The sequence below is a fragment of the Lonchura striata genome, chromosome 12 (genome assembly GCF_046129695.1).
Source record: "Lonchura striata isolate bLonStr1 chromosome 12, bLonStr1.mat, whole genome shotgun sequence".
Taxonomy (NCBI): domain Eukaryota; kingdom Metazoa; phylum Chordata; class Aves; order Passeriformes; family Estrildidae; genus Lonchura; species Lonchura striata.
Window position 1 is genome coordinate 1,348,389 of NC_134614.1, and position 71,342 is coordinate 1,419,730.

The following is a 71,342-nucleotide window of genomic DNA, read 5'->3' on the forward strand; positions in this document are numbered from 1 at the left end:
AAAGTGCATCTCAAATCTTTGAATAGATGTAAAAGGGAAGTTTTGTTTTGGAAAAAGACAGGGTTTGAGTTCTCTCACTTTAATTATAGTTATATAGAGATATTAATCTAGTCACAGTCTCAAAATGTCTTCTTTTGATTGTCAGACTTGTAAATGTGCTCCAGCCCAAGGTCAGACTTCATCACCACATAAAGTGGACCCATGTCTTTCTGTGCCCTCCTCCACATCATTCCACTTTCTCCACCCTTTCTCTCCTTCCTGCCATGGACATGAGTTTGCTTCCCCTCCTCTCCACATGATTTCCTCATGCTATTTGTTACCCCTTCCACACAGGGCTGCAGGACTCCTCCCTGCCATGGCCGGGGAATGGACACCACCCTTGTTGTCCAGGCTGGTCCCCACCCAGCCACACGTGCTGGGCACGTCACCCAGCCAGCCTGGCCAGCCAGGAACTGCTCAGGGTGCTGCTCTCAGAGTGCCCAGTGCCCAGCTCTCAGTGCCCAGGGCACAGCTCACAATGCCCAGGGTTCCTGCAGTGCCCAGTGCCCGTGTCTCAGTGCCCAGCTCTCCGTGCCCAGTGTTCCTGCAGTATCCTGCTCTGCAGTGCCCAGTGCCCAGCCCTGTGGTGTCCAGTGTCCAGCACAGCTCTGCCTCCTCCTCCTCCCCTCCCACTGCTCCCGTGCTGGAGCAGCTGCCAGAGCTCAGCTTTTCCCATGGCCAGCCCCTGGTTCCCAGCAGGTTTTGGCACCAAAAGGCTCCTGCAGGGCTTCAGGGCCGAGCCCGGCTGGCCACAGGCAGCAAGAATGCCCATCCACGTCCAGTTTTGCAGCCCAGCTCCCTTCCCTCCACACGTGCTCTTGCTGCTGCACCTCCCTGTAGCCTTGGGAAGATCCTAATGGCTTTGGAACCTTCTTTTAACAGCGCTTTGGAACCTTCTGTTAACAGCATCCACAGCTCTCTGGTTCTTGCACTGCCTGGAAGACTGTGTCATGTTTTCTGGATGAGATCCATGGTGTTTAAGACCTTTCTTTGGCAATGAATAATCTGGTTTGACAGTTCATCTTTTCACCTTTGTGTCCATTAATAAACATGTAAAGGAAATGTCATATCTTTCAAAAAAAAAAAAAAAAGCCAAAATAGTGTTCATCTAAGTGCATGTTGTGATAATGAAGGAATATTATTTTTTTTGTAAATACCACATATTCCTCAGTGTGTTTGCAACAAGTAACACATTATGGGGTGGAATCAGGAAAGTCTCACAAAGCAGCTGTGCAAAAAATGAATAATAAAAAAAAGTCTGGATGAGCAGCATCCCTGAGAGCAAATAGCTGTGTTTATGCCTGTCAGGGAATAAAGGGTAAACAAAGAAAGAAATGGGCCCCTGTAGATCTGGAAGGCACTGAGTGACTTGCAGTGGGCATCCGGTGACACTTGCACATTCGTTGAGGGACCAGACAGTGCAAAGAAGTTTATTTCTCCAGTTCTGCTACTGATGTTGAGTATTACTGTTGGAGGGAGAATTTTCTTCACGTATATTAATGATTACTTCCTTCCCTGGTGTGTGCAGCAAGGCAGGGTCCAAACTCGAGGTGATACCAGGGGAGGGGCACACAGCCTGCAGGGCAGCAGGGCTAATCCCAATCCCAATTTGGGATCCAGCACCAGCCCAGGGTGAGCCTGAGTGTGCCACAAGAGCCAGGGAAACCACTGGGTGCAGCCACAGCTGCTCCAGAGGCAGCACAGGCACAGACAGAGGGATTGGCACAACAGCACAGGAACAACCTCTAGGTTCTCCTGTGGTTTTTAACACTGGTTTTTAGAATTGATGGTCATGGCTTCATGCAGACATCCTCAGCTGTCAGACAGAACCATATGATCCTACCTAAGAAACCAGGCTGGATGGAGCTCAGCAGCTCTGGCTTGTGTCACTTTAACAAGCCATTACTTTGGTTTGGATGTAAAGTATTCCTTTATTTGTACTTGGATTAAAAAGTCTGAGCAAACTCAAACCTAGGGAAACCCTGGACCATGTTTTCAGGAGCCTCTGAGGCCATGTCCAGCTGCAAAAGCCACAAGATATGTTGGAGGCCATGGCAGAGGAGAGCTTGCCTGGTGCTGAACAGCACTGCACCACAAACAAGCTGCATCTCCCACACCACTGAACAGTCAGTAAAACTCAAATGCTGCAATCAGAGCACCTCTTTCCTCATCCCAAATCTTCTACTGACTTCTGATCATCCATCCCCCTCCCCATCACACCCCCAAGCCCTCTGAGCCTGTCAGTTCCTAATTAGATGAAGCTGCAGGTAGGTAGGTGATAGTGAAAAATGCAGTGAGCCCCAGATCCAGGGAAGAAATGATGATATCTGGCTCCAGATCAGAAGGCTGAAGGATAGCTTTATTAAAACTATACTATATTATAGTAATATACTATTCAAAGAGATACTATATTATTCTACATACTGACTTCTTATTTACCTAACTCAAACTCGTGACTCTCTGCTGAGAGCCCGAGCCACAGCTGGGTCCCATTGGTCACTGAACCCAAACACCCTTCAGCAGAATCCAACCCAGCCATCACTGCACATAAACAATCCCCCCACCACGTTCCACAGGGGGAAAATAAAAGAGCAGAGATAAAGATTGTATTCTCTTTTTCTCTCTGTGCTTCTCCTGAGAGACAGAATTGTGTCTCTCTGTCCAGAGAATGTGAATACCACATTGGGGTGTCCCTGTGCCTGGCTTGGGGGCCAACCTGGAGCTCCCCTGGGTGGGACTGGGGTCAGAGCTGCCCTCTCAGGGGGTGAGGGGGTGTCCTGGGCTCTCTGACCACTGGCCTGAGCTCACCACATGAATCGATCACAGCAGGGCACATGGCACCTCTGTGCCCAGCCTGGCAGGGAAGGTGCTGTGCTCAGTCCTGCCAAGCAGGGCAGGCAGCTCTCACCCTGCCTGGCTCTGCCCCTCATCGACTTCACTGCGGGAACAGCTCTGCAGCATTTGATTGCTCCTTCTGCAGCCCCATGGCCGGGAGCTGAGGAGTCCTGTGGCTGCTGACAGTAGCGCATATCAGGAGTGGGCAAAGAAGAGCCAAGGAAATTACCTGGCTTTGTAAATGTTATTTATTTATTTATAGTATCTTTTTTCCCATGCGCTTTTAGGAGGCAGGAGATTCTTAATACAGGGAGAGTTGGTATATTAACCTCACATTTTTGCTACTGAAAGGACTCTCTGGTCTGACTTCTACAGGAGATGTTTTGACAACAAAACAGTGCAGCTATGATTAGCCTGATAAAAGGGAGCCAGAGTTGGAGTATTGATGGTATGTGCATCTAGGATCTAGTTACAAAATGGGCTTTTAACCACATTTTCCCTTGTGAATTCCTGTTATCAGAGGCCATCTTAAAATAAAAAAAGAGAGAAAAAAAAAAAAGACAGGCAACCTTTCTTTTTCATTTTAGATGGGGATGTTTCTTGTATTTCTTTATGCTTATGAAAAATGAGCCATTAATAACCCTGGCCAGAAGCACACAGAGCAGCGTGTGCTGTGCAGATCTCCTCACCCACTCCATGGGAGCAGAGCAGCACTGAACCCCTGGAGCTCCCGGACCCAGATGTGGCTTCGTGAGGGAGCTCAGCAGTCCCAAAGGACTGTATCCAGACCAATAGACTTTTCAAGCTGGTTTTTGTTTTGTTTGTTTTTTTTTTTTTTTTAATCTAATTTATTTTGAGAATATATTTTCAGAGCTGATTAGCTGCCATACTAAATCACTGCACTGTCTAACCCCAAAAAGCTGCCCTGACAAACAATTAACAATAGAAACACCATTGTGGCAACAAGTGATGGATGGCTCCAGGGTGCAGCTTGGGCCCAGGCTTTGTTCAGAAGAACGTTGCTGATGCTAAATAAAGACATGGGTAGTAAAAGGTGAGAGCAGAGAGATTGTATCTGGAGTAAAACTATTTGCTCCACTTGGGGTGTGGTTCTCACAGCATTAAGCATCTCAGGAGAGGCAGGAGAGCCCCATGGCTCTGGTCATGATCAGAAACTGCCAGGCACCAGGGAATCATGAGATGGTTTGGCTGGGAAGGGACCTTAATGATCATGCTCCAACACTGGCCATGGGCAGGGACACCTTCCACTGTCCCAGGCTGCTCCCAGCCCTGTCCAGCCTGGCCTTGGGCACTGCCAGGGATCCAGGGGCAGCCACAGCTGCTCTGGGCACCTGTGCCAGGGCCTGCCCACCCTCACAGGGAACAATTTCCTCCCAAAATCCCAAAATCTAAAGCTGGCCTCCTTCAGCTTAAGGACATTTCCCCCTGCCCTATCACCCCCAGCCCTTGTGGAAAGGCCCCCTCCAGCCTTCCCCTTTAGGCACTGGGAGGAGCAGCAGAGCCAAACCTCCTCCAGCCACGAGCTCTGGGATTTCTCTCAAATCCTTTTTAGAGCAAGGTTTTGAGTTAATTTCTCTTGCCACAGGCAATTTCCCGATTCTTACTGTTCTGTCATCAAACTCTAATTGTTATTCTAAGTTTTGTGGTAATTTACCAACTTGCCTGTAACTTACTACTCTAAAGAGAAGTAGAATCAGTTATCACAATGCCTCATATTTATTTTATTATGCAGATATTAAAATCTATTTATTAGATATAATATGAAGACACAGTGTAAAAAAGGAAGCTGGATATGCAGACCCTGTCATGGTAGGTAAGGATTAGTTACTACAGGCCACTAAAAGACATTGTGGTTGAAAGGATGATTTAAAGTTACAGCATTTTAAAAATTATTAAAAAGCCTGAGAAACTTTGCCAAACAAGCCAAACTACCCCTTGTAATCTGCACAGGCATGTTATTTTATGTATGCTTCAAATGCATATAGGTCACAACTTTTTTAGGAATGAACAGAGTAAGAGAAAGTAATTGATTAGTCCAGTAAGTTATTTTCTCAGGAAAGTTTGCCATTCTCCATTTTTCCTGAACCCCAAGAAAACAGTTTTTTCATCCTTACCTGCCCCATATCAGTGTGCTGTGTTAAACACCTGAGGTTGAATTATACAGATCATCACTAGCTTCCACATTAGAAACAAACAAACAAAAAAAAAATCAGAGAAATGAAGCACAAAAAGCTGTGGATGTATTTGCTGGAGGAGCCTGTCGTGTGTGGGCAGGGCAGCTCTTCCAGATTCCCAAACCTCTGGCTGTTGCACACCTGTCCTTGTTGCCCCCTGCTCGTGGCACTGGGGTGGAGCACAGCTCTGTCAGCACCAACAGCGTGGTCCCTGCTGGTGACCCAGGGAGTGGAGCACGGCCTTTCTGCTGCCTCCTAATGGCACTTCACTCTTCCAGGGGGTTTCTCCACCCAAAGAGGACCTGTATCAAGCCTTGAATTTGTTCTCATCAATACCTACTGCCCTCCACACACACCTGTGGGCTCTGGCCCATCCCCTTGTTCCTGGTGCTGGGTGTGCTCCAGGGCTGGGAGCTTTTATTACATTGGAGGCTGCAAAAGCCTCGGGGCAGCTGCTCCCACCGCCCCAAACGCCCTGGAGGTGCTGAGGGCTGCCCGCTGCTGCCTGCTTTTCCCTCTCCCCCTTTTCCTCTCCCCCTTTTCCCTCTCACCCTTTTCCCTTTCCCCTCTCCCCTTTTCCCCTCTTCCCGTTTCCCCTCTCCTGCTTTTCCCTCTCCTCTTTTCCCTCTCCCCTTTTCCTTCTCCCCCTTTTCCTCTCCCCCTTTTCCCTCTCCCCTTTCCCCTCTCCCCTTTTCCTTCTCCCCTTTTCCCTCTCCCCTTTTCCTTCTGCCCCTTTCCCTCTCTCCTTTTCCTTCTCCTTTTCCCTCCCCCCTTTTCCCTCTCTCCTTTTCCCTCCCCCCTTTTCCCTCCCCCCTTTTCCCTCCCCCCTTTTCCCTCCCCCCTTTTCCCTCCCCCCTTTTCCCTCCCCCCTTTTCCCTCTCTCCTTTTCCCTCTCCCCTTTTCCTTCTCCTTCTTTTCCCTCTCCCCTTTTCCCTCTCCCCTTTTCCCTCTCTCCTTTTCCCTCTCTCCTTTTCCCTCTCCCCTTTTCCTTCTCCTTCTTTTCCCTCTCCCCTTTTCCCTCTCCCCTTTTCCCTCTCTCCTTTTCCCTCTCTCCTTTTCCCTCTCCGCTTTTCCCTCTCTCCTTTTCCCTCTCCCCTTTTCCCTCTCCGATTTTCCCTCTCCCCTTTCCCCTCTCCCCTCTCCCCCTTTCCCTCTCCCCTTTTCCTTCTCCTTTTCCCTCCCCCCTTTTCCCTCTCTCCTTTTCCCTCTCTCCTTTTCCCTCCCCCTTTTCCCTCTCCACTTTTCCTTCTCCCCCTTTCCCTCTCCCTTTTTCCTTCTCCCCCTTTCCCTCTCTCCTTTTCCCTTTCACCCTTTTCCCTTTCTCCTCTCCCATGTCCCCTTTTCCCCTCTCCCCGTTTCCCCTCTCCTGCTTTTCCCTCTCCCCTTTTCCCTCTCCCCGTTTCCCTCTCCCCTTTTCCTTCTCCCCTTTTCCCTCCCCCTTTTTCTTCTCCCCTTTTCTTTCTCCCCCTTTCCCTCTCCCCTTTTCCTTCTCCTTCTTTTCCCTCTCCCCCTTTTCCCTCTCCCTTTTCCCCTCTCCCCTTTCTCCTCTCCCCTCTCCCTCTCCCCTTTTCCTCCTTCTTCTTTTCCCTCTCTCCTTTTCTCTCTCCCCTTTTCCCTCTCTCCTTTTCCCTCTCTCCTTTTCCCTCTCCCTTTTTCCCTCTCCCCTTTCCCCTCTCCCCCTTTCCCTCTCCCCTTTTCCTTCTCCTTCTTTTCCCTCTCCCCCTTTTCCCTCTCCCCTTTTCCCTCTCCCCTTTTCCCTCTCTCCTTTTCCCTCTCCCCTTTTCCTTCTCCTTCTTTTCCCTCTTCCCTTTTCCCTCTCCCCTTTTCCCTCTCTCCTTTTCCCTCTCCCCTTTTCCTTCTCCTTCTTTTCCCTCTCCCCTTTTCCCTCTCCCCTTTTCCCTCTCTCCTTTTCCCTCTCCGCTTTTCCCTCTCTCCTTTTCCCTCTCCCCTTTTCCCTCTCCGATTTTCCCTCTCCCCTTTTCCCTCTCTCCTTTTCCCTCTCCGATTTTCCCTCTCCCCTTTTCCCTCTCCCCTTTTCCCTCTCCCCTTTTCCTTCTCCTTCTTTTCCCTCTTCCCTTTTCCCTCTCCCCTTTTCCCTCTCCCCTTTTCCCTCTCTCCTTTTCCCTCTCTCCTTTTCCCTCTCTCCTTTTCCCTCTCCCCTTTTCCTTCTCCTTCTTTTCCCTCTCCCCTTTTCCCTCTCCCCTTTTCCCTCTCTCCTTTTCCCTCTCCGCTTTTCCCTCTCTCCTTTTCCCTCTCCCCTTTTCCCTCTCCGATTTTCCCTCTCCCCTTTTCCCTCTCTCCTTTTCCCTCTCCGATTTTCCCTCTCCCCTTTTCCCTCTCTCCTTTTCCCTCTCCGATTTTCCCTCTCTCCTTTTCCCTCTCCCCTTTTCCCTCTCCGATTTTCCCTCTCCCCTTTTCCCTCTCCCCTTTTCCCTCTCCGATTTTCCCTCTCCCCTTTTCCCTCTCCCCTTTTCCCTCTCCCCTTTTCCCTCTCCCCCCTCCCCGCTGCGCTGTCCACGCCTGCAGTTCCGCCTGTGCCCACCAGGTGCCGCTCTGACAAAGAGCTTGCGGCGGCGCTGCCCGCGGGGCGCGGGGCTCCCCCGCACCCGAACCCCGAACAGAACCGAACCCCGAACCCCGACCCCGAGATCCTCGAAATCCTGCGCCCTACACCCTGCACTTCCCGCACCCTGCACTCCTCGCACCTTGCACTCCCCGCACCCCTCACTCCCCGAACCCTGCACGCCGCACCCCGCAGTCCTGCACTCCCACACCCCGCACCCCCTCACCCCTGCATTTCGCTCCGTACTCCGTGTCGGGCCGGGGCCGGGCCGCCCGCTGGCTCCGGGCGCAGTGGGAAGCACGGCCCGGCTGCACGGAGAGGCTGCGGGGCGCCGAGGTGATGGGAATCATCGGCCGCACGGGGGAATGCGGAGCGATGGAGAGCTGGACTGGGACGCCCGTTCGCTGTCCCGGGAAGTCGGCAGGGACGGACCTGGCCCACCCCCCAGGACCGGCTGCGCCCCGCTTGGACCCCCCTGGGGTGGTTCGGGAGAGCAGGGGGTCCATGCGGCCGCGGCCGCTGCCCCGTGAGAGGTGCTCCAGCCCGACTCCTCGGGGGGCTCTGGCCCGGCTCCTCCGAGGGACGCTGAGGCATCCCGTCATAGTGTTTCTGTCATCAGAAAAACATTATCAGCAGAACAATTCCCGCACCACACCCCTGTTATCATTTAGGTAACCTCCCTGTTTGAAATATTTTAAGTGGATAATAAAATAGTCACCATATCCGTGTAAATTCCCGCAACGAGGAGCCGGGATCCTCTTCCCGGCCGGCCCGGCGCCCCCGCCCGCGGCAGGCAGGCGGCTCCGCGGAGCTCCCGGGCGGCCGCAGCCCCCGGGCCGCCCCCGGCGTGGGCTCGGACCGCGGACACGGACGTGCGCCCACTGCCACGGGGACCGAGCCCTGCCCTGTCACCGGAAGGATCGGCCACAAAAGCGGCGGGGAGGTCACTGCGGGTACACGGGGCTCCCTCTCGGCGGCTCCCCCCGCACCTGCCGGCGCCGAGCCCCCTGGTGCGGGCGGGGCGGCGCTCCGGGAATGCCGCGGCCGCCCGGGGCTCACCTCGGCGCGGGGACCGGGAGGCTGCGGGACAGCCCGTGACACGCGGGAGGCAGACCGGGGGGAGGAGCGTCGGGACAAACGCATAAAACCGGCCCCAGGTGCTCGGCGGCCCCGGCGAGCGGGCGGCGAGCGCGGAGTCAAAGCTGCGGCCCCGCTGCCGGCGCGGAGCAGCGCGGGGTGCGGGCCCCCAATGCCGCCCGGCGGGCCGGGGCCAGCCCCGGGGGCGTCCCCCGGTGACACCCCCCGGAGCCCCCGCCGCGTTCCCCCGGGCCGTGCCCGCAGGAGGAGGATTGCGCTGAGCCTGCCCGCAGGCAGGTGATCCGTCTGCTGCTCCTGTTCCCCTCCTGCCCACCTCCCCGCCTCGCTTTCCCCCCAGCTGGACAACTCCCTCCTTTGGAGAACACGCCCAAGTAGCTGAAAAAGACAGAAAGAGACAGAAAAAAAAAAAAAGAAAGAAAGAAAAAAAAAAAAGGGGGGGGGGGTGTTTGGTTGTGTGAAGAAGAGAGAGCCAATTCACAGCGAAGGTGGGGACGCGGCTGGCTCCCGCAGGAGCCCGTCCAGCGCCGCGCTCCCGGACAGCGCCCGCGGCCGGAGCGGGGCCGGCAGCGCGGGCGGAGCGCAGCCCCGGCAGGGCCATGCTGAGCGGCGGCGGGGGCTCGGCGCGGAGCCGCGGGCGCTGCGGGGCGCGACGGGGGCTGCCCCGCTCAGCCGGGCGGCCGTGACCGCCAGGGACGGAGCGGCCCCGGCCCCGAGCGCGCCGGGCATCGTTTCGCGTGTTGGTCTGAGCCACGGCAAGCAAGGAATATGAACAGGAAAACAAGGCGCTGGATCTTCCACATCTTCCTGAGCCTGGGGATTGTGTATATCAAGATCGGGTAAGTAACTTTTTTTTTTTCTTTCCTTTATAACAATTGCGCTCTCTTTCGCGCTCAGCCCAACCTGCCCAGACCTGTTACTATTTAACTGGAGAAGTCTCAAAAAAAAAAAAAAAAAAAAAAAAAAAAAAAAAAAAAAAAAGAAGTAGTGATGATAGTGGAGATCACGATTATTTCTCAAAAGACAGGTAAAGCGCCTGCACCTCGGAGCAGCCCTCCATCGGGGCGAGGCGGCGGCCCCCGCGATGTGCGAGGCTGCTTGGGTCCCCGGGCTGCCGGCCCTTCCCCAGCCCGGCCGGCGGCCCGGTGCGGGTGCCCCGGCCGCTCCCTGCCCGGTACCTGCCCGCGCCTCCCGCAGGGACATCCCTCGGCCGCTGCCGCTCGGAGACAACGCCGCCCGCCCCGGGAGGGGCGCAGGGAGGGCGGCGGCGCTCCGGACCCGCAGGATCCCCGGCCAGGTGCGCTGGGTGCGGGAGGAGGCGGCACGGCCCTGGGGCAGGGAGCGTGGGTTGTCCCCCTCCATCCCTTCCCTCCCTCTCCCTCTTTCCCTCTCTTCCTCTCTCCCCTAACTGCTTGGAAGGTTTGGGACAACCCTCCCAGCCCTCTGCCTGTGCGCGGCCGGGCCAGACAATGCCGCTGCACGCACTTTAATTCTCGAAGGAGGAAGTTTGGTCCTGTTTCGGCAGGAGCCAACGCGCTGCCCATTTCTGCCTCGGCTTGGAGAGAGGGGCAGGGAGAGGGCAGCGACAGGGGAAAGGCGGGCGCTCTCCGGGGCACCTGCTAGCGCCAGAGCCGCAGCACGGGGAGGCAGCGGGCTCTGCTCTGCCGCCGGGACTAGCCTGCCCCCAGCCATCGCCGGTGTCTTGTCGTTGCAGGGGTTTCTCCTCTGTGGTGGCCCTGGGAGCCAGCATCATCTGTAACAAGATCCCGGGGCTCGCCCCCCGGCAGCGGGCGATCTGCCAGAGCAGGCCCGACGCGATCATTGTCATCGGGGAAGGGTCCCAGATGGGCATCAACGAGTGCCAGTTCCAGTTCCGCAACGGGCGCTGGAACTGCTCGGCCCTGGGCGAGCGGACGGTCTTCGGCAAGGAGCTCAAAGTGGGTACGTGCTCTCGCCTCTGCTGCCGCCCGCCCGAGGGCATGGGGGGCACCCGGGGGTGGCACGGGCACGGCTGCTGTGCTTGGGGACAGCTCCCAGCCTGCCAGCCTGGCAGGATGGGTGCTGAGAGTGTGTGTGCCTGGGCGCTGTTGCTGCCGACCTGCTCCCTCCCGGCAGGGCACCTGCCTGTGCTTCGCTTCCCTGTGTGCCACCACACTATTTCACAGCCCTGCTCGCAGAGATCCTCTCAGAAAAGCTTCCCGTTTGCGTGCACAGGACCTTATTATTGTACTTAGGAGTGGGAAAAAAGGAGCTGGCTCTTGTTGAAGGCAGCAGGAAGAGCCAGAATGCTGAGCAGAGCTGGAGCTGCACTTCTGCAGTGCAAGCACCGCCAGGGGTGTTGGTTTGATGTTTGTGCCTGGTGGGACCCAAGCACAGTCATCAGTCTTGCTGTGAGAAATTCCCACCACACAAAATCCTTCCGCAGCAGCTGTACCTCTGTGCCATGAGGAAGAGTGGGTATGTTTTGCTTTAAGATGTAAGGACATTCACAAACGCTGGTCCAATCCACTTCCATTTCCCATGTCTTTGGTCGTTGCAGCAGTACAAAATATATCCAAATTCTGAACTAAACAGCATTAATAATAACAAATGCAAATACCTGAAGAAATGGGTCTGAGGTTAAGACTCTCAAGCCCCCATCCTGCAAAACACTGTAGTGAAATTTACCCAATGTTTCTTTGATTCCACTTAAAATGCAAAGACCAAGGAATGTGTTTTCCAAATACAGGCTAGTCTTTTTTAGAGCCATCACTGAAAGCTTATCACTCACAGCACTGCATTCCACATCCAGAAGGATCCAAGGTTTCTGTCTCTTCTCCATGTAAAATGAAGTTGCTAGAACCCAGAAGCCCCATCAAGCGATGCTTAGCATGGTAGGAAACATGGATGTTTCATGAGGAGAGCAGGCAGCACAGAGAACAGGGGCCAGGGGAGTCCCAAGCAGTTGGGGGGAGCCCTGTGGATGGGCTGTCTCCAGACCCTGATCAGTCCCATGGCAGCATCTGTCCCAGGCCCTCATTCCTGGCACTCCCAGGAAACACAGAGGCACAGCCTTGCCACTCTGCTCTGGAGCCCCTGAGAAGACTGAGTGTGTTTTATCACACAGTGCACGCTGGTAGGTGTTATCCAGAGCTTAGGCAGGTAAGGAAAAAAGAGGAAGTGAAGAATTCGGCTCAGTTTGAAAATCCTGCCTTTCAAAACCTTTGATAATCAGAGTGGCTCAAGTAGAGGAGGTGAAAAGCCCCCCGCACAACACTGGGAGACCTCTGAAAATGGAGCATTTATTCAGATTAGCTCATTGTTTCTGTTCCTTGAGCTGAGCCCTTCCTGTCAGTGATGCAGGCAAGTGTTTGCCACTTCTGTCAGTGAGAGTCCATTTGGCTGGCTGGCAGGTTTGGGCTCTTCTAGTCAAACAGTAATATTTCCTTAAACAGAAAATGTGAGAAGGAGTTTTCTTCTCCCAGAAATTAGAAAATTGCAGAGTTGTTGTGGTCTGTTGTGTAAACATGCTCTCAGTTCCTTCCCTCACTCTGAAAATTGAATTATTTAGCTTGCGGGTTATATTTAGGTCCTTTTAAAGAAAGTCAATATCAAAGGAAGTAGACTTTGATCTGTCTTTGAGGTGATAACTCTTAATATGTTCTATCTATCCATTACGAGGCTAAGATGGATAGGGCAAATTCTTCTTTGGTTTCAGAACACAGTCAAGAGTTGAATGGCATCCAAATTACAAAACTCCATAAAAATATTTTAAAGAATAGCAAAACCCTCAAATTTAAACAGGTTATATATGTTAATTTTAAAGTAAACTTTGGTAAAAATCACAGAGGGTTGAAATCCAGGGGTGAATTTTTCTTTTGCACAGACATTCCTGTGGTCTTAAGGATAAAACTACTCAGGCTCTCAAACACCACAAAATATTTTAATGTAACTGTTCTGTTCAGGTGATCTCCTTGTCCTTCTGCTTTCCCTATCAGCAGGTATAGAAATTCTGAACACCTGACACAGCTCATCTTTCTATGGCTATGGGGAAAAGGCATCTCTTGCTCTTTCCCAAGGGTCTCTGCTAGGGTGTGTTCCAGGTTACTATCCAAAGAAATAATATTTTGCCTTGATTAAAAAGGGTGTAACCTATGTGCTATAAAGCCATAAGTCGAATTTGGTGTCCACAGAAAGGAGATCAGGCCTGAGGGCCTTACCCTGAATAGGAAAGAGAGATGTGGGACATGAAGGACCATGAAGCCCTACAGGAAATGTTTCCAGGTGACAGAGCACCAGAACAAGTCAGGTTACCATTTGGTGAGGATAATGACCCTTGTTGCTTTTTAAATTAGCCTTTGACAAGGTGTGTTCCAAAATACTGTTCCAACAGCCTCAAGCACACCAGTCCCTTCCCTGGCATTTAAGAACGGACTGTACCTTTCAGGTGATGGCACCCTGAAGTTATTTCCTGGGGAGTGTAGGGCACCTTTGTCTTGCCACTTGCAATAAAATCAATGAGCCACACGTGAGCTCATCCCCCTGTCTTTGCGAGGCTCCCTTTGCCTCTGGAGGGGCACGGCTGGGCTTCTGTGTGACAAGGAGATGCCTTCAGGGTGACAGTGGTGTGTCCTGGCCATGGCCAGCAGCCTGGGAGGATGTGCCCAAGTAACTCCTGTGGAAATGGGGTTTGTGTGTGCCAGTCCTTACAAATAAGCTCTCTTAGGTACCAGAGACTCTTGTGATCTATTTCCCAGCCCGCAGCTTTGATGGCACACCAAGCCACATCTTCAGTTCCAGCTTCCTTTGCTTTTACCCTTGCTGGGTAATCTATTCTATGAATGTTATGCAAAGGTACTGCAATTATTTAAATTCTCTTATTGCTGTTCAGAACAATTCCTCTCCTGGACCTGCTGTTGTGTAGCTAAGGGATCATAGCACTCTCTTCTGTGTTTCTATTTTCCTATCTTTAAAATGACAAAAGGAATATTAACCTTATTTAAACACTTGGAATTCTCTAGAGGAAAGCATCAAAATATTTCCCTGTTCTAACCTGTAGCATGTGAGTATTTTTTTAAATTCACATACAATCCATCACCCAGTGAAGTGATAGTTTATTTGTGGAGTTTTTGTAGAGGTACAGTGAGCAACCATTTGAATTCATCCTAGAGCATATTTGTGCTCATAGACTTGAGTTTCTTGCTCACTGCAGTGAGCTTCCAACCAGTGCTCAGCACTCACTCTCCATTTCCTGGGTCATTTTATCTGTTTTGCCCTTCCAAAGAGAAATTCTCCCCTCCTGACACCCTGTGGATGTAACCCTCGTGCCAGCTGGTGCCAGCAGTGCCAGGAGCACAAAGAGAAGACACTAAGTGCCATCACATTGTTCTGCTCTGGTCACAGAGGGAACGATGGAGTCCAGGTCAACACAGGGATGATTTTTCTAGACCATTCCACAGACACCTTATTAATAATGTAGAGTCACAGAGAGAATTTTTAAAATAACCGTGGAGATGATGCAACACTGCAATTATGGACACACTTAAAACCAAATCTATTTGCCATGGTGGTCAGCAGTTCTGTTCCTGAGGACGGCCACAATCAAAACCAACATTTTTAAAGCAGGATAGGCCAAAACCCTCCTGCCTGTCTGTCTTCAGGTGAAACGTGGCTCAAGCCTAAGGATCTGAATAGCCAGAGATGCCTTTGATAGAGTCTGAAAATCAGATTTGGGCTCTGCTGGATCACAGGAAGAGTGAGAGCTGTGACAAAGGCTGTGCCTCAGGGGCTCGTTTTGCAGGGTGAACTTTGTGAGCAGGTGGCCAGCAGTGACTCTGCTGTTGTCTCAAAGGACTGCCTTGGGACACGACTGCATTTCATGGGATCTGGAGGGCACCACCACATTGACATCATAGGGAAAAAAAAAAAAATCTCCTTTTGCCACAAATGAGCAGCACTGGCACTTGTTAAACAAGAGAGTGAAGTGGTACAAACTGTTTGACAGCAGAGGGACACGGCCAAGTGGAGACTCCTCAGGAAAGATCTGAGAAAAGAGAGGCACAAGACCCCTGCAGAGGCTGCAAGGACCCAGCGGGGAAGGAGGATGGAGGGAGTCCTGAGGTGTGAGTAGTGGTTTTCAAGGAAAATTTCAGCAAAACATTTCAGCCAGGTCTTCATCCTGGCCTTACTAAAATGCATTAATTCTTCACTCTCTTCTACCCTGGAAAATGCTTCAGAATAATCATGTCGATACTTCACCCACCTGACATTACTCTTGGGAATAAGGAAAGCTGAAATCAAAAGAAGAATCCCCATAGACAGGCTGGTCCCAAAGCTGATGAGCACAGCAGGGCAGCCCAGCAGATCTGCACACTGTGCCCGATGCCTCTGGCTCAGGGATCCTCCCGGACTGAGGCACACGCTAAACCAGGAGAGCCTGCTGGCTTTCCTTTATCCACTGCACTGTTGGCTCTGCACTGCATTGAATTCAGCAGTGATTCATTTTCCAGATACTAAAATCAACTTTTCTTCTATGGCTTCTAACAACTTAAGGGAAGAGTGACATTCCCACTCCTGACTGTGGAAACAAATGGCAACTGTCCTACAAAGTAAACCCTTCACTAGCCTGTTCAGAGCTGTCAGCTCTCCTGCTGGTATGGGAAAGAGAAGAAGATCTAGAACATTTTCCTCTCTGGCTGGGTACATTTAACACAAAAAATAACAGGAAAGTTATAAGTAAATCATTACATTGTCACTGTGTTATAGACAAGCACTTGTGAAAGCATCCCAATACAAGTGTGCTGAAGAACAGATTTAATCTTCAATCATTTCAGGGAGCATTTTGATTTTAAATGCTGCTGTTGTCTCTTGTGTCAGGTTTTAAAGTGTTATTGTTAGAATTCCAGAATAATAGACCAAGTGCAACAACCACTGGTGGAATCCCAGAATTCCAGAATCTCCTGAGCTGGAAGGGACCCTCAGGGATAATGAAGTCCAACCCTTGGTGCTGCACAGACACCCCAACAATCCCTCCCTGTGCTTCCCTGAGAGCAGTGTCCAAATGCTCCTGGAGCTCTGGCAGGAAAATCCTTCTTGTTTTTGTATTTCATGGAAGATTACCTGCCCAGGTCTGTGGGAAACAAGGTTCTGAGTGCTGCTGCACTACGTGGTTTGGTCAGCATTTAGAGAAATACTTTGTTTTCTCAACCACTGCTGTTATGAACTCCCCAAGATGCACAGAAAAAAAAATGGTAATTAACAGGAGTCTTGTTATCTAGTCAGGTGAAGTCAGAGTCTGAATTTCTGTGCTAAAACCAGTTTTTACTGTCAGTGTCTTGCAGGAGAACAGTCATTTACAGGCAAAACAGAGGCCAGGCTGAAATATGGCCTGATCATCCAAAGCAGCTTTATGCCAAAAAGTCAATCTTTCTCAGCAGGGACTGTCACTACAAGATAAAACATTGCCCCAAGGTCACTGCAGTTGGAATTCCCATCACAAAATTTTCATACCTGTCTTCAGATGTGTCTTGTGAGTACTTGTTCCAGAGAAGCAGAGAGATTACATCTGATTGGGAAGGTGGAAGATCTCCTGTGGCAGGGGCAGGGCTCCCCAATAGGGCTGGGCTGTGGAGGCTCAGAGCCCTCTGAAAAGGAGAGTCTTATTTGATCTCCACAATAATGGCTCTGATTTTTGCAGTGCACATGCCTTGAGTAATAACTTTGTACATTTAATGGTGGTATTTTCAGAAATAATCACTTCAGCCAGAGTGTTTCCTCTGCAAGAGTTTCACGTGTTGATGAAAGGAACTTTAGCTCATGAAAGTGGGCAGGGCCTAAACCCCCAGAGTCTTGAATGCCTCTTAAAGCCCCTCTGTATTTTATTTATTTGTACTAATCTTTGTGGAGCCACAGTGCTGTCTTATAGGGAATCATCCTTTTAATTCCAACTGAATACAAGATTTTAAGGCTCCAAACCCCCAAACTTCGTACAAAAGGGGAAGAAAAAATTAGGAAGAGGCTACTTCAATTTTTTTTTTAAGCTACCATTCTTACTAATCACTCATACTTGGTTAAAGAAAGATGAAATAAAAAAACCTGCCAAACCATTCGTAGTCTACCAAAGAAGGAGGAGGCAAAGCCCAGAGCAGGCAGAGGATGAGTTCTGCTCTGCATTTTTCCAGTCTGTGAGTTATGGCCTCTATAGAGAGATGAGGAGTAATGTTTGCTGTGGCACATAATTGGCACGGTATGCTGTGTTTTCCATCTTTATATTTTCCCAATCATATTTCAGCTCATGTCACTGCAGATAACTCCCTCTCTGACCCTTTGGCTTTAAATAGCAGAAAATACAACCCATGTTTTCCAGTGAGATAAACAGAAATTTGTCTCTCTTTTATTTCACAGCTTAGTCAATTTATGAGGGGGACTGATAGGGCGGGACAGGCTGTTTAGAAACACCCTTAGATCCCAAACTGCTGAATACCTACTGATTTTCTGCAAGTAAATCCACTCTGCACTTTGCAGGCTTAGGTTTTGTTTCCCAAACAACATCAAGGTATTGGACTTCTTTTAAAAAATAAGTTCCAATTTCTAATCTGTGTGAATGAATTTTTTACAAAGTTTTCAAATTTAAACTTAATCCAAATGAAGTTACCTAAATTAAAACCAGAATGCAGACCAGTCTGTGCAGCTGGTAGGTAGGCTGATCAGCCCAAACCCAGTCTAGCAAACATTAATATCCAAAATCAGAGGCATGCAGTGAGTTCTTGCAGAATTAAGGCTCTGAGGTGTGCATGGGTTGTGTATAATTGTGCTCAGTGTTAGGAGAGAAGCCCTGTGTCTACACCCACCTGTGACCCTCTCAGTGCTTCCCCTTGAGACACCTGGCACCCCAGTGTGGTGACTGACTGTGCAGAGCTCACAGACACAGGTACAGACAGCCTGGGAAAAGTGCCTTGCCCAGTGCAGGGTCTGCAGACAGGACTCCAGAGCCTTGGGAGAGGATCTGCATCAGCAGATGCATAAATTTTGCATCAATACCCAGCTCTCTGCCATCAGAGCAAATGGAGCTGCAGTGTGCTGCACACCTCACTGCAGTCCAGAAAAACACAGGAGAAGCAGGAGGATATTTCTATCCAACACCTGGAGAGAAGCCCCCCTGTTCCCACAGGACTGAGGCACTGGCTAGGGCTGAAGAGAGCCCCAGGTGAGGATGAGGCAGCAGAGCCACGGCTGGAACCCACCAGCTCATGGGCCCTGTGAACGGCCAGAGCGAGCTCTGACTGCTGCCAGATCCTTCTCTGGAGGTTCCACTGCTTGGAGTTGAGCTCTGGAGTGTTTACCATGGTTTGTCTGAGATAAGGAGAAGAATGTGTGATTTGGGAGCTGAAAGAAGGTCTTGTAATTCTTGTACACGTCCAGGGCAGGTTGGATGGGGCTTGGAGCACTCTGGAGAGGTGGAAATGCCCCGCCCTTGGCAGGGGTGCATGAGTGGAGCTTTAAGGTCTCTTCCAACCTAAACCATTTGGGATTCCATGGTTCTGTGACAGGTGACTCTCCACCTTTGCCTAACATCTGTAGGAGCAGCTGCTTGGCCATACCTTGATAAAGCCATGCGTTCCCTTCAGACCCTCAAGGAATTTCAGTTCTGCTGAAATCCAAAGTAGGGGAGTAGAATTTCTACTTAAAAGTGGCAGGAGCACCCCCATACCCAAGTTACCCTGCTTGGGCACAATCCCCTGGGACCTCAAGCACTGTCACAGAAGACACTCAGGCTGGTCTGAGCTTCCCTCCCATGCTGGCATTTTTGTGAGCCAGGCTAGGGTAATGAGACTTAAAAAGTCAATCATTTATGAAAAAACAGGAACAGTTGAATGCAGACGTGACAAACCCACATCTCTCTATCACCACTGCACAAGTGCCAAGGCACTTCCTACTTGGGTAAATTCTTCTAGGCACTTGCTTTTTTTACCTTGTAGTCTTCAAAATTTAAATTTTAAAAACCTGCTAAGATTTTCTCCCAAATAAGACAAGCTTATAAAATAATTTATGTAGCATAATTTACAATCAAGCTTGACACTGGCTTCTGATTCTGCTTGTACCAACTAATTTTATATTTTCTACATTGCAATTTTCTCCCTTCTAAGAAACAAAAAAGCTGCTCAGCCTCTACAATGCTGAGTATGTCAGATTCAAATGATCTCCCAGTGGTTTTTGTTCTAGATCTTGAAAATAACTTGTGCTGAACAAAAGTAATCCGATCAAAATCAAAGGGAAAAAAGAACCACATGTAAATTCAATTCAAAAATATTTCTTTGACAATGTCCCATTTGCTGCTTTGTGGAGCAGAAACCTGGTGTGATGCATTGCTGCCCTCTGAGAGATAAACTGGACTTTTTTATTATACATTGTTTATCAGTTCCTTTTTCATAGTGTTGTGCTTAAAACAGTGAGGGTGTTGATGAGAGTAAGCTGGAGGAGGAGCTCAACTCCAAATACACCTAAAGCCTCACCTTTCTTTTCCACATTCAGATTTTTATAAAAAGCCAAGAGTTCCAGAAATCCTCATCTGTAATTTTCATGGTCAAACCAAATAATTTTATGATTTTTTTTTTTTGTTTAAGTAAGGAGAAATAAGGAATCCTTTGAGGAAGTTGGATAATTGACTGTTCCTTAATATTTATTAAGTTCCTTAATAAATGCAGCACGTTGCAATATTAGGGAATACTGCCTTTGCTATTAGAGGGCACGAAGTTGACTATTAACAGATTGTGATAGTGTCATCTTGTTTTCCATTTTACTTCCTCGATATAAGGGAGTGAACATTTATAATTAAAGAGACCAGCAGAGAAATCCAGATCATATTACACAAAAGGGATGCAGCCAAGGCTGAAGTGTTGTAAGGTTTCTTTCCCAAGTGATGATTTTTTTTGTGAAATGCAATGGGCTTGTTTCATGGGTAACAAACTCTTGCCAGCAGCTGAGGTCTGCCAGGACTCAGCTGACGAGCACTTGGAGAAGGGAAGCGGATCTTCCCATCTGCACTCCCCTAATTAAGAGCCTGATTCTGATCCTATTGTGCATTTTGTTATTGGAGAAATAAGAGTAGGACAAGTTCTCGGTCTGGGACATCTAAAAATTTTTAAGGGCTGTTTGACATAGATGGGCAACCTCTGCAAACCTCCTCAGGCTGTGGAGGGCCCTCTCTCAGCTGAACTGGCCCCAAAAGCCTCACACACCAGGATTCACGTGTGGGAAACACACACCAGGATGCAACAAAACTTCAAAAAGAGAAATTAAATATTAGATTTAAACTGAGAAACCCCCCCCCCCCCCCCCGCCAGGGAACAGAAACGTGTCATTATGGCCTTGTCACAAAAAGTAATATTGGCCCAACCTCTGTCTCAGAGTCCTCTGGCAAAGCTGTTACTTCACCTTGCTCTGGTCATGGTGCCTACAACAGGTCAGGATTTTTTCTTCATTTTATGAGAAATTTTGAAATTAAACCCAAGACTTATTTCATTGAGTCAGTACAAATGTCAGTGTTGAAAACTTTTTGACACCTACAGTGTGAAAAAAATTTCCCAGTTGAGTTAAAATGTTTTCAGAACATGAGTCAAACAGAAGCAGTCATCCTGTAAAAATACCATTTAGTGTAGAATTAAATTTTAAAAGAAAATCTTATTTCCAAGCTGAATTTTTAAAAGGTTGAATACGGGTGCTTTAACAATTTAACCCCTAAGCCCACCTATTTTGTTTTCCTTTCTTTATTTATTTTTCAGCTCCAACATTTGCCACCCCACCCTTTTCTTTTTAGTTTGCCTAGTTCTAATAACATCTGGGAATATAGAGATGAAGCTGCCTTGATACCTTGGAGTGGCCCCCTAGAACAGAGGCTAGGCAAGATTAAGAGAATAAAGTGAGTATTTATTAAAAGCCTTCAATAGACACACCTTGGCCAGTCAAAGCCTCCCAGAGACTGCACCCAGGACGGATAACGGTCATAAGTTTTTCACACAATTATCAGTTTGGTCCATTTACATATCAAGGGTTAATTCTCCAATTACAACTGCAGGTAATTAAGTTATTTACCCCCAGTTTCTTCCCCCCAGTTCACTTTTTGGAGCCTGAGGCTCGTTTCAGGCCTAGAGGGATTTTGTGTCTGACCAGAACACGGAGACAGTTAAGGAACACTCTATATGGAGTTTAGAGTTATGCATTAATCATTACAGGGTTTGAAACATAGAAAAGCAAAAATCCAAAGGCGTCAGCCTGAACAACACTTGATCTCCACCTGCCCCATGAAGAGCCATTGCTGTAGAGATGAGCATCCAGCAGGTCAGTCCCAGGGGAGCAGATTCACCTTCCCAGGAGCAGGCCGTGCCGTCGGCCCGCGGGTGCTGCGTTCCCCTCTGCCGTGCTGCCGCTCACGGCTGTTCTCCTTGCAGGGAGCAGGGAGGCCGCCTTCACCTACGCCATCATCGCGGCCGGCGTGGCCCACGCCATCACGGCGGCCTGCACGCAGGGCAACCTCAGCGACTGCGGCTGTGACAAGGAGAAGCAGGGCCAGTACCACAAGGAGGAGGGCTGGAAATGGGGCGGCTGCTCCGCCGACATCCGCTACGGCATTGGCTTCGCCAAGGTCTTCGTGGACGCCCGGGAGATCAAGCAGAACGCCAGGACACTCATGAACCTGCACAACAACGAGGCCGGGCGCAAGGTGAGTGGCCCTGCTGTCCCCGTGCCTGTCCCGAGGCGGGCTTGGGGCTTGGTGCCCGGCACTGCAGCGGAACCACGGCGTTGCCGGGCTGCCAGCACTCACGGTAGACAAGTAGGCACCTCTGCAGGTTGTTGGACCATCTGCTCGTCAAGCATTTGTCTAAATGTTACTCTTTGCAGCTATAAGAAAGGGGAAAATAAAAATCAAACAAATGTTTTATCTGGGAAGTCAAACGGTACTTCTGGTAAAAGCTGTCTGCTGCTGTGTGGGCGAGCAGGAGTCTTGTCAGGTTCAGACATGAACATCTCACTCAGCTGAAAAGGGATCATTTTCAACCCTGCTGCCCAAACATTGTTCTTTGTGTGAGAGCTGCTCCTGCAAGGAGGGAAAAGCTTCAGCAGCAAGACCCCGGGCTGAGTCCTTGTCACTCTGTGTCACACTGTGACATAGATTTGGGTTCAGTACAGCAGCATTCCCACCCACCCACCCCATCCTTTGGGACTGAGAGCAGCTGCTGCAGAGGCAGCACTGGGGAAGGCAGAACTCCAGCAGCTCCCACACACAGGTTTCCTGGGGATCCCTGGCACTGAACACCCTGGGTTTGCTGCCATGGCCATGTTTCTGATCTCCAGTGGCAGCTAGGGTAGGCATAGAACCCAACCTGGGCTGAGCTGTGCTCCCCAGGTCCCTGTGGGCCAGGCAGTTCCAATGGGGCTGTGGCTCCAATTCCAGCAGCTGGAATAGCCAGGTGTGTCTGTGTGCTCCCAGATGCCAAGCACAGCCCAGCAGGGCTCTCCCTGCAGGAGTTCTGCTGATCCCATCTCCCAGGGATGTCAATCCCTGCTTCCTCAGCTCTCCTTTTACCTCCTCCTAGGCAATAGTCTTGATTCCAGCATCATGTGAGTGTGACTTAAGGCAAATGGGAGAAGGAAGTTGGGAGCAGCAGCTAATTTGTGGATGCTATTTTTGTTGTGGTAATTACCTGTAGGTTCTGAGACATCTCCAGTTATGCTGGAGCCAGGCAGATTGTATTGAAGAAAAGCCATTTCCACCCCAAACAAAAGCCTAACCCTTCTTTAGTTTAATGCTACTGTAGGAGATTTATAGGTAAGATTGTGGGTCTTACTCTGTGTAGTATCCCAAATGCCTGTGTCTGGCTCTGTGGTGCAAAAACTTGTACTTCGACACCAGCAAAATGAACCCTGAATTCTGAGAATAACTCCGGGATTGAGCATTAATATTTGCAAAACAAGTGGTCCTGAGATCTTTATTACTCAGCTTCTGGTAGCATGAAGGCACATCCTGAAAAGCCTGGTGAAACACCAACACCCACAGGCTGCTCTGCTGTACAAGCACAGACCCAGTGAAATAAAAAATAGCAGAGGAGTTTCACCTTTGCGACAAAGCTACTTCCTTTAAAGGTCTGCTTGTATTTGATGGGTGCTGGCAGTAAAAGATTCCCAGGAAATGACACAGCAGCCTACACCAGACAGAAAACATGGCTGGAACTGCCTACTGGCCCGAAATGTTTCCCCAGAGCAAAGCTCAAAATTGCAGACAAATAGAAAAGTTGCATTGTTTACCTCAGTTATCGCCCAGGTATGGACCTGGGGCAGAGGAGGGCCATTGGTGCTGGAGGTGGCTGTGGGAAGGCCAGCTCCAGGAGCCTCCCCAGCCTCCCCACCAGGCTCCTTATGTTTCTCACCTTTCTGTGCACAATTTGCTGTCCCGGAAACTTGTGCCTGGAAGGTTCAGCTCTCCACATTGTAATCTGGGAGAGCAGTGATTTGTGCTATCTCTGGCCATCTGCCATTTCTCCAGCAGGCTCAGGAACTGCTCTGATCTAGAGATAACTCTGCGCTTCTTCCTGCATCACTCACAGAGCAAAATTGCCCATCTTTGTTCAAACAAATCTCTGCTTAAATCTGCAGGGGAGACAAAGAGTAACAGGACTGAGAAGTGGCTTGTTGCTCCACTGTCCTGTAGAGAATGAATAAATGATGTTTTTGCTAGAGAGATTTCTTTCAGGCTTTGCTCCTCTGTGAAAGATCATAGTATTTAAAGACAATTGGCAGGGAAGGCCATTACAGGTATTTGGCATGCCAGGACTCTCATAACCTGACTCTTCCACAACAAAGACAGTCTTGTTGTGAGGTGGAACTCCATTTTGGAGCAGTATGGATCTTATCAGCCTCCACACAATCTATTCATGGTGGCTTTCCTCTAGGCTACAAATTCTTGTCTTGTTTCACTTGCCCATGGCTAGGTTTTGATGATATTTATGCACTTAGGAGACAGACTGGCACCTACCAGGCTTCCAAAAATAAATCAATTCTTATTGATTTCTTACCACCACCTGTAGGCACTGCTATGCTGTTCAAAAGTCAGGCCTCTCTACTTCTTTGGTCTTGCAATGTGAAACTGTGCTGTGCCCACTCACCTGGTGCTCACCTGTGACAAGGTCCTTCTTCAAGGTGACACCTGCTGCAGGTGGTTCAGGATACACTCTAGAAAAACACAGATCCATCAATATTGAGTTGTCTTCTTGAGAACCACTGATAAAATCATCCATTTCATCTTGGCAGGTGAGAATGGTCTGCTGGGCTTACTGGGAGCAACGGGCACAGAAGGGACTGCAGGGTATGAACCGACAGAGAACCACCAGGAAAAGCCTGATCCAGGATTTGTGGACACCTCAGTTCAAGGCTTTTCAGCCTCTCACAGTCCTGTTTTACCCAGGCAATATCTCTGTGCTCCCTGGGATGCCAGCAGCAGTCTCTGAACATCCTGAACACACAGCTCTGTCAGAGCAGGGGTAGAGTTATCCAGGGAATGGGCACAGCCCCAGGGCTGCCAGAGCTCCAGGAGCCTTGGGACAATGATCTCAGGGATGCCCGGGGTGGGATTGTTGGGGTGTCTGTGCAGGGCCAGGGGCTGGACTGGGTGATCTCTGAGTGTCCCTTCCAGCTCAGGATACTCTGTAATTCCACAGTCTGTCAGCTCTTGCTGGAAATTAGACAACTGAGGGTGTCAGATGTGGAGGATTTCAAAGGTCATAGGTGGAGAACATCCCTGTTCCTTTGCTGAACAGCTCAGGTCGTGCAGTGCCTGGAAACGCCTGGGGCACGCCCAGGATGCAGTGAGGAGCAGCCCTGGGAGCAGAGTGAGGGACACAACCCAGTCCCAGCTGCTCCCCATGACAAACACAGCCAGGGGTGCTGTGGGTGCTGCAGCCAGGGCCAGCTTCCCTCATGCTGAAGGGCTCTGACTCAGTTTCTCTGTCTGTCTGGGGGACAATCCAGCAGGACTCACTTGTGTAACATGAGTTCCTTGGGCTGCTGGGAGAGCAGGGGCAGAGTTCTGAGCAAGGGTAACCAACACCCCACCAAACTGGCCCGAGCAGCTCCCGAGCCTCACCTCATTTCTCAAACCTACTGGAGAGCAGCGATTTCTGACCTTCAGAAACAGAGTTTAGGGTGTCTTTTCTCTTTGAATTAGTGTTTCCTGAAGTGCTGATTCACTGCAGGAAGGAGCAAGCCATACAGTGAGAACAGGAGGAGAATTCATAACAGCTGGGTCAGAAAAGGGAGATAAAGCTTCAATTAATTTAAAGGCATAATCCTTATTTGCCCTGCAAACTTCCATGTGAGGGGGTATAATTGCAAGACTGAATTGTCTGTTAGCAAATTTGTCTTCTCAAATATGAAGTTGATTAAATTACTGTAAGTAACACAATAATATATGTCTGAGAGATATTTATACTCCAGGAAACAGAAATGTCATTCTCCAGGTTATCCTGCTAAAAAATAGCAAGGTAGATACTGAAAGGCTCTACACATTCTGGCTGTAAGCATTTCATTCTGACAGCATGGCAAGGTACATGACCAGACTGCTCTCTCCTTTTTTTTTTTCCCCTGTGACATTGAAATTCCACAAATGGCATCTTGCATCAGCGTTACATCATATTAAGTATAATGCAATATTATGAGTCATTGTTATAAATCATGGGCACAGACTGCATTAGAAGGCTTTTGCCTTCAAGAGCACATCAAGGTGGATTTTTATTCAGCATTTCTCTTTGGAGGCATGTGTAGGTACACTAACTTTGCAATGTCTCTCCATCCTCTGCATCAGGAGCATTTCAGATTTCCCCTTCCGCTCTGAGGCTCCCAGGGGATGTGGAGGACATGCCTGACAGAGCTGCTGCCAACAGCAAGCAAAGCTGGGAGCACCCAGGAGGTGTTCCTGAAATGGACCGTGCAGGGATCACAATAGACTGGTGTGTTTAATATTTTATTCTGTAAAAAACTGCAGCAATGATGCAGTGACACGGTGGCATTTGGAAAGCAGTGAGCTCAGGGCTTCTCCCAAGCTGACCTGGAAAACCACACTTGTGGGACTCTTTACTTGCTGCTTCTCTGACCTCATTGCTGCCATGAGATTTCCTGAACATGTTCCTCTTCTTGTGTGGTGTGCAATACCACTGCAATTAACTCTGTCTGGAGGGGACAGCTATTTCTACCTCTCTCAAAATACCCTTTTCTTTAACTACCCTTTCAGTTGTGTTCTGTGCTGAGTACCAGCAGCAGCACAGAACACAACCTCCTGCAGATGAGCAACTTAAAAGCTGTGAGCATCGTGTTAGGAAAGAGACAGGGCTGATAAAAGAGGATAAAACAACAGAACATTTCTATTTTTCTGAATATAGGTCTGAAATTCTGGAGATGTAAACGTTCTGCCTGAGCTAAATCTTAAAGCACATGAAAACATGCAGTGAAAGGGGAGTGCAGCTTGTGGGCTTGCAGTCCCACTGGAGTGGCCCTGCCTGGGGAAGACCAGTCTTGCAGAGGGACCCCAGCATTCCAGCAGCTCCTGATAGGAGCTCTGCTCCCAAAAGATGCCCAGGGATGCTGGTCTGCCTGGCAGGCACAGTGCTGCCTGGGTGCAGCTGGGTGCCAGGGAGTCACAGAGGCACAGGGGAGCCAGGAGATTCCTTCCACAGGGATGTGCTTGCTGTAAGCCAGCCCTGAGCAGTGCCTGCACACAGCCCAGCTGGCTGAGAGAGCCACACCGTGCCCTGCTGCTCCCAGCCCACCAGCAGGAATGGCTCTAATGGTACACACCATATAAAGCTCCAGTGTCTGGAGTTGCTCACAATTGCTGAAGACTCCAGAGAGTCTCAGAGAGCAGCTTCGAGCCAAGCAGGACTGGGAGAGGCTGCCCTGACACTCCTGGCACCAGCAATGAAGGGATATTGGAATACCAGCAGCATAGCCATGTTTCCTGGAGTTCAGGATTTAGCAGTGCCTTTGCAATTGCACTTCACAGTTTCCAATGTGTTTTTGTTTGTGGTGGGATTTTTTGTTTTGGTTTGGTTTTTAGTTTGGTTTGGTTTGGTTTTTCTGGCATGGGCACAGAAATGTTCCTCATTTTCCTTTTCAGAAACTCCTATTCTTAATGTTAGAGATGCCCCTCAAACACTCAGCTGAAAGGTTCCCCTTGTTGATAGTGACAGTGACAATTCTGCCAGATCCCACTGTCACTGTCAGAGCTGTGACAGGGGAGGCTGGCAGATCTTGACCTACAGCCTGGCCATGGCACTGCTGTGCTGGAGACAACCATGCCCAAAACATCCTACAAACTGTCCTCAGCCAGGACAACACACAACACTTCCACTCACAGAGAAGTAGTATTAATAAATAAAAGATTGGCTCCACTGCTAAAACGTCACACAAAGCCAGGAAATCTGGTGCTGGGTGCAGCAGATGTGCCTGTGTAGGGTGTCCTAGGAGCTCTCCTGGTACAATATTCTGCCTAGACTAAAATCAGGCAGACAGAGAATGCTGAGGAGAAGGTTTACACACAAGGCTTGTGCCTCACTGTGACCAGACAGAATCTCTAAAAGTATCTTCTGGCAAATCTCTGATGTGGCTGTGGAGGCAAAGGAGAGTGTCCACCCAATGCCCCAGACCCAGTTCTGTTTATCCAAGGTACCCCCAGGGCTCAGTCCCTGTCTTCCCTCCAAGCACTCCAGCCCAGGGCCTGGCACCCCAGCTGTACTTCAGTGCAATCAGAAAAGGAGCCTTAAATGCCACAAAGTCTTTCCTGTCTGTCCAAAGCTCTGCCACTCCACGTTGGCTGGGGCAGCAGGATTCCCAGAAATGCCAAGCTCTGAGTTTGGAGTAAATCCAGGTCACTGAATGGGAAAGCTCCCATTGAGGCTGGTGGGATCACAGGGCACAGCTGAGTGCTTCCAAAATCCCATCCAGCTCCATCCCAATGCTCTGCAGGGCAGTCTCCTAGGTGTGAAAAGAAATACACATCCCTAACAGCCTTAGAGCATTTTGTTTGTGTTTGAAAGGATCAAAGCACTATTTATGGCTTTCCTACTTTTTAGATAATAGTCTTAAAGCAAGTCGGAGCTTGACAGACAAGCTCTGCATCTTCTCAACAGCCCAGAGTAAAGATAAAGGAAGTATTAATGTTGGTCTAAATTATGAGAGGGAATTGGACTACACAAGAACTGTAATCCATAAAAATGAATTTTCATTCCACTTGTCCTCCACTTTCAGCTAATCAGAAATGGTGATACATGGTCCTACTTGTATTTTGGCTTTCAGCTCCCTCCTATATCTCATGTGGTTGAAAACTGAATTCCTGATTTACACTGGAGATTAGGGAATGATAAATGCTATCACTCGCCTGCAGTCACAGTTTTAGAGGATTCTGGCATTATGAGCAAAACATGCATTTCATGTGTGTGATTACTGGAGCTGACAGTCTGTCATGCTGCTGACAGAGAGCTGGGACTGAGGGCCAGCCTCTCTTCATAAATAACAGAGATCTCAAATTCCAAATTTAATAGCGGGCACCTTTAATAATGGCAATAATCAGATGCTTGCTTTGGTGATTAATTTGTTCAGCAAGGCCACTGGCTGGGTCACAGATTTCTGGACAATTTCTGATTTAATCTGGCCTTTCTCTTTGAACAGTTAGCAGCTCTTCCCATAGGACAATGCTTGTCATTCAGTGCTCAGAGGGGAATATCAGCTAGACAAAAATAGGTGTGTGTAGATTATTCACTTCTCCCAGGGTTTTCAGGACCTTTGGAGCCTTGATAGTGTCTCTACTGTTACAGAACTAAATAAACATAAATGATTTGAAGCATATGCAGCTTTCACAGAGCACATAATCCCAAAGCAGATTCCTTCTGTGTTTGGGTGTTGCAAAATTTATCCTGGTCATGGAAAAAAAATGGAGGAGTTGGAACAAGATGAGCTTCAAAGTTTCTTCCAGCCATTCTGTAACTCTGTGAAAAGTTGCAAGAAAAAAACAGCACCTGTTAACCTTAACTGTGACCTATGAACTTGGCTGTCTTGCCTTGTATTATTTTTGTTAACCTGTGCTCCTTGATGTTTTGTTGAGATCAGAATCCAAGATTTTTGGGCTTCATACCTGAATTTTGGCCTCTTTTTGAAAAAAATTCAGAAATAGTGATTGAGAACTGTTCTGTTTCTTCCAGTTGGCATTCGTCACACTGGAAATTCAGGTTTCCAAACACAAGACTTACTTCCTTGCCTATTACTGGGATCTTCCATATCCACACTTTAGCAAAACTCCAAGAAGATTGGTATTGGCCAAGTCTGCAGGAAACAAATGGTTAGGCCAGTTCACTGAGACCACTTTTAATGCAGGCTGTGTTTATAGATGAAGTGCATACCAAAATCTGGTGGAGATTTCCCACTGTGCAGTCTCATTCACTAAATCTCTGACAAATTAAACCTAAGACTCAGATGTGGGGCAGGATATCTTCTCCATGATGTGTGAAACTGGAATCCTCTGCAGCTACAGCCCAGACCTCCTGAGCCTGAGCTGAAAGTATCTCCAGGAATGTTTCCAAGAGCCTCAGTGATGAGTCAGGAACATGAACTCAGTTACCTGAGCTAGAGCTGTAACTCAAAAGAGGTTTTGGTAAAACTGAAAGTTGAACCAAGGTTTGGTTCAAACCTTGTCATTAGCACATGGTGGCAGAAAACTCTGAGCTCATGAAGGCCTTATTTCACGAAGAGAAATAATTGCCAGCATGTGCTGTACAAATGGAACAGACTTTTGCTTTAATGGAGTTTCCAGGTATTTTGAAGCAAACAATTAAAAAAATCAATGAACAAAGAACAACCTTTTAGTCCAAGGACACAAGCCTGTTGGTACTGGAAGGATGCAGAACTGAGCTATGGAAGGACACAAAGGTTTCAAGGAACTGCAGGGAGGATGTTTGGCTTTCATGCCCAGTTAGTGGCAGAAGGCACTGGGTTTAATTTGAATTAGTGCTTGTTATTGAAACCAGCCCAAGCCTTCTGGTACTTTAAAGAGAGCTGCACCTAAAGGGTGTCCCTGGGCCAAGCAGCAGCAATGTCATGGCATGGGCTGTAACCCAGATCTGAGCCAGCTCCATCCTGGAGCTCCAGGCAGGCTCCCGTGGGAGCGGGCTGGTGGCCTGCACTGAGGGAACCAGCCCTGCCTACAGCATTCCAGATCCTGTACCAAAAATGAGCCCACACACAGAGGACAGCCATGCACCACAAGCCGGAGCTCCTCCCCCAGCATGGATAAATCCTGCAGGCGCAGAACAATTAACCATCGAGAGGGCACAACAGCCTGTGAATAACAAAGTGCAACAAGGAGTCAAGAGAATGTGTCCAAAAAACTTGGATTAAGATTTCACAGAAGTTTCTTCAATGTATCTATAGTTTGTCGTATTTAGTTGAAATTACTTCGAAATTTCCAGTGCGAAATGAGAAGGCAGAAGGAAGCAAGACACCAAGTGAGTGCTTGGGCTTTGCTTTCCCAGGGAATCAGCCTGAGAAGTCTGCCATGCTATATGAAGAGCAAATTTAGACTGGAGAGTATAGTCAAAGTCCTAAAATATTTTCTAGAAAATTGTAGATTTGAATAGCTGTGCTAAGGAATGCCTTAGCATTAAGATATTTGTTTAATTTAATCCAACAGACTGATGCTTTATATTAAGGTATCCCTTAATGAGAGATTTATAAAATTGAGATCAGATTAATACACTAAAGGTGCACTATAGACATGCATGGTTTCTTTAGCTGATGGTTCATGTACTGGTGGGACTGGTGTTTAGCTCTGTTAACAGGCATCCTGTGGCCTTCTGAACTGGAGACCTGGAGCAACTGGTTAACCCTTTGTTAAAAACATCCATCTCAAGGTGAAGACTCACTTGTGCATGGCTTATAAAGAGGAACCATCAATGGCATTGTAGGCTGCTGCTGCTGCTGCTGCTGAACTCATGTGTAAGTGGTGAGCAGGTACATCAGTTCAGAAAAAGCAGCATCACTGGGTGGTGTGAGGGTCAGCTGGCCCAGGAGAACCCCATCCATCCACACAGCACACCTCAAGAGTGAATTCTGTTAGCATGTGATTGCTTTGTAAGACAAAAGCTTCAACTATGGCTCAAAATGGTAGAATTGCAGAATCACAGGATGATTGGGGTTGGAAAGGACCTTAAAGCCATCCAGTCTGAGCCTGGCCTTGGACACTTCCAGGGATCCAGGGGCAGGCACAGCTTCCCCGGGCAGCCTGTGCTTAGGCTGCACTCAGCATTACACATAAATTTAGGAAATTCCACTTTCTTCTCCATTGGAGCAAGTTTTCATTGAGAACAGGCCAGAAGATCCCTGTTAAAATTCTTGGCCTGGGTCCGGCCGTGCTGCTCTTGGCAGCTGCGGGGCTGCAGAGAGGGGCTCTGCTGGTAGGATCTTATCTCTGATAAGTGGGAGCTATTTGAAAATGTGGAAGTGTGAACCTATTGTCCCAACTGCAGCAGGAGGGGGAAAGCTCTTATGGATCAAACTTAATTAGAAAGTCATCTTTGTAATATTACAATTAACACCAAAATCATGTTACTTTATGATAACATGAGTATTTTGAATTGTAAACACAAAATGTGTGGAAGTCTGTTTGCAATATACACTCTGTCATTGTGATCCAGCTTCTGCTTTGCAATTGCTAACATAATTGTGTGGAGATTATCTGGAGCAATAATGAGACATTGATTTTAAACTGGGAAGAATGGCTCTCACTTCCCTGGGCAGCTGTTGCTTGATGTGCCAGCCTGATGAGATCCCACCCAGGGTACAACCATCCATGGCAATGGGCTTGGAGCCTCTGCCACAGCCTAGGTCATGTTATCCCTGGAGAATAGTGGGGCTGGGAGTAGGAAGAAATGGGAGTGGGTGTGAGGTAGCTCAGGTGCTCTTCCCAGATCAACAAATGGCAGGTGGGCAGGGCAGGATATAAGTGCCTCTCCAGTGCCATTTACTGAGCTGTGAATAGTGTTAGGACTAAAGTTTAAATATGTCTCTCTGTATCAAATACAAGCATAGCTCATGTTTTGTTCTAGACCAAAGGAGTTAACGAAGAAGTTGAGCTAAGAAACATTGTGTTTTTATAAAGGCAGTACTACAAAATTGATGAGAATTACTTTGACATTACTTAAAAATGTTGATAGAAAGGAAAAACATATCCTTTTCAATTAAAATTACTGTCTTGGAGAACTAAATTTATAGACATTTTTCAGCATGATGAATAATGTTCTCTGTAGTATCATCTGCTGGGTACCCTAGGGTTAACTCTCACAGTTTGGTATGCAACCAAATGAACTTATAATTAACTGTGTGTGGCTATTGGTTGGAAATGTTTGGAAGCAATATGAAGTGATAATATTCTGCAGCTCATGCTCCTGCCAGTACCTGGCTTTGTTAGTTTAACACAAGAGGTGTTTCCTGATTACTTGTCTGGAACCAGCCAGGCTGCTCTCTTGGCTTCCATCACTCTTTGGAAACTTTTCTCTTGACAACTTGTGCATTTCTCAAAATGCTCTACCTGGTAGCTCCCAATGCTTTATACACAAACCTCTACTGCCAGCACCACTTCATGGAGAGCTTCCCCTCCACTGGGGAGGTGTTTCCCATTTCTTCAAGAAACATTATGCTAAAACATAAACTACAAGCACAATTTCCTTCTTAATGACATCTTTGTTCAGAAGTCCAGAGAATGGGTAAAGATCCCTGTCCCAAGATCAAAACACTCTGGATGTAGGATGTTGGAAGGATTGTATTGATTGGAAGGGGTCAAGGTCAGCAGACATGGCTCATCTTGGGTTTCATTGACTTCACTATTCTGATCCATGCATTGGCTGCAGGGATGAGCTTGTAGGGTGAAGCAGGGATTAAGGAAAATTATGTTTTTAACAATGGGCATCCATGACATTTTTAATACATAGCAAAATAAACATAGATCACTATTATAGAGAATCCTGATTGGAAGTATCAGCATTTTAAAGTGATTTTTAATTGATGACCAGAATGTAAAGAAGGTAGATATGACCTAAGAAGAAATGTTATGTGGGTAGCATGTCAAAAGGCAGAAAAATTGCTGCCTAATTTTTTTTCTAAACTTAGTGTCATAGTGTCAGTGATCACCATGCTGTTTCTTTATTTCCAAAACTCCTTGATCTTCATCTTTTATTCACTTTTGGCATGAACCTTCTATCCGGTATCTTTTTGGAAAGGAAGATATGGACTGTGGAAAACTAATGTAGTGATAGGAAGGAAAGCTAGATAACATAACCAACAACTCTATCTGTAATTCTGTGCCACCACCCCCATTCCCAACCTATTTCAGCTTCATCCTACAAAGTGCTCAGGTAGGCCAGACAACAAGACTGTTCAGTATTTCACAAGCTAAAATCCATCATGTTCACAGTGTCAGTTTTGCTTGGACAGCAGCAAGTAATGATCCTAGATAAATTTTCCCTTAATCTCACAATGCCATTTCAGTAAGGGGCTAGGAAATCCCATTTTAATTTAATTATAGAATATAAAATCACATATTGAATGTCTTTAAGACAATTCAGCTCTATTCTAATAATAACAAGCGAAAGCACATTAAAAGAAACCAGATTTTTTTCAGAACTGTTTTTTCCAAGTTCCTTTTTATGACAGATCTTCAAACCTCCTACATGATGACACTTACTTGGCACTGCATTGATCCAGTCTAATCTAGGTGATAATGTGTCTCACAAGAGTTACTTTTCAAAAACAAGTAGTTTATCAAACCCATTGAGAGTTATGCTTTCAAATTATTTCCATTTTTTCTGTTAAAATATTTGCCTTTCTTTTAAATAGAAAACCCCTCAGAACCAAAAGGCAAGTGGTGCTTCCAGCGGGTGTACCCAGGAGCCAGAACAGCAGTGACCCCTCAATAAACTGCCAGACCACCTTTCAAATACTGAGCCTTTGTCATCAGCAACTGAGAAAGCACAAAGTGCCACACAGGACCCCCCCTTTCCCAGCTACTTCCAACAGATACTGGGAAAATGCTGCTCTAAGTCTCTGCCCTGATGTAAACCCTACCTAAGCATTAATTTGGGAATTTGCAGTTGAAATTTGTAGTTTTCTAACACCATTTCCTGTGAAAAGGCGAGTGAGGAGGTTTTGCACTGAATGCACCACAGAAAACACAGAAAACAGGAATTTTGTCCCAGCCACGTCCTTTCAAAGAATGGGAAATCCAACCCGAGGCTGCGGCTCCAGCTTGGGCATTAATGGTTTTTATTTGCATTTTAATGACCAAAGAAGATGAGAGTGTTGGTCCTTCCTGTCTGGGGAGAGCTGGAATGTGCTCGGGAGAGAGCTGAGAAGGAGAGGGGTCCCAGGGTCCTGCAGCTGTTATCAAATCCGATGGAGAAGGGACGGGGTGAGGGAAGAGAGGAGAGGAGAGAACACCTGGGGAGACGGAGGCAGGAGGGCCTGACCCCACGGGCACAGGGGATTTTGGAGGTGTCACTCCTCTCAAACCCCTACAGATGCTGAGCTGTCAGCCTCAGAGGCTGACACATCATGCCCACTACCTCCACAGGCAGGACCCTGATGGAGGCAAGCACAAACTTCGGAGGCTCATTTGACTTTCACTAAGCGTGATCAGGTTGGCAGAGCAGCCAGAGAGCTCCTGAGGGCTGGGCAAGCTCAGAGCCCGAGCCATATGCACGGGATCCCCTTGCACAGTTATTCTGTGAAACCAAGAAGGCTTGGGCAGACGTTTATCCCAAGAGCAGATACGGTGTTCTCCTAGAAGGACCTCTCAATGCCAGAAAGCTGAGGAAGAATCTGAATTCTCAGGACTAATTTCTTCATGGCAGGCGTTGTTAAACATCTGCAGGGGCTGCCCAGGGAGGTTTGGAGTCCCCATCCATGGAGGTGTCCAAGGACACCTTGGATGTGGCACTCAGGGCTCTGGGCTGGGGACAAGGTGGGGATCAGGCACAGCTTGGACTGGATGGTGTGGGAGGGCTTTCCCCCCCCAAATATGTCTGTGGCCCTGAGGTGTTGTCACACCTTGTTTTACTACAGAGCAGCTCCTACAGCTTGAAAAAAGGCAAGGGCCAGGCCTAATGTTTGAGAAGAGCATTAATTAGGTTGTGTGAGAATTCATCTCATTAAATCTCACCTTTTGAAACCAGTTATGTCCTTTGTGTCCCAAGTTCAGCTATTCTTCAAAAATAGCAATTATAAAAGCATTCTGTGAAATTTACTTTCTGGACCCAGAAGTGGTGATAAATTGATTTAGCCTACAGCAAGTCACAGAGGTTATCAGAAGTATAAGAAAAATATGCAGGAGAAAATATTTTTTGCTGCATTCCTTTCAGCTTTTACTGGTCCTGGTCTCGTTCATTTGCTATTCTGCACAGTGTTAGGCAGTGACTGAAGGGCACCAGCTCTGTGATTTAAGCAACACAACTTGCCCAGGGAGAGAGCATCTCATCTCATTCTGTTTGCATGTGCTTGGTAGCATTGTGTGAGCACTGTGACCATGCAGAAATCTAACTAATATTTGTTCTTTACTTCTTTGAGATACTGGGGAAAACAGAAGCTGCATTTCAAAAATAATTCCAGTATATGATCGATTTTTTATAAAGATGAAGCAAAGGGCAACTATCAGGCAGAAAGTACAAAACCAAATATGAAACCCTATAAAGGGCATACAAGAAATTAATCTCCTGCTTTGGGTGGCACAGAGAAAGGTCAGAAATAGGACAAAAAAGTTTGAATTTATGAGAGTATAAAATTTCTGAAGCTTTCATTTTTCAGGGTGTCATACTTCAAATCTGGAAAAAAATTTTCTGCTCTTTAACACAGGGTATCCCTTAGAGAAGGTAGATGGTGGTGTTGGGAAATCCCACCCAGCTGTGGTGTTTGCAGCAGGGTGTCATTTATCAGAACGCTCTTGGCTCCCTGCATAACCAGCCTGCAGACAAGCAGGTTGCCTGATTTTCCTGTGACACCTATCCCAAGGAAAGTGCAAAGGTGGTCTGATTGATGTAGGTCACGTGCTGTGGTGATTCCCTGCTCATTTTTTATTTAAAACACAAAAATTCTTGTCATGAGAAAAAGGGTTCAGCCTGCCTGGGATAGCAGGATTTCTGGGATAGTCACAGCCCGCAGTGTTCAGGAGCAAAGTTGTTTGATACTGACTTCAGATATTCTTTTGCACAGATTTACTTATCAAAAACATGAGAAAAAAAACATCTTTTGGCTGTGCTTAATAAGATCTTCATAAGATGTTCAAGTGAGGTATCAAAGCCTGTCTGGAATGAGTCACTCTGTGGGACACAATCCTTCCCAAGCTCATCCCAGTCAGTTTGCCAGAGGAGACAGTCCAAAATGTGCTCCAACAGAAGACATCTGACGCAGCTCTCTGTATATAATTACTGGCCATCCACTGATGGGAATATTTTCCATCTTTTCTGTTTAAGTACGCCTTTGATAATTTTAAACTTGCATTTGAGTGGCTTTTATGCAGTTTCTCACATTTCTTAAAGATTCCATAGGATTTGTCTCTGACAGCAGGGTTTCTTATTTTGTGGTCTCTCTTGTTCTTTTTTTTCCAATCAAAAAGCACCAGGTATTACTTGTACTGCCATCAGATTTCAGAGCTTTGGAAATCTGAACAGTCCTGCAAGTTACTCAAACAGTAGCATCCTTTTGAGATTAATCTCACACTTGGATAAAACAAGTGGCAGACATTTCCTAATAACTTGAAGAGACATAGTCCTTCTGCTGTCCGTCCAGTCAGTGCTACACATCCACCCAGTGCCCTTTCCAATTCCTGGTCTCACTCTACACATGATTTGGTTCTTAAGTTATTTTGTTGAAAGTCTAAATAAGACATGGCTTTATTTTATTAGCTTAAAATATCCTTTTTATTAAATTAGTCTTTCTGATGTATCTTAACATTAATCCCAAAGTTTGAGGATCTTTGTCTTATTTAAGGAGCTACAATTGCCTCTGTAATAATATAAATCACCAATCCTCACCTTCCACCAGCTGAAAGGGGAATCTCCCCATGGCCCTCCCTAGCCCACAGAAATGTTGTGGCCTCTCTCCAAGCCCTGCCATGTTCTTCTCTGGAGTGAAAATCTCACTCATTTTGCCAATACTTACACTTTCCTTGACCTTTAGTGAAGGTGTGTGTGCAGACATTTGCAGGAGACAGGAATTTCCTGACCCAGGTGATCTGATGTCAGGCAAAATTAGGCAAGACCATGGCCTTGCTGAGCAGGAGTCAGTATCTCACTAATTGCCTGTGCTGCAGATGCAGCCTGGGGCCGGGGCTATTCTGGCTGCAGCACTGCAGGGTGCCTGGCTGGGCATTGACCCTGTTCCCATGGGAGTCCTGCTGGAGGTAGGATGATCTCCAGACTTGAGATATAGGTCCTTCAGCACAGCTTTGGCATCAAGGGCTGCAGAGCTCTGGCTGAGCTGGGACTGGACATTCCCTGACCCCATGTGTGGGGTCCTTGGGGAACTCAGCTGCTTTGGTGCTGGGAACCCAGGACACACCATGAGTGACTCGGGGCAGATTCCAGGCTGAGAAAAGCCCTGTGTGGGTGTGAGTGCTGTGTCTCAGCATGCCAGGCACAGAACCAGCTCTCCATGTGCCCTCCAGAAGGGTGGGACAGCCAGGAGCCCTGGTTAAACCTGCCCTGCCAGGCTCCAGGGCCATGGAGCTGGAACTGCCCCTGCAGCTCCTGGGCTGCTGCTGCCACCCTCCCATGGCCAGCCCCAGACATTCCCTGCAAAGCTAAAGGGGGAGAGCAAGCACGTTGTGCTCCCGACAGCAGTGCCCGAAGGTGCTGCATCTGGAGATAACATCAGCAGCCAGAGCTAGCCCAGCTCTCCCCACACAAACTATTTCCCAGAGGCAAACGGCAAAGGGAGATAGAGGGAGAAACAAGTACTGACAGTTTGCTGTAGGAGCTCAAAGAAAAAGTGGACAAAGCTAAAAGAACTCCAGCTCTTTGTCTGCATTTAATCCAGTTCAGAGCACCCACTGGTGCATGCAGATTTATTTCCTATGGCTGGTGGAGCTGAATATGGTCATTTGGTAAGAAACATGGGATCTGGGATTGAAATTTTGTGCCCTCCAGGCTCTTACATTTTAGGAAAAGTCATTCTGTTACACACCTAAAGTTTAAATCTGATGTAAAAAGTATGAGCTGCTGGATAAATCCTTCAAAGAAATTCTGAAATAAAAGGTGAAGAATGCTTTCTGATTTTAACACAGACCAAGTTTTTAAGGGAAGGGCGCTGCTTTTGGCTCACAAAACCAAGGAAAAGACTGTGGTCTGCTGTCCCTACCCAAAGAATCCCATATTACAGGCACTGATTCATCAGTGGGTACTGGAATAATACAATAGTATTAAAATACCACCATCCACATATTTTAATGTAAAACAAATAGTCCAAGCACCTGCTATCAGAGTACAACAGAACTATCAAATCACCACTGCAGGGTTTGCTTTTGCTGAGCCCACGCAGTTCAAGTTCCATGTAGCCTAATTTCTACAGGATGTGGAGCTAATTCAGCCTTGCTGAATTTGCAGGACACGGCCCTGAAAGCCCAGAGAGGAGGATGGATTTGCGTGCAAGAACAGAAGCAACAAAAGGGGTTGTGAGCCACAGGGGGAGAGGCTGGGCTAGAGGAGGCAGGTCTGTAGGGGACAGCTCAGCTGCAGAGGGCAGGGGACAGAAATGAGGCAGATGTGCCAGAGAGATTCCAGCACAGAGTTTGGAACCTGTGTCACCAGGCAGAGAGAAAGGGAGAGGGAGCCAGTAAACCTTAGGAAAATACAGAAACAATAAATGGGAGAGAGAATAATTAAGCAGAACTTTCTTATCCCTCTGTTACTTCCCATCCCCTTCCAGGTGTTTTTGGACATCTAGGAAGGACCCCTGGCACCAGGGCTCAGCTGGTGTTGCTCAAACTTCTGTTCAGGCAAAAGGAGCCCTTTTAACCCTGAGTGCCCATGGCCAGGCGTGGCCAGAGCTGCAGAGCAGGGCCGGGCTGTGTCTGGGGTCAGGACAGAGCCCAGCCCGGGACACGAGCAGCCCCATCCCTCAGAGTCTGCTGGCTCTAAATGGGATGGTAATGAAATAAACCAAAAAGCACTTTAGGCTACTTAACTACACTGCAGAGTAAAAACTCTGCCTGGGTAGAAGGCACGTGATGTGTTTTGTGTTAATGTTCCAGGCTGGTTGGGTGGATTCCCATGGCAGATTGGAAATATTTTGTTGCGAGTTTGAACATGGTACCAGGATGTAAGGCCAAACCCCTGTACAAGAGCAGTGATTGGATTAGGGCTGAGAAATGTATCCCTGGCTAGTTTCAGTTTCAAACAAGAGAGCTTTTAAAAAGGTACAAATGAGGCTAAAGGAATTTATGTTATTTTTCCGGTTTCTGTGCAATAACTCCTTTTCCATCTCCTCATCTATCTTCCAAGTGTCCTGCCTTATGAATGAGTGAGCAATAAAAGAACTATGCAGTGGCTGAGAAACTCAAGATAACAAGATAAAGCCAAAGCTTGAGCAGAAGTTAAGATGTAGATCAGAATATGGAATTTTCTCACATCTGATTTTTAGGGCAGTCATTAGATAGTTTGCATGAGAAGCTGCTTTAAAAGCAGTAGCACAAAATGTGACCTAGCATATGCTGAGTTCACTTGTGTCAAAGGCGTGGACCTGTGCTTTTGGAGGTTGTGATCCTGTCTTCACACCACATGTGCTGACAATCTGCTCATAAACTAAAATAAAAATAAAGCTATTTCATAGAATAAAAAAATCACAGAACCAAGGAATCGTTTGCATAGGAAGAGATCTTAAAGTTCATCTAATTCTAACCCTCGTTCTGTGGGCAGGGACACCTTTCTCAAGGTCAGTGCTCTGTCCTTGCCACCCCCGGCTCACACTGAGGTCTTAGGCTCGAGATCACACACATGTCCAGCCTAGGAGCTGGACTTGACTCCTTCAGTGCAGGCTGCTGTTTTCTGCTGAAAACAGCCAGCGACAGTGTCTGCTGTTTCCAAACACCCCAAACTGAAGGGAGATGCTGTAATAAAGGGCTAATTCCAATTTCCATATCATTGACTGCTGCCCAGGTTTGGAGTTGCATGGATCAGCTGGGTTTTCTCAAGGGAAAAATGATGTGACCACTCCCTGAGCCCTGATAATCCTTCTGACTGGGCTTTCCAGTGCTGGGCTCTGCCAAGTTAGGCAGAGTTTCATCATCAAAATTATTGTGGCCTCTTTCATGTAAAAGGCAGTGGGAAATTAATTGCTGGAATTAGATGTATTTGCTTGCATTATCCACAACGTCACTGCTGCATGGGGTCAGCTGCAGGGCTCAGGACACAGAGCAGGGACTAAGCTGGACTCCAGTTTTATTTGGCAAAGACTGGGCTGGTAAACTGCAGGAGAAGATACAGGAACAGAATTTCAGGGGATGTGAAGCGGAAGGGAAGATGAGGCTTGTTAACTTCAAAAGGAAAGTGTTGGGCACTGGGCAATCATGTTGAAGAAAAGCTGTGCCTGAGGAGGGTCCCATTCGAGCTTTGGTCCCTTGGCTGTGGGGTTAAGCAGAGTTGTCTTGCCTGCTGAACTCACAGTGCAGAAGGGGAGTCAGCTCTATAAGCAGAACTGGGTCATGCTGATGAGCATTTGCTGCCTGGGACAGCAGCGTGGCCTGTGTGTGGTGGCAGCTCCCACTGCAGAGGTGTCACCCAGCGTCCATCTAACAGCCCTGCTATTCATGCATCCTTCTTTGTTCTTCTAACCACAGATCCTGGAGGAAAACATGAAGTTAGAGTGCAAGTGCCACGGGGTCTCAGGGTCCTGTACCACTAAAACCTGCTGGACAACGCTGCCCAAGTTCCGGGAGCTGGGCTACATCCTCAAGGACAAGTACAACGAGGCCGTGCAGGTGGAGCCTGTCAGGGCCAGCCGCAACAAGCGCCCCACCTTCCTCAAGATCAAGAAGCCCCTTTCCTACCGCAAACCCATGGACACAGACCTGGTGTACATAGAGAAATCCCCCAACTACTGTGAGGAGGACCCGGTGACGGGCAGCGTGGGCACGCAGGGCAGGATGTGCAACAAGACAGCGCAGCAATCCAATGGCTGTGACCTGATGTGCTGCGGCCGCGGCTACAACACCCACCAGTACTCCAGGGTGTGGCAGTGCAACTGCAAGTTCCACTGGTGCTGCTACGTGAAATGCAACACGTGCAGCGAGAGGACAGAGGTGTACACCTGTAAGTGAGCACCTGCCCTGGCCGCTCCCCGGCCCGGATACTTTTGCACATGCACTCGGCGCAGCTGAGCGGAACTGCGGGAAGAGCTGCTCTCCTAAAGAGATGCTCACGAACGGAGCCCCCTCTTCTCTCCTCACGTTTTGTTGCTTGTGTGGATACACATTTCAGACTCTTATAAAGTCGACCAAGAAACAAAAACAACCCAACCCTACCCCAGGCCACCAGAGACATGAAAGAGAGAGAAAAGAATCATCTCAGTGAGCCTGCTCCACGGGAAGAAGGAGCACTGGCTGCCTTGTGGAAAGACACCGGCCAGGGAGGGATCTCTGGGTGTGGCAACGAACTCTTGGTTTGGGAAAGGGATGGTTAAACACCTCTGTGTACGAGGAGCAGGGAGGGGTAGGGGAGAAATCCCTACAAAAGGGCTTTGCACAGGACGGGATAGACAGAGCCTGCCCGTGAGTTGCCCGTGGGAGTGTGGATAACACAGATTTAGGCTTCCACACTCGTGAAAAGCTTCTACTGATCTTGCCCATCTTTCCACTTCACAGCATTTGCTGCAGCAAGAAGAACTGTGGAAGGGTTCTGTAGACACTGCTTTATCTACCTTTCTCGTGTGTGTGTGAGCTGCAGATTTTAGCACAGGGATTTGGGACACATGGGCATAATAATAATATTTAACAATTTATTCAGATAAAACTAATGTTAATTTATTTAATTAAAAGAAGAACTTTACCAACCTTTATGGAACTATTCTGCAATTAAAGTAGATAGCTGGCTTTCTTTGTGGAATAATTTTGTAGGATCAGCAAGAAAACACTGGAGTTGTACATACTATTCTTGACTAGGATATTTCTATTAGCTGGACTTGCAGGATATGTTCTACAGTAATGGATGTTTAAGGACAAAAGCTGGCATCTTTATATATATGTACATACACAAACACACTGTATTTTGGGGTTTTTGTTTGTTTCCTCCTGTTTGCTGCTAGTTGTCTGGAACAAAAGTGGAGTGGTAGGGGTTAAAAATCTTTACCAGTTTTGCAGGTTTTTTTTTTTTTCCTTTGATTAAAGAAAGAAAAATTAATAAAATCTTGTTTGGAATATGTCTAAAAATAAGAAAATCCAGACAAAATTCCATCTTTTGGAAAAATCAACCATAGGATAAGAGAGTATATTTTGTAAGAGACTATTTTTATATAAATATTTTATTTATACTATGTCTGCTTGTTTAACCTGTACTTTTTCTCAAAACAGGCATACAATTTGTAATTCTTAGGCTATTTAAGAGAGAAAGGGTAATTAGTTTGTGAACACAACAGCAGCAAGCTGGATGCATTCAGCTGCAATTGGTGGATGTGTCAGAAAGCAGGATGAACTTTCTTTCCTGGCTCTTTTCCTGCAGCTTAGTTTGCAGAATATGCAAAACAAGAACAGGGTATGTAGCATCAATTTTGTCACATGGCTTGAATTCATTATTGGTATTAACTGGATGCTCATTTATCCCATTCAAGAAAAAAAAATCCGAATTAGCTTCCCACATGCGTCAGTCATTAAACTGTGGCGTTATGACTCGCAAATGTGCTGTGTGTGCTGTCAGTTAAACCTCTACTTTGTGCTGCTGTCAAATCTGATTCCCATCACGGTAAGACTGTAGACTGTGACTGTAATAACTTGCATGACACACATAGTCTGATTCTCATAGATAGGATATAAAGCTTACTTTTTGTCCAGCTCCTTTTGGCACTTACATTGTCCTTCCCCCCCACCTCCCAAAAGGCCAGAGCCCAAAAATACCAAAAAACATTGGACAAGTTTAAAGAGGCAAATTTAAAGACTACTCACTTGATTTTCAGAGTCCAAGTAAGCTGTTTTGCATTCCCTTTGTGTTATTTCCTTTTTATCACTGCTGATTTCTTCAGACATTTGAGTGGTAAATATTTCCCTACATTTAGAATAATTCTGTTCTTACTGCTTAACTCATTTGTGGTTGATAAAAAACCATATCTAATTCTAACATTGTTTTTCACTGGGTAAAATCATGGCCCTGTGTTACAGATGGTATTGCACATTGTCTGGGACAGATCAGGTTCTCTCCTCCCAGGCTGCAAGATCTCCCCAGTTAATGAGGTATCAGTGATGGGAATGTGTCACTCACTCCCTGACAGCAGCAAGTGCCACCAGGGGTAGGTGAGACAGCTCTGTCCTGTGTGGACTGATCCTTCTCATGCAAAACTCCCACACAACACTGTGAAAACAGAGAATTTCTGGGAAACAGAAGCATCATAAAAGATGCTGCAAAGTTTGACAACCTATCTGTTAGGACTCATGTTTTAAATTAATCCTTGTATATATATTATTTAAGAACACAAGCCCATGCAGTACCTAATCCTAGCAATGTATACCAGGGGTTAATGCACAGTTTCTTTGCAGACCTGCCACTTAACACAAAATAGAATTTTTATTCAATTCAGGCACCAGAATGGGGTATCAAAATAAAGTTATTAATGTAATTTACTTTCAATCTTATGACTTGTCAATTTTCATTGAGTCACTGCTCTTAGTCCTCCTCAATTCCACACAACTAGATTTAAAATGCAACCACATACATCAGGGATGTTCATTAAAAATCTGTATAATGGTTAAATAATTCAGATCTAGCATTTAATTTTGGAATCTCCCCCCAAGTTTGTATTGGGCTTTAGTGAATACCATATCATAGTTAAAACTGTGTTTTCCTCACTAAGTAGAATTACTTTACAAACTATTGCTTTTGCAGTATGTTTTTACCATAGGAAAGTAATGTGTAAAACTCCTCCTTCCTGTAAATTTCCATATGCAGTGATGTGCCATGTACAGCTAGCAGAATAATTATTGAAAGACAAATATCTTTAAACAGTTTTACTTACAATAATAAAAAACTGGATGCACAAGGAATTCAATTTGGTACATATTTTCCCTATATTTTACAATATTGCTGATGAGAAAATGGAGAAAAAGAAAGGAAAAAAAGATGTTGATTTGTTTAATAACTAGAATAATAGTTTGGGAATCATGAATTAAAGAAGAAGGAAAATGAAATGCTGCATTCAACTAGAAAATATTTGGAAATTTGGCTGTGTTATCCAAAATAGGAGAAATCAGGCCCATCAGAATGTGCCATGAATGTGGAGTTAATTGTTCCTTCGCTAAATGGGCTTGAATGGCACGAAGAATAAACAGGAGAAGGGGGAAGATTTACGGGTGTGTGGATATTCCTCCTCCACAACAGCTTGGTCTTTGTGCTCCGGGATAGAAGAGCTCTGTTTTTACGTGGGGAAGGAGCTCACAATGGCACTGAAATGCACACAAGTGCAGGACAATGCAGTCCCTGAAGGAAAATACATCTTTTCATGTGTGCTGCCAGAGCAGCGCTGGGCACAGGGACAACCTGGACAGGGCAAAGGAAACACAGCCCAGGCGCAGGGGCAGGGAGAGCAGCGGGAAGCAGAAGGGAAAAAGCCTGGCTGCAAGCTGGGAAGCTGTTAATTGTGCAATCTCCCTTCCCCATCCCATAGTGAAGCCCCAGTTTGTGGAAATGAAGATATTCTGCCTCAGGATTCCCAAATAAGTTTGAAGGATTTTATCTCTCAGCCTTTCTAAAAGGCCAACTAATCTGAATTCGTTCAGCTTGATACCAGAAGCACTTATAGAAAACATGAATCAGTCTCAGTGCATTATTAAGTTTTCATTGCACATATGAACAAAGCTAACAGATATATCTTTCAGCAGTGATAATTAAACTGAAAACATCCTTAAAGTATACTCTTAAGTGGTTCATTTGGTAAAGTTGTTTATTTGGCTCTATAGTATGTATAATGGCTACATAATGGCTATATATGGTGCATAGCTATTATTTGCCTTTTCTAAGTTACTGCACTTGCAGTAACTTAGAAAAGGCAAATAAAGGCTATGCACCATATTGCAGAAGGCTCTCAATGAACTTTCCTGTGGATTACAAAACTCTTTTTAACTGACCACAATTCAAAATCAATTTGTTAAACAGAGAAACGTCACAGACTGCAGTCAGGATGCACAAATTAAAATTAGGATTTTGTATAGATATTTTTGACAGTATTTTCATATTTGTCATTATAATAGACATGAGGAAGTATGCACAAATGTGCATGTTAACCAATAGTATTCCTTGTCACCCATCTGTAACCTGAGAAGTCAACGGAGCAAGAAGGTCTTCAAGTCTGAGCTGCAGGGTGGATGGAAAACTGGATGTGAGTCAGCAGTGCCCTGGCAGCCAGGGGGGACATCCCTGTTCTGGGGGGCACCAGGCCCAGCATGAGCCAGGGATGCAATTGTCCCTCTCTGCTCTGCACTGGGGCAGCCTCACCTCAAATATTGTCTGAAGTTTTGGTCACTGCAATATAAAAAAGAATGTCCAAAGGAGGGACACAGCATGGGGAAGGGTCTGGAGGGGCCCTACAAAGAGTGGCTGAGGGCACTTGGTTTGCTCAGCTGGAGGAGGGAAGATTGAGGTCAGACCTCACCAGGGCTGCAGCTCCTGCCGAGGAGGCAGCTCCAATCTCTGCTCCCGAAGACAGGGACAGCACCCAGGGAACAGCTGGAGCTGGGCCAGGGGAGGGTTAGGCTGGGTATCAGGGAAAGGCTCTTCCCCCAGAGGGTGCTGGGGCACTGAACAGACTCCCCAGGGTTTGGCCATGTCCCCAAGGCTGCCAGAGCTCCAGGAGCATTTGAACAACACTCTCAGGGATACTCGGGGTGGGATTGTTGGGGTGTCTGTGCAGGGCTGGGAGTTGGACTCAACAATCTTTGTAGGTCCCTTCCAGTTTAGGACATTCCATGATTCTAGCTAGGAGACAGAAAGAGACATTTAAAAGATAAAGAAACTAAAGGCCTGTAACAGACAGGGTGCACCCCAGAAATACTTTGGGACACAGAGGAAAAAGCCTCAGAAGGAAAACCCCTGAACTAATCAGTGCAGGGAAGGCACACCACTGTGTCCAGCATGGAACAGGAAGGGCTCAGCAGAACAGGCAGATTGCAGCAAAGCTGAGCCTGCCCACTGCTGCACAGCCCATAGAGCAATTTCATTCACATCAAGCCAAATCCAAGTATCTGTTCCCTGGAACCAGTAAGAAACCTGTTTTGTGAGTTGTTTCTCACACAGAAGTTTTTACCTAGCAACTTTTCTTTCACACATGGAAATACGCACTATGGACACCACACATAGTATATTTTTTAGGATAAAATCCACAGAGGATGTTAAATACCCATCACCTTGAGAAAGAAGTCAATGGAGAAAGACACAGAAGATGCAATGCAGGCAGTCATGTTAGACCATAACGCTATCACACAGGACTGAAAGGTAAATTATTAAAAAAAAAAGAAGTATTTTCCACACATTAAAAAAAGCCTCAGGATAATTCCTCTTGGCTTTTTCTAATGCTGTGATGTCAAGTTGAACAAAACTTCTGAGCTGAGCCTGGTCCCAGCCAGCCACCATTATCCCTACAAACAGACAGGAAATCAGGAGACAGAGCCCAAGAGGGTTGGCCAATGGGCACAAAGGAAGCCTGTGAGAGAAATAGGACTATGGCCCAGATTTCTCAGCTTCTGCCATCCTTTTTTTTTAAGGAACTTGAGCAATGACTGATTTGTCTCCTTGTAGAAATTACACATCCCAATTTGAGGGTTTGGAAAATGCAATCACTTCATGCAGTGATTTCCCTGTGTGTGCTGGGTAGTTGAAGAGAGGAGACTCCTTCCCAGGCTCATTAAATGCTGAGCACACAGTAATTAATATAACCTCCACATTAAGTATGAGTCATGCACCAGGGAAATGGAAGGAACCTGGTCTCATGTTTTTTCTCCTCGAGTCAAGTGCTCAGCAAAGCTGAGAGGCAAAGGAGATAACAGAGCAGGCTTTTTGAGGGAGGGGATGTGGACAGCAGCTCCACAGAGGGAACAAATAGCCTCTGGCAAGCTGAAATTCAGCTCAAAATCTCCATAAAGCAGGGGCACTTTGCTCTGATGCCTCAGCACTGGAAGCACAGAAAAAAATTAGGGAATATTCTAATGGAAAGTGTTTAATAGGATGGTGTTAAAGCACATGGTGTTTGCTGCCACCAAAAGAGGGGGATGTGAGATGACTCACTGGGGTCAATGAGTTGTACCAACTAAGTACAAATTATGAGAATTAGAACAGAAGCTAAAACAAAAAAAATAAATGGATTAAAGCCTTTCTGAGAAGTTAGAAAGGCAATTTATCTGCTTCAGTCTCTCCTTTTGTGCTCAGCTTGGGCAACTGTCAGAATATTTTGATGCTTGCCCATTTTTAGTTGTGAGCTGCGTGAGCTGAATTCAGATTAAACAGTAAAGAAAAAAAGTATTCCAGAATATATATTGTGTTTATTTAGGCCAGAGCAGCTTGGACGACAGTGCAAAATCAATCAGAGCCTAAAAGGAAGCTGGCAAACTGTCAGTGCCTCGGCATATCCAGGCTGCACCTCCTCAGAAAGACAAGGGAGAGGGGCTGGGAAACTCCTGGTGTTTGTAACATACCCTTGGTTGTTATAATATCGAGATGAGATGAGATGAGGGGAAACACAGACCTGAATTAATGGCTACACATCAAAGTTGTCATTTTGATGACTTCTTTGGGCAGGAGTGGCAGTGGCCGGGTGATAGATTATTCTCTCTTTATCCTGTCAAAATGACATCTGCTTTATTCACAGATCAGCCACCAGTTGCTACAACAACGCCAGTGTGCTTTAGAAAATGTTGTTGAGCTGCTGAGAGAATCTTGGCTACCCAATAGCAAAATGTTAACTATGCAAAACCAAAGAGCATTTGGTTTTGTTGTAGGAAAGAAGTCAATGCTTTGCAATAACTAAGAATGCAAAAAAGAATTTACATTCAAAAAATAGAGAAGGGTTTTAACCCATGATATCACCATGATTCAAAAACCCCCTGGAATTCATTAGTGAGACATTAGGTCTGAAGAATAGAGAAAATAAATAATGAGTTTTAAAAAGAAAGAACAAGTACACTTTCCTCTGAGCAGGTTGTTGTCTGAAGCATTTTAAGACATCTGCTGCCCTTCACTTTTTCCTGTTCATTGTCTTGTAGTTTTACACAGTAAACCTTTACTAATAGGGCTTTAGTTATTTTTATTTATTTATTTTCTGCCTGCTTAGCACTTGGAGGAGACCCTGGATGCTGGTAAACCATGCCAGGACACTGAGCTGGCTGCCAGCAAAGCCCCTCACCCCCATTTCAGTACAGCTGGGACAACCTCAGCCACCTATTCCTCAGAAAGGCAATTCCAGGGAAGCTTTTGCAGCAGGAATGGCTTTGTCCTGCAGCCAGACAAGGCAGCCCCGTGTTTGGGGGCAGTGCGGGGGGGCAGGAGCAGGTGAGCATCCCTGGGAACCAGAGCAGCCCTGGAGGGGAACAGTACGGACATGTGCTCAAAGGCATAGAAATCCCCAGCTGCTGAAGGGGCTGCTCTGAGGGAGAGGTGCCCGAGCTGCAATATTTGGAGTGAAATTCCTCCAATTTCTAGGAAAGCTCTGCCTGCATGGCCCAGGTGATTGATGGGGGCTGCCTGCTGCTGAGGGTGCTGGTAATTTGTGTCAGGCAGCATCCTCCTCCGAGAGGGGATCCCTGCTCCTGGCCCTCTTTGCCTTTGGAACACAATGGCTCTATCCATCTTGGCCATAATTTTTCATCCACTTCAAAGTTAAGTGAATGTAATTCTTAATTTGTTTTCCAAATGACTCCAACAATTTTCTTCCCTTTGTCTCCCCAACAAGATCAGATCGATTTTACAATGTGTTGTACTTGAAATTTAACTTCATTAAATGTTTATAACATTAAGAGACTAATGACATAAGCCTTGTCTGTGGTATTTATGAAGAGTCTCTTTATGAAGAGACTGAAGACCTGAGAGGGCTGAAGTTCAGGTTAATTCTTTGAGAATGAAATTCAACACCTGATTGGAGCTATAATACAAAAACTACTAGTACTATGTCAAGGCTATAGTGTTAATTTAATTTATCAACCATATTTACTGTTGAAGTTGGAAATCTCAACGCAACCCACAATAGATCATAGGTGTATTGTTTTCCTGTCACAGTAAATAGGTCCCAAATGCTGATCTAATGATCTTGTTGCATAACCAAGCTCAAGATTTGTTAAGCTACTTATTATTGAAAGAACATATGTGAAAAATTGCCAGGAGCCATTTTTTCCTATACTCTGAACATATGCTGGAGTCCCCTCCCCACAGTGGTTTGCTGGGTTCTATCTGCCCCAGTTTCATGTTATAATTGCAAAGCCACGTGGTTTAATGAAGAATTCAGCTTCGGTTTTTTTGCCCATCACTACCCTGTCCAGCTGCCATCAGTTTGGTTTTCCTTCTTGGTCCTGAGCTTGCTTCTCCCAGAGATCCTTCCTAGAGCTGGTGATCTTCAGTCCATGGGAGTTAAAGGGACATCACACATACTAGTGTCAATGATGGAGTAGCATTAGTTGAATCATATTCCAATAATTATCAAGGGAGTGCAGGTGATGAGTGGTTCAGGGGTCTTTTGGCATTTTTAGTGGGGTTTTTTTTGCTTTGTTGTAGCTGTTGCTACAAGCACTCAAGGCAGTGAGGAACAGGGAACAGGGATATAACAGGGGACTAATGAGTTGCTTGAAGCTTTTGAATACATTGGATCATACAGCTTTACCCAGGAACACCAGCAGATATTTCTGTGTAATCCTGAACTCGGATTTCAGCTGCCCTCAGGTCTATGGGAGCCTATGGGACTGGGTGCTGCTCTTTGAGGCTTGGTGCAGTTAAAGACCAAGCTCAGAGCTCAGCACACCCACTCAGTGCACCCAGGGTTCATCTTCTCAGGGGCCAAAGCTCACTCTCAGCTTTAAAGGGCAAACAGAGAAAAAGAGGTAATTTTTAAAAGGACCCTTGTGTCTCAGGTACAGCAAGCAGGGAACAGCAGCACTCGCCAGCATCGTTGTCATGGCTACAAATGGCAATGTCTACCTTCCACATGTATGGAATGTAATCTGGGAAGAGTCCAAAGAGCATCCTTAAAAAGCCACTGCCATGAGATGGCAGCAGGTCCTGGAGCTCCACCAGGCCACCAGCAGCTATCCTGTCATTGTCCCCACGGCTGTGTGCAGCACTGGCAGAGGGCAGCTCCTTTCTCAGCTATCCAGTTAAACCCACCAGGTACCCCCACTGCCCTAATGTCAGCCAATTTCAGCTAATTATACACTAGGAACTTTATTTCCTGAAAATGGATATTGCCTTCGCAAGAGGTATGGATAACATCTTCATCTGCCAGAAACAGGATTAGTTTTGACAGAGTTATGTTTACAAACATAAAATTTATCACCTTTTTTTGTTTTAAATAGCACCTGTGTACACCTGGAACAAGACAGTAGCTAATGATTTATGTTGGACGGTAACAACGGCTGGTTTTGCTGGAACTCTGCCACAACTGAATGTCTATCACTCTGCCCTACTGGGTCAAGACAACACATCAGTCAAGTAAATCACTTAAGTAAATTATTGAGGACTTAAATTGACTTTTTCTACATAATATGTAATTACTTCCTTGAACCAACATTCCCTTACATCACCAATCTAAAAAGCTTTCTATTTGTTTTTTAACTGAATATTGATTGAATTTAAATTACAGCCAGCGTGTACTATTTATCTGAAGTTCAGATTCTAGGGAACAAACTTTCCAGCAGTGCTGTCAGCCCTGCAGGCCCTTGCCACCCACGCACCCACATCAGGCAGCTTCAGCCTTGCCCAGCAGGCTCCCAGGGCAGGAACAGCCTGGTGCCTCTGCTGAGCCTGCAGGACCAGGGCACCTGGGAGGAAAGGGCTGGCAGGGCTGGGGATGCTGGAGCAGGGCAGGGAAAGATAAAGACAGCTCTGCAACACCAAGCTCTCACCCTGAAGTGCTGGAACGATGAGGATTTCTGGTGTAGCCAGCAAAGCTGTTAAAGCCAGAAGTGAGAATTACAAGTGTAAAATCTCCATGGGGAGTTACAGGGATTTAAAGCCCCACAAGGCTGCATCTGCTGCTGGCTGTGCTCCTGTCACAGTTCTACAAGAAAAGCCAAATATGCAGAGATTCCTCATGTCATCACAGAATATGGGAGATTTTGGCAGATCACATTCTGCCTCTGAGCTCTCTCCTCACTCAAACACAGGGTGCTGGTCTGTGGCACTGCAGTAGAGTCAGAACTCAGCAGCCCTGAGCCACAGAAACACGGCCAGGTCAGCTGCTCCTGGCCAGGCTCTGTGTGACAGCAGCTCAGATCAGAGCACGTGGGCCTGTATCACTGCAATCATCTCAGCTGTCAGGGAAAAATCCTCTGAGTGCAAATATCCTCCCTGTCAGAGGGTTTGTGTCTCCTGTCCTCAATCATCCTCCCCAAACCACACTTCCAAATCTTATTAAACCCCTCCAGTCTGTACAGTAATTTTCCTGCTTTAGGAGACAATTGAGGGCAAACAAATACAAATCATTTTCAGAAGTGTCTGCATGCAAGTTTGGTGGAGGGCAGGAGAGGCAGGAATAAGACCCTGGGCTCAAAGAAGGAGGTTTTCAGGTTGGAGGAGTCTTGCACCAACAGGGATCACATATCCCCTCCTGCTTTGGGCATAAATAAAAAGCCCTTTAAATTTGAGTTTGAAACTGGTCAAGTGACCCTAGGCTTCAAAGTATGTCTGGCTTTGAGAAAAGGCCGAGGAGGAGGCTGATGACACCAGCAATGATAAGCAGAGATCAGATATGTCAATGTGCAACATTTAATATTCCTTAGTCAGAGTTGTTTCCGGTTAAAATTGGCAGAAGTGGTAAATATAATTCTCTCAATATTTTATTAGTGAGATGGGAAGTTAATGGGAAAGGGCGGCTAAAAGTAGTTTTGCTAAGGCTAGAAAATACATTAAAGTCAGCATTGTCATGGATTACACCCAAGGTCACAGGATTCAGTCACAGAAATTGATTGGTATTTACAACTCAACGACTTGCTTTAAGCAAGAGTGACATCACGGCCCACACTATTTACTACAGGAACTACACACAGTGAGGCTGCAGAGCAGCACATCAGCTGTGGGTGGGTTAATGCACTTGGCGTGGGTTTGGCTGCAATCAGGAGAATTCTGCCTTCCCAGCCTCATGTTCTGCACAAAGCTGCACTCTGTGAACCCAGAAAGTGAGGAGGCCGATGTTAGGTGAGCACCTGAGCACTGCTGACCAACCACAGCATGACCACAGCATTCCTTTTTATTCAGATGGGAGACTGGAGAAAGCCACTTTCTACTTCATGCAGCTAATTGCATTTTAATTAAGAATAATTTCAGAAAGCAAGGTCCTGCTTGCGTCTGTTGCAAGACCACAATGGTCCCAGCACCCCAGCAGACAGAAGAGCAGCTGTGGCCAGGCCTGTGCCCTGAGAACTGCTTCTCACCCTTATAGGCACTTGGACTCTTTCTTGCTTGGTTCTGTGTTGGGAGAGTTGAACAGGAGCTTTGAAGATGTGTATTAAGGAGTTGGGCGCAGTGATCCTTGGAGGTCCCTTTCAACTCAGGACAGTCCTGATTCTGTGATTCCAGACAGAGACCAGGGAATCCCAAACCAGGAGCCATTTAATAGGTCTGTGAAGTGTAGGAGCTGCAGGAAAAAATCCTTCAGCTGCCCTGGAGGGGTTATGTAGTGCTTATTTCTCTCCACATGATTAAATGTGGAAGTAGGAGTGCTCCCGAACCCCGGGGACAGCAGGGACACAGAGCTGGCTTTGGCTTAGAGTACAGTGGCCAAGGAACCTGCTCCCCCATGAGCTGTGTGACTACCCCACCCTGTGGTGTCACACAGCCCCAAGCCCCAGAGCACCTCCTCATGCCCTCCCTTCCTCACTCAGCAGGTCACATTTTCACTATAAAGTCCATTTTTGTCCATCACCAAAGGAGGCAAATCCCCTTTCACGTAATTGCATGTGCTTCAAGGTGCTTGTGGACTTTGACCAACTGGTTAGTACAATCAGACTTTCCCCCTCCCTGCTGGAATCTGTCATTCCCTAATGCATTACTTTACACAGCAAATTGAATGTGTGTTGGTGGGTATTTTTTGCCAACCTTTATGAGTCCTCTTGAGTGATCTGTGGATGGGATCAGCAAACAAATTCTGTTCTAGCTCTCCAAATCCTGACACATGAACTGATTTCAGCAGAACACGTTAAGTGAATGATGGATCTCTGCCAAAGGGGCATGTAGGATTTTGCAGGGGGGAGGAGAAAAGAAGAAGACTTTGTTTTCTCCCTTTTTTCTTCTTAGCCAGTCTTGTTAAGAAAGGGAAAAAGCACTTAAATTCATTGCTTTCAAAGTAAATTGGTTTTCTTTTCTACTCTCAGAAGTGTCTTTCCTCCCAGGCTTACCTGGTTGCTGCCTTCCTGGAAGCAAGAACAGGCGAGATCCAGCCGAGTCCCTGATCCCCGTCCACCCTCAAGCGCTACCCTGGGCTTGGCTGTCCCTTGGCACCACCACCCCCCCTTTTCCTGTCCAAGGCTCCCCTGACACTTTCTCAAGCACATTAAGGCTGACAACAAGAGCAGGGCTGTTTTAACAAATGCCAGTGGGCTCAGGAGCTGGAGGGAGCCTGCTCCTCTGGCTCCTGGGCAGCTCTCAGAGGCTGCTCTGTATGCCTGGCCAGGGCTCTGGATGCTAATTTGTTGGCACTGCAAACTCCCACTGCAAACGAGAGATCCCATGACCTTCTTCAGTTACAGATAACACAAACTGCAGTTATATTTAAGTGGCAGATTGGTTAACCTCAGTGACTCAGTTTCTATCGTTAATAAAGGCTAAGTTACAAAGGCACCTTGGAGTTCTCACAGGGAAATGTGGCCAACCAACCCTTTCTTGTGAGCAGTGTCTGCACTCAGCTCATGCTTTGGGCAGGCTGTGCATTACAAATGCTCTGAAGCTCCAGCAGCAATGAAGGCACTGCTTTAGGACAGGTGTTGTGGCAAAACTCTTTCCAAAATGGGGTGTGCTCTGTAGTACTTGTTATTGCTGCTGTGATTTCCAAATCCTCCAAAAGGGTTTGTGCACAGAATCATCATCAGAGAAAGCCATCACCTGGGCTTTCAGTCATCTCTAAAGGAGGGCCAGATTCAACCAAAAAAATCAAATTATAGTTGTAGAGATTTTTCTACTTCTCAAAAAGACATTCAATACCTGAACAAAGTACTCATTACCTCCTATATTATACTTCATATGGCTGTATCATATTTCTAGCTACTTCTACCTGTAACAACCTAAAAATCTACACAGGATTCAGAGGACAGTGCAATTTTTGTCTTATTACAAGAGGTGATGTGCAGCCATTGTAAATTTAGCCTTGTCTGTTGTACACCCTTTATCTTGAGCATTAAGAATGTCATCATCACCATCACAGAAACCTTATTCCACATCAGAGATGAATCCATGGCTCCAGATCATGGGAAGTTCCTTCTTTTCTGTGCCCAGCAGGAGTTGCAGTGTGTTGTGACAACGTTTCCATCAAAGCATGCCAGCTGTCAGGCTCCATCAGTGTCTCAGGGTACCACCAACCTGTGTGAGCACAGTGGTGGTCACAGGAGTCCGGAACTGGAAGAACTAAAGAATTCTACACTTTGACAAGTGTTTTTAAGCAAAGTTGTTCTTGTGCAGCTGCTCAAGGTAAAGTTTTAGATCTTTCATCTTGTTTGAAGACACCCAGAGGAGCCCAATGCTCAGTTGTACAGAACCAGGTGATTAAACCCTGTGAGGCAAATCTGCTCCTTGTTGCTCATTTATCACTGCTGGGTCAATTCTGTGCCAGAACTGTCTTAGACCTTCTAAAAGCTGATGTAGTTACACAAACAGAAAGTCATTATTGCCTTGGCTCCAGATCTGTTCATTCATCTAACTCCTCAAGAGCTGGTTCAAGAATGCTAATTAATAGTAGTTTATCATTAACGAGCTGGCTTTATTTACCAAGATTTGCCTTTGATTTTCCAGGGACAAGACTGCAGGAGTTCTGTTCTGTTGTCTGACTTGCATCTTGTTGAACATTATAAACTGAATTTATATGGTGTGAAATGATAAATGATGGCTGGGTCATTTAATGTATTAACATTTCATACTGCCTGAAATGAGACAATTTGTTATGTTCTACAACCTCTGTAATTATTCCTCTCAGGTAAGGAAATGCTACAGCTTCACTCTGCTATAGTGAGTCTGAGCTTCCAAATATCTTTTAAAGCATTCAGTGAAATTTATGATCATCTTCTCCTTATTACTAAAATGAGACTCTAGCATATGATGGAGATGCATCTAGAACAACACTTAAACCCACCCAGCAATGCACCCACACTGCAGCACGTGCACTCTTACACAAGTGATCCTTCCAGAAACTATTTTTCTCCTTTTTGTAGTTCCTGGAAATATTTATCATCAGCTCAATGTAGTTAAGGAGAGCATCCTGCCTTTAAACCTGCTGGGTCAGATTATGCTGCCAGTTAAGGGGGGAGCTTGGGGCCAATGAGACCCAGAAGAGGTGAAGTCAGTCTCTGCTGCTCTGCCACGGGACAGGGCAAGTGCAGATTGAGGGGTTGCATGTGTGAGGGACCAGGCACTGGGAAAGAGATCTCCCACTCCCTTTCCATCTTCTCCCAGCTGCTAAAAGTGATCAGTGAGATAGAGAGGTAAAAAAACCTGACAATTAATAGAGAATCAGAGGCCCTTCCCAAAAGCTCAGTGCCGAGTGTTCCATTTACAGCCTGCAGCACATGGGGATAGCTGCTGGCTCCCAGGAGTCACACACAGTGCCAGAGCCACTCGAGGCCCTGCTCAGCTGAGTGGGGCAGTGGTGTCACCTCCCCAAGCAGTGTTCCAGCTGCTCTTGCTCTGGAGCAGTCCTCGAGGCCCTTGCCTGGCATTCAGAATTCCCAACTGCTCCTTCACTGGGCACACATCGCTTCCCTTCCCCACCCTGAACTCTTCCTGACTAACTCCATATCCTCTCCAAAGTCTCAGCACGAGTGGGACTTCCTGAGATTGATATTCATAGCACAGTATTTTGAGGTAATTACATTAGATTGGTGCTCTCCTTCCTCACTTAGTGCTTTGGCAATTAAAAAGCATTAACCAACAAAGTCAGAGATGCGTAGATTTACTGAATGACTGAATATTTACAAGTATATTGCACTTTAAATTACCCCTCAGCTTTCTAAAGAAACTATTGTCATGTACATTAATCCATTACATTGAGCACTTCCTCCTATTAGATTCTAATGTAATGAGACAATTTTATTCCTTCAAGCATGGAATTCATATCTGCAGAGGAGAGAAGAACATTAATTCCTTTCTTCTGTGGGTTATTTGGGATAACTCTGTAGTCCATTCTTGCAACTGGTTATTAAAACAGTTGGTAGTTCAACCCAGCTGAGTGGATTGAAATCACACAACTTTGAACAACTTTGATCAAATGATGCTCTGCTACATTTAATGCTGCAACAAAGGGAGAACAAACAAACAAACAAATAAAAGAAATTCCCAGACTCCAAATCCCTACAAAACACATAGTGTGAAAAATTACATTACAGTATGAGATTTTAAGGCATGTATTTTTCAGGGCAGCTGAATTAACATGGCCAAATATCATTACATGATAATTATACTATTACTTAGATTTGCATTTTGTCAGAGGCCTATGTTTTCATGATTTAGAGCACATTGTCTCCTTCTCTAAGCTATGAAGCATTACAAATAAGATTTGCAGGGTGGGAGTTTGGGTTTTCAAATAAAAACTTTGCTCTAAGGCAAGTAAAACGAAGAACTACATCTGTAGGGAGAGAGGGGCAGCAGGAACAGTATAACCATGACCAGCTGACTCCTACCAAGTTTCTTCTTCAGGTTACAGAACTCATTAATAGAAAGTCAGTCCCTGAAAACAAACAAAAATCCCCTCCCAGTGAAATGGAGCTCTGATGTAAGACTGCATGGGAAAAATATTGATATTTTCTACACAGGCTGAGGTGATGCCTGGAGAGCACAGGAGAACCTTGGCTGAATCAGGACCAAGTTCAGGATTTGACTCTGCAAGAGCCTCATGTTCACTAAGCAGGTCTCAGTAATTGCTGGTGAGTCTTGTGCCAAACTCCCTGTGTGCCCTGTCACACAGATGTGCCACAGTCCCATTTCCCAGTTTATGCCCAGTGAGCTGAGTTGTGCTCTGGGATGATGCACAGTCCTGTGCTAGAAATTGCCCCACACTGGAACCTAAAAAATTGCATTAAGTCTCCCTTCTGTGCTTGTGGGTTTGGGTATAGGAGCCAAAATATTCAAAAATAAGAAGCTCTTTGAAGTTTCCAACTTTTGCAGACCCAGATCATTTTGGCACAGGTCATGTCACAACCATCATTTGTCCTGAAGCTGAACTCTCTGAGCCATTTCAGCACCACCTCTAAGGGTGTGCTTTGAAAAACAGATAAAGTCCTTGACTAATGCTGTTGTGAACTAAAGCAAATTCAGGTTCTGTCAGGGTGTTTTGAAATGCAGGATTTGGCTCAGAACAGATTATCTTCCAGCACTTCAACATTTCAGTCTTTTTTTGGATTTCATTGTCTTTCCTTTGCTGTGATTTAATCCAGGAACAGGGAAAGGCTGGGTTCTTTGGAACTGCCCCTTGCAATGGCTTCTGTGCCACATCAGCCCCATTCACTCTGTCACTTGTGAACCCATTAAAAACGGCTTTTGATGTCAGTGGCCTCAGGCATATGAATAACAGGGACCTCCTTCTCCTTGTTCCCCATATTCCACCCCACACCTGGATTTAAACTGGTTTGCAGTTTATAAAATTGTTGAGAAGATTCATGGGGAATGGACAAATTCCAACTTCACAGATCCCACTGACAATTTTGAGTCCCAGCAGACATAAAAAAAAAAAAAAAAAAAAAAAGGGTTTGTGACAAAACATAATGGTTCCTAAATTTCACAGGTTGTATGGATTGTTCCCTCTTCTTCCAAATTCCTGAATTGTGTCCCAGTTTCCCCCAACACTTCCATACTGGTTTTGCTGAAATCTTTAACCAGGAATCAAACCAGCAGCTGAGAAATGTCTTAGGTGCTCCTTACACTCTCCATGGAATTACTCTGTTGTCTTGTCACTGTGTCTTGTTACTGTTTAGGACTACATGGGTGTGGGTACCAAAACCCTCTAATCTCAAATAGATACAATTTTATGAATTGCACTACTTCTCTTTCCCATGGAAGAGGAAATGGTGTTCAGGAAAGGGACTGTCAGGTCAGTAAGTGGTAACAGCATCCCCAGTGCAGGGTTGTGGGTCAGCTCAAGTTCTCCCTGTTCCTCTAGTGCTGTAAAGATCACCCCAAATCCCAGGATGAGATGGTGGGTCCCCTCAGGGTGTCTCCTCTAAAGTGAGTAATGTATGAAGCCTTAGCTGTAAGTTCTACTTTTCCTGAAACTTACAGAAATATTAATTTAGCACTTGAAGACAAAATGCTGATTACTAGAAGAAGGGACATGCTCTCATCAGGCAAAAGTCCTACAGAAAATACATTCATGTTGTCTGCAGAGTTTTACATGTCGAAATTTTGTTGGTGTTAATTGCAAGTCATGGCTGGAGTCAAAATGAATCTGCTGGGCTTCTTTTCACATGTATTCCCAATCTGTGCACTAGTGATACCAAACTGTTTAGAGCTCTTCATGTGAGCAGTTGTTAACTGACTTGGATCTGTAAACACTCGAAAAAATTCTTGCCACCTAAGTAAATCTTATTATGACTGGGGAAAATTCTTATCCTTTCTCCACATGCTAAGCAGTCAGAAAACAAGGATGTTTTAAATTCCTTCAATTTAAAGGAGTTTGAGATGCTCTTTGAAATGACAAATGTATTACCTCTTCCTGCCCCAATTTCCATTTACTGTCACTGGCTGAAGCTACTTTAAAACTGTTTCATATTAAGCAGAAAAATGGACAGCAAACAGAACACAGACATTTCAGAGCTCAGAGTGTGTTTGTTTCTTCCTTCCCCAGCTGCTTCTGTGTTGGTTATCAGACACAAATGCAGCAACCATGTCATGAACCAAGTCTAAGCCCCACTAAGCTGGCGGGTGTGTGTATGGGGAAGGAGAAGGAACAGAGGAAATACAGTTCTCATTCCTTCTGGGAGGATTTTTCCTTTCCTAAGTGTGGCAGCACCTGGCCTTGGTGCAATCAGGGAGTTTCCCATCCCCTAGTCCTCCCACTGCCCCTCTCTTTTCCTAACCACATGGTCATTCACAAGAAAATAGACCAGGAAATTCTTTTGGCACTTCAGTTCAAATCAGTTTCCCGAATACTTTACACTCAAGTGACACAAAGCACAGGTATACCTGAGTTTTCACAGCCCCCAGAAGGCCTCCCAGCCCAGGCATGGCCGTGGCTGTGCTCCCACTGGGAACTCCTTGCTAGAGCTGGGATCACCATGTCCAGAGGAGCTCTCAGCTCTCATTCCTTGCATTTTTAAAGGAAGCAATTCCAGCACTTCACAGAAGCAGAACCAATGCTCAGTTGTTCTACCTCTTTTCTTCTACCAACAGGTGATTTTGAGCTGAATTAAAATGGGACTTGTAATGAAAAATAGCCACTTTTGCTCTACAGCCTCTAATTACTCAAGTCATTAAGCAGCTCCTGTAGAATGGAAAAGCTGTAGTGTTATTTTCATTTCTCTTTTCCCTTGTTGGTAACCCGTGCAGCATCCAAGGCACTGTCTTTGTGCACACCGAGCTGGGGCTGTAAAACAAAGTCTGTACTCCACACTCCATCCCACGAGGCTGTTTGAGGCAAAGAGCCCCCTGACACCCTTTGAGATTTAATTCCATCTCAGCAATCACCAGAGCTCTGGCTGAATGCAGGGCCCTTCCTCTTCAGAAGCTGATTGTAGCAAGACTTAGATTCTACCCCTTTCGAAGAAAAATGCTTCTTGACAGCTCTTTGGAAAGCAGGGGGAGTTACGTCCAGGGTGACACTGGCAGAAAGAGTTGGCTCTCACCGTTCCTTAAAGCTGCATAATGAATGAAATGTTTAACAGAAAAGAGGATGTAGGGCTGGCAAAACCTATTAGTTAAAGGGCTTTTTGAAGCCATCTGTCCACCAGCTTTAGCCACCACTGAATGAAAATTGGTTTTCAAAGCAAAATGGACAGACACCCTTAATCTTCCAGCTCTTCATCCTGCATTGCCAGCCAGCCAAAGGCACTTACAGTGCTCAGGGAACGAACGAGTTCCTCAGCTGAGGGAGGGGTGCTTTGCCCTCTTTCAAATGGTTCTGCTCACAGTATTTGTATCAGTTAACACCATTAACAAGTGCAATGTACCAAAATAAGAACTGAAACAATGAAAACCAGCTGTATAAAAATCTGCTATCCCTTATGTGAACTTCAGAGGGCAAATAAGCAGAATTTTAGACAAACCAAGGAGACCTGCAGTCTCTTTTCCAAAAACAAAGCTGTGCTTTAGTGCACCAGACAGAAGCCTTGACTTTGGACTCATCTCTTTAATCACTGAACCAAAATTTCTCTGCTAACACTGGCCCTGCTAATGCTCATTTTGAGGGTGCCTGTCTTAATGGTTCATACTCACTTCTATTTCTGCACAGAATGAAGGACAGAGCAATTCCTGTAACATAGGGATAACTTGTGGCATTTACTTTTCATAAAGCTTAGACTAAATGAAAAACTTCTAGTTGCTCAGTGCAAAGCTGAGATTTGCTAAGGGCATACAAGCAGTTTATTCACAAGTTTATGAAACGACCCAGCAAGAGGATAAACTGCAGAATTTAGAACTCTCTACCATCAGACTTGTAAGTAAAGAGTGAGAAACAGAGATGGTTTCCCACACAGCAACATGAAGACACAACAACTCTTTGATGAAGCTCATCCTACTTGAGACCCGCTGCTGATTCAGTACAAGGGCAAGAGAGAACGAATCCCTGCTGAACCACAAACCCTCCACCACCAAATGTGGGAACATGACGTGTTAATTTATGCAACAGGATCTGAAGACCAATGTAAAAGGAAAGAAAACCATCCCAGCAAATGTCTTGGGTGCGCCCTGGCCTACTGGATCCGTGCACCTGGCAGATCAGCAAACTAAAGCAAACAAAAGTGGGAAGTAAGTTCATGTTTCTGAAGAAAAGAAAATAAGACAATTTCCCTCACCCCCATTCCAAGTTTGCATTATTCTACTTTCCCAGGGCTATTCCATGTTAGTTGTTACCCTCCTTCACAGCCATTGTTTAGACAGCTTGAGCAGTGGCTGCAGAAGTGCAGTAGGTGTTTATGCAGTTGAAACTGTAGTGTACAAGTGCATCTTTGGTCCTAATTTCAGCAGGAAGAGATTATATGGAGAGAGAGTTAAAACAGACATAAAGTTCAAGGAAGAATAAGTACTTGAAAGATTTGTCCCAAAATGTTAAAAATGTAGCATTTGAACAGTGTTCCCTTAGTAGTACCTTGCTGTTGAGTTGCAGAGTTTGCTCCTTGGAGCCCAAACAGCCCCCAGAAAACTGCAGCCTGGAGAAGAGAGAAAGGAGCTCCAGGCCTGCTGACAGAACATTTTGCAATCAGCTTGCCAAGGGCCAATATGTTAATGACAAAGTGTGTGTGTGAAATGTGTGTTTGCCTGGCAGGAGCAAATCAGGTACATTTGGAAATGTGTGGGCTCTTGGCAAGGCCCTGAGTCTGTGACTGACTCCCACACCTGAGGGACAGCCCTGGGAGTCACCAGCCCAGTGGGGACCAGCATAGTCCCTTTAGGGTGGAACACAAAGGCAAAGCTGGAAGGGGCCCCAAGGAATTGAAAATTATGACCCTGTGGTGAATGATCAACTTATGTCACAGGGGCCTGAAAAGCTGAGCTTGGGGCTCTGGTAAACCCAAACCCAGGCTTGGCTGGAAGAGCAGGCATGGGGAGAAGGGCCTGTAGGTCTAGGGCTGTTCAGTGTGGAGGAGAGAAGGCTCAGGGGATATTTATTTGCAGGATTCCAGAGAGAGCTTATGAAAAGGAGGAAGAGGGGCCTTTTATACAGGCAGATAGTGCCAGGACAAGGGGGAAAGGTCCTGTCAGAGGGTAGCGTTGGATTGGATATAAAGAAGAAATTCCTCTCTGTGACGGTGGTGAGGCCCTGACAAAGGGTGCCCAGAGCAGCTGTGGCTGCCCCTGAATCCCAGACCAGGCAGGATGGGGCTTGGAGAACCCTGGAACAGTGGAAGGTGTCCCTGGCCATGGCAGGGGTGGCACTGGATGGGCTTTAAGGTCCCTCCAACCCACACCATTCTGGGATTCTGTGATTCAGGGATCTTTATGGAGCCAGAGAAGTGGCCTTAGGGAGGGAGCTGGAGAGGTTCAGCACCCAGGAACAGCTCACAGACAGCAGTTTGCTATTGCTGTTGCTTCATTTAGCTGTTGCTTCATTTATTACCATCGATCAAAATACTTACCTGCAAAGCACAGATTTATTGAAGAGCTCAGTCCTTCGCTGTACGCAGAGTACCGAATAATTACCAGACTTTTCAAAACAGCACATTGCAGAAAAATAAAGGAATAAGCTGAAGGTAGAAGGTACCATCTACCAATTCAACACCAGCCTGAGCAGGTGTGTGTGTAACAGATTGTAATTCACTGCTGGGGAAAAATGGTCACTCTGACTTGTATGCTACTTTCTGCCCTTTATTTAATTTAAACAGGGCTGGACAGAGCAGATTAAAGCATAATATAATGAAATACAGAGAATGTGCTTTGTCCAGATGGAAGTGGCGTTTGAATGAATGGTTGTACAAAACAGAACATGTATTCTTGTTTATGTGAAATCAGTATCTGCAGACTAAAATGACTGAAAAGTATCTATATAGGTCTACTTAAAACTGGAAAGAGAGAGGCAATTTGGAAAATAACTATTTTATCTGCTAGCAAGCTGATAAGGTAAGCGATGTGACTGAATGTAGCTTTTGTCTGAAAGAGATAAGAACCAGAATCCTTGCAGGGATGTGTGGCCAGGCTACATTACCCACTGGACACCGCTTAAAAAACCCAACCCTGACTAAAATGGCAAATTACCGACTTGGCAAATAGAGCAACAGAGCCCCGGCCGATGCCAGCTGCCGGCCCAGCCCGGCGAGGCACCTGAACAAAGGCGTCTCAGAGCACCGTAACCGAGGATGCTCAGGTGGACGCGGGGCCTCCCGGAGCGCCAGACACAGACAAATTCACAGGCAGGCAGCGCAGCGCTCGGCTGGCATGAGGACGTGGGTTCCGGAGGCCATTCCCAGCACAGAAGACAATCACTGGCAGGTAATAAAGGAGGCATTTATGCGATATGTCAGCGGTTAGCGCAGAGCTTAAAAGAAATGAGATCATGTGGCGAGATAGCATTCTGTGCCTTCCCCCAGGGGAAGCGGTAGCGCTGTTATTACTGTGAGCCATTGTTACCGCTACTTCTTTGAAATAAAGCGTGCACAGCAGCGTCAGCCGATACCTGTGCGAGCGCGGCCGCGCCAGCGCGGGGCTCTGGTTACGGGGCACCGCCGCCGCAGCAGCGCGGGGACCGGGGGGCCGGGCTGGCACCCTCCTGCAGCCCAGGGCAGCCGCAAATCCCGGGTCCTGCTCTGCCCTGAGCCATCCCGGGTCCTGCTCTGCCCTGAGCCAAGCGGGTCCTGCTCTATCCTGAGCCATCCCGGGTCCCGCTCTGCCCTGAGCCATCCCGGGTCCCGCTCTGCCCTGAGCCATCCCGGGTCCCGCTCTGCCCTGAGCCATCCCGGGTCCTGCTCTGCCCTGAGCCATCCCGGGTCCTGCTCTGCCCTGAGCCAAGCGGGTCCTGCTCTATCCTGAGCCATCCCGGGTCCTGCTCTGCCTTGAGCCATCCCGGGTCCTGCTCTGCCCTGAGCCAAGCGGGTCCTGCTCTATCCTGAGCCATCCCCGGGTCCTGCTCTGCCCTGAGCCAAGCGGGTCCTGCTCTGCCCTGAGCCATCCCCGGGTCCTGCTCTGCCCTGAGCCATCCCGGGTCCTGCTCTGCCCTGAGCCAAGCGGGTCCTGCTCTATCCTGAGCCAAGCGGGTCCTGCTCTGCCCTGAGCCATCCCCGGGTCCTGCTCTATCCTGAGCCATCCCGGGTCCTGCTCTGCCCTGAGCCATCCCCGGGTCCTGCTCTGCCCTGAGCCATCCCGGGTCCTGCTCTATCCTGAGCCATCCCGGGTCCTGCTCTGCCCTGAGCCATCCCCGGGTCCTGCTCTGCCCTGAGCCAAGCGGGTCCTGCTCTATCCTGAGCCATCCCGGGTCCCGCTCTGCCCTGAGCCATCCCCGGGTCCTGCTCTGCCCTGAGCCATCCCCGGGTCCTGCTCTATCCTGAGCCATCCCGGGTCCTGCTCTGCCCTGAGCCATCCCCGGGTCCTGCTCTGCCCTGAGCCAAGCGGGTCCTGCTCTATCCTGAGCCAAGCGGGTCCTGCTCTGCCCTGAGCCATCCCGGGTCCTGCTCTGCCCTGAGCCATCCCGGGTCCTGCTCTATCCTGAGCCATCCCCGGGTATTGCTCTGCCCTGAGCCATCCCAGGTCCTGCTCTGCCCTGAGCCATCCCAGGTCCTGCTCTATCCTGAGCCATCCCGGGTCCTGCTCTGCCCTGAGCCATCCCAGGTCCTGCTCTATCCTGAGCCATCCCGGGTCCTGCTCTGCCCTGAGCCATCCCCAGGTCCCGCTCTATTTTGAGCCATCTCGGGTCCTGCCCTGCCCTGAGCCTTCACCCAGTCCTGCCCTGTCCCGGACCTGCTGCCATTCCCCCGGCTCCTGCTGCCATCCCCCGGTCCTGCTCTGTCCTGAACCAGGCGCTGTGCAGTCACAGTTTCATTCCCTCCTTTCCCTGAATTTTGCAGTTAGGTGAGAGATGAGCAAAGAACATTACAGTCCAACAGTTATTGGCTTTAGTTCATTACCGTCTGGGGAGCAATTATTGCATGTGTAGAGAAGGTTTCATTTAGTAAGAGACCCTACAGCTGAAAACCTACACGGTGGCCCCAAAGTGAACTAAAGCTAAAGTGCTCCTATTCCCATCAGTTTATATGCTGTGAAATATTTCGTACCACAAACTCCACAGAAAAAAACAATAGGCTTTAATGTGTATTAGAATCAGCCCAATTTCTCTAATCACATGTGTTCACAGTATTCTCTCGGGACAGTTTAAAACCTCACAATCAGGTGTTAGTGGCCAGAAGGAGTGAATGGAATAGATGGAGACTTGTTTATGCCTCATTTATGATTAACAGGGTCAGTGTCCTTAGTCAGCTGCCTGGCAACTGTGTTCCAGCTGCCACTTTATTTCAGACCCCAAAGAGGGCACAGAAGAAGACCAGGTGTGCTGCTTCTGCATGGAACATGTTCCCAAACCAAGGGCTGGCAGGTGCACAGGGCATTACTGAGGAAACAGGCCAGTTGTGGCTGGAAATCACAGTGATGCTGGGCCAGGAAAAGGAGTTTTGCTGACCACTTCAGTCCTTTCATGACCAGCTTGAAATGGAATCACTGGAGGAAGCTGTGGGAGCACTTAACAGTGAGAGAAAGCCAAAGGTAGATTGCTGACAGAGAAAAGTACTACATCTCCACTCTAGAGCAGCTTCCACCAGTGACCTCAGAAACTTCCAGGACCTCCAGGTAAGCAGGGAAAATGATACCACAGACTGAGATTTTTTATTGAAAAGCAACACATTCCAGTGCACAGGAACCTCACATCTCAGTTTACCGAAACCCCTGATCTTCCCTGCAGGCAGCTCATAAAATGAAGAGAGCAAGTGGGATTTTATTTCCAGCTAGTACTTAGCAAGCAAATTACCATGCAGGCTTGGGCAGGAGAGCCAAGCTTTGCTCCATTCACACAGGGGCAGCGGGTGGGAAGAGTTAAAATACACCTCAGTCCTGAGAGCTCATTTCTTTCTTGGTAGCACTGCAGAGGTGCTTCAAGATGCCACAGTCCTTCTAGTCCTCCAACCCACCCATTTTCCACTTCTGGATTTTTTGTTAAAACAGACATGAATGACTGTCTTTTCTAACAGGACCTAATGACAGTCTTCTTCCACCCTCAGAAGATTTATTTCTGGGGCATGGAATTGTAATTACACAGGGGATTCCACTAAGACAGTATTTCAGCCTTTTAAAAAAAATTAATTTTGCCCAGATTTTGCTAAGATAATTGCACCTGGTATTCCAGGGGCAGTTTTAGATCCCATCACTTGTCCTTATGAATATAATTACATGAACTATAGACAGAACTAGCAATTTGAAAAAGGATGTGTTCAACTACATTAGATTGTAACTCTGTAGACAGTGGCTACTTTTTCCCTTTGACAATATTAGATCAAGGAAATCTAAAACACAATCCATAGGAAAACAAACAAACAAACAAACAAACAAACAAACAAACAAAATCAAAATAAAAAAAACAAAACCAAAAACCCCACCATGACCTCTAATTAAATGGATTTTTTTTTTGTTGATACAACATATACAGATACTTCTCTTGTCTGATCTGCCTCAACCCACAGCCTTACCTACAAAGAATTAAATAAAGACCTGGAACAGCAACTCTGGCACTGTCCAAAGTTTTAGTCTCTCAAGGCTGATTGCCATAAATGATGAAATTTGCTAGAAAATCCATCTACTTCCCCAGAATTCTGTGAATAAGTCACAATTGTTGGGAAACTGCTGAATAATGAATTAGAAGGATGTTCTTCTTTCTTTTGCTGCAGTCTAGCTGTGATGGGCTCTAAATAATTTTTTAAAAAGTAGTGGATTGAAAATTAGCATGAAGCCCACTCATTACTTAACGATAGATTTTAAACATTATATTTTCAAGACATTATCCTATTAAACATTAAAAACTACAGTCTTGAAGGGGGTGGGAAACCTAATATGGGCTCCCACAGAAGACTCCTCCTAGTCTCCTACACCAGGGTATCTGACCTTGATTTTCATCACATTTTCAGCCTGGGACAGATAACTCACTTTGTGGTTAATTATCCTGCACGGGGTCCATGGCAGTGGTTGGAGTGTAGAGCTCTTGTGGGCACATCCAGATCCATTAGAGCCTCATTGAGGACATGAGCAGACCCAAGCTGAAGAATTTACCAACTCACTCCACATAATTACTGCCAGCCTGAGACAGGCAGGTATGGAAGGAGGAAGAAAAATAATTTTTTTTCCTTCCCTGCAGAAGTGCCTGGTTATAAATGGATGGCAGTGCTAAGGTGAGGACAACCTGAAATTCCTGTATAAGGAGACAGGGTTCTGTAGGTTCCCAGCCTTCAATTTCTCCTTCATGTTTGTGACTTAATAAACACCTGAGCAGACCTGCAAGTAATTAGTTTAAGCAGGGATTGCTTTTGGAAGAGGTGGAAAGTTAAGGATGTGTTGTGTCAGAAAGGCAATGAGCAAATCATAGGGAAAGCGGTCAGAAGATGCAAAGAATACAATGGAAAGAGCTGAAAGGTATTTTGGAAGCAGCAATTGCAACACTGCAGACAAGTCTTGGCACAGTACTTGTAAGCAATTAGAGAGAATCTTAATTGCATTTCAAATATGCTGAAAACAGCCCTGCAGTTTCACACACATGTGAAGTGGGGCTGACGTGCAATTCCCTGCAGAGAAGAGCCAACATCTGCAGGGTGGCAGGGTCCTTTGGCAAACACCCAAGCAAAGCTCACCTGGGCAAACCTCAGCAGAGCCAGGCAGAGAGGGTTCAGTCCCAGCACAGAGCTGTGCTGCTGCTGCTCCTCATGTGCCACACTCCAGCAGGGTGACAGTGACACCGGGGTGGCATTTCAGGGGTCCTGGCCCTGTACAGGCAGCATTGCTGCAGGAGAGGCTCTGCCTTTGGGGGTTTAGGGAGGTCAGAAGTGGTGGGAGCCTGGGGAAGAGCTGCCCATGGCAGCAGCTGTGGGCTCACTCCTGCTCCAGCAGCAACCCCTTCTCCCCCAGCCCCAAGACAAACCCCACAGGTTGTGTTCTACAGGAACTGCTGTGTTTCTTGGGAACTGTGGGAACTCCAAGGTCTGCCTCCTGTGCGCCCCAGAGTGTCTCTGGAAACAACCAGGATAATCAGGCTGCTGTTAAGTGTTCTGTTATTAAAGACTAGACTTTCAAAATATATATACACCTTTAAAATAAATGAAAAAAATCACCTTTTCACAGTGAAATATTTGCCAGCCACTACATAATCTGCAGGTTCTCTCTAGAGAAAAGACATGTAATCTGATGGGTATTTATTTTCAAGCAGATGTGGTCACCAAAGCCAGCTTGGGCAGCTGCCACCCTTTCAGTTCAACAGCAGAATTCTTGAATTTAATTTTGGGTTTTGGTAGCACCACTGTTCACCAGGATTTGAAATCTCATCAATTGGGGGTGGGAGGGAAGAGAGCTAAGACTGCAAAAAGGGATAATTCAGTCATTTTTCCACACCAAGTGCTGAGCTGTCACAGGGAGGTAGCACTTTTTGGTGCTTGCTGTCCTGCTTCCTTGCCTGTGCTGGCATTTTGAGGGAGGAAGAGGTCCACTCTCTGTGACAAACATCCCCAAAAACGTGTTTCTGTCAGAACTCAGTACAAGGTAAGTACAATTACCTGGCTGCTATTTGTATCAGAATGGTATTTTAATTTCTTTCACACAATGAGTTGAAGTTTTGCAGGTCCAGGGCAGATAATATTATAATGTTTATAATATTAAGTATAATATTTTACAGCAGGACAGACAGTTTGGGAATTCTGGGAGAGGCTCTTTCTGCTGCTGCAGTAGGATCCTGACACTGTGAGCTGCTTTGCCAGTTCTGTGGCATAGCAGAGCTGGCCATGCAGCTCCAGCCTGCTGGTCCCATTGAGCCCAGTTTGTTGTCTCCTAGGAGATCAAATCCCTTATTTTCCATGTATCTCTCTCTGCAGCCTCAAGAAGGATTCATTCAACACTGTCCTGCAAATACTTGGAATATTCAATTTGCAGGAGATTTATCAAAGGCTGAGATAAAGCTTTTCAGCATTTCACTACTTGTTCAGTTTCACTTGGAATTTACTTGAAGTATTAAAAAGAAATTAGTACAAACATGACCTGTGCCTATATAAATATTTGCCCATATTTGGTAAATGTTTATATATGTAATTTCTGAAAAGTACCTATTATTATGACAATTTCCAGGTTTTAGAAAGAAAAAAGGCTCTTTCCTCCCTGCTTTATTCACACTGTTACAGGAAATTAGTGGTTAAGCAAACTTTTCTTAAAAGGCCTCAAAAAAAGCACGTTTTGCAAGTTCATTTAGTTTTGAATGAACTTGACAAATTTTGAAAGCAAACATCACTTGAGATTGGCTAATTTAAGAGGACCAGGGAAAACCTCTTTTGCTATTTGAATTTTAAAGATTGGCCAAAGTCTTATGTCAGCTGCCTTGCTCTGCAGCCTGTCTTTGAAGCCTCTGAGGAAAGTCAGGGATACCCACTAACAATAGAATTAAAATCTGTCTTTAGGACTGGCAAACCATTCAGAGCTGTCTGGCTGCTTAGCATAGACTGTGCTAGGCCTCAAGAAGAGAATAGGCCCCTAAAGAAGCAATAATTTTCAGATTGTTGTGTACAATGCAGTGATAAAGCTCCCTGTCACATTTTTCTTCCCAGTTACTGAAGTTCCCATTCAGACGAATTGTCACAGCTTCTTCAATCCAAACAAGCACCCTTCCGGCCTTGTTTGCATTAAAATGTGATAAAACTAAAGGTGACTTTAGCACAGCTGTGCAGAAAAGTGGATTAGGTCAAAGTGACAGCGTTTGTTAGGCCTTGCCACAAAGGTGGTTCAAGATTTGTCTAGAGCGCTGATGTGGGAGAAGCAGGAGCTTCTTAAACCCAGACATTTGTAATAAGGCCACAAACAACAAACAGCATTTCTTTCATCCCAGTGCATGTTCCCAATGGCCTCAGGCCATGCTGTGACCTGTTGGCATGGGAGATTGGGGATTTGGGATTCCGGCTGGCGCTGCCTGTGCCCCATGGCCTGGACTGCCTGTGCCCCATGGCTGGTCCTGCTCATGTCCCATGGCTGGTCCTGGCGCTGCCCGTGCCCCATGGCCGGTCCTGCTTGTTTCCCTTGGCCGGTGCTGTCTGTGCCCCATAGCCGGTCCTGGCGGTGCCCCATGGCCGGTCCTGCTTGTGCCCCATGGCTGGTCCTGGCACTGCCCGTGCCCCATGGCCGGGCCTGCCCGAGCCCCATGGCTGGAGCTGCCCGTGCTGGGGCTCACAGCCCCCAGCTCCACAGCCCCAGCCCAGCCCCAGCCCCTCACAGCCCCAGCCCCTCACAGCCCCAGCCCAGCCCCAGCCCCAGCCCCAGCCCCAGCCCCAGCCCCAGCCCCAGCCCCTCACAGCCCCAGCCCAGCCCCAGCCCCTCACAGCCCCAGCCCAGCCCCAGCCCCAGCCCAGCCCCAGCCGCAGCCCCAGCCCCTCACAGCCCCAGCCCCAGTCCCTCACAGCCCCAGCCCCTCACAGCCCCAGCCCAGCCCCAGCCCAGCCCCAGCCCCAGCCCCTCACAGCTCCAGCCCCAGCCCCTCACAGCCCCAGCCCCAGCCCCTCACAGCCCCAGCCCCTCACAGCCCCAGCCCCAGTCCCTCACAGCCCCAGCCCCAGTCCCTCACAGCCCCAGCCCCAGCCCCTCACAGCCCCAGCCCCAGTCCCTCACAGCCCCTGTCCCTCCCAGCCCAGCCCAGCCCTGCCGTTCCCCTGCGGGCAGAGCGAGGCCGGGCCGCTGCCCGCTGCCGCCGCTCCCTCAGCCAGCACCGTCCCTTCACCTTCTGCTCCCGCTGTATTTACCGCTAAGGGAAAGCCCCACCGAGGCAAAAGCCCTGGAAAATCGCACCCTTTGCATGCCCTCTGCTGGCAAGTCTTTGTCTAAAGCGGGGGTACAGCATCGTTTTCTGCAGGCCAAAAAGCGCTTCTCACTCAAAGGCTGGCGGAATAACCACTGCGAGTCCCGCCTGAGCACTTTGCGTTATCTCTGTGGGATCAGGGAGAGGCCACCAAAACCCACCTTACCCCCACCACTCTGTCATTTAGTTCTTCAGTTCACTTACATTTCTAACCCAGAAGACAAAGATCGGCCATTAGCCTTTACAGTCCACAAAAA

At 47.0% G+C, this 71,342-nt stretch overlaps 1 protein-coding gene across 1 annotated transcript; it reads left to right on the forward strand.

Moving 5' to 3' along the window:
* The first annotated feature begins 9,369 nt into the window (after positions 1-9,369).
* Positions 9,370-44,026, forward strand: WNT7A (Wnt family member 7A). Its single transcript, XM_021546751.2, has 4 exons — positions 9,370-9,566; positions 10,442-10,668; positions 21,153-21,424; positions 40,619-44,026. Exons 1-4 carry the CDS (start codon positions 9,496-9,498, stop codon positions 41,096-41,098), a joined length of 1,050 nt encoding a protein of 349 aa, XP_021402426.1. The 5' UTR covers positions 9,370-9,495; the 3' UTR covers positions 41,099-44,026.
* Positions 44,027-71,342: the final 27,316 nt, after the last annotated feature.

Coding starts and splice junctions, on each gene's coding strand:
- WNT7A (XM_021546751.2), top strand. CDS start 9,496: ATGAACAGGAAAACAAGGCGCTGGATCTTCCACATCTTCCTGAGCCTG. Junction 9,567..10,441: donor ATTGTGTATATCAAGATCGG/GTAAGTAACTTT, acceptor TTGTCGTTGCAG/GGGTTTCTCCTCTGTGGTGG. Junction 21,425..40,618: donor ACAACGAGGCCGGGCGCAAG/GTGAGTGGCCCT, acceptor TTCTAACCACAG/ATCCTGGAGGAAAACATGAA.